This window comes from Neltuma alba, unplaced genomic scaffold, assembly GCF_004799145.2.
Source record: "Neltuma alba isolate B1F8T4 unplaced genomic scaffold, ASM479914v2 tig00004468_pilon, whole genome shotgun sequence".
Lineage (NCBI taxonomy): Eukaryota > Viridiplantae > Streptophyta > Magnoliopsida > Fabales > Fabaceae > Neltuma > Neltuma alba.
Window position 1 is genome coordinate 35,902 of NW_021633720.1, and position 60,948 is coordinate 96,849.

Below are 60,948 nucleotides of genomic sequence, written 5' to 3' on the forward strand. Positions count from 1 at the left end.
CTCATAACATTCCAATATACGACAATAAAGTGATATATGAGTATAAATATTTAGAAGAAATTTGTTATGAGATCTATGTCAAGAAATCGGGTTTATAAGTTCAAGAAGCTCTCCTACCTTACATGTAAACAAAGTAATCTTTTGAGATGAATTCAGCTTTAACCTAATTCTATTGAACAACATAAATATACATAGACATCTTTAATTAATTTGTATCCAACGGACACTACGATTTTTCTTACCCTGAAAATTAAATTTGTGATTATTTATAGGTTATGAGGAATGCGATTAAAAGGATAGGGAATAATTATGAGGATGCACTGACTCGTGTGATCGTGACAAGAGCTGAGAAGGATTTGCAGGAGATTAAGGATCTTTATTACAAGAGAAACAGTGAGAATCTGGAGCATTCTGTGGCCAAGGAACTTTCTGGAGATTACAAGAAGTTTCTCCTCACTCTTCTGGGAAATTAAGATTAATTAAGCAGTTCAATTCTCTAATTAGGATGAGGGAGTTTATATGTGATGAACATTCTTATTGATCCATTTAGTTCATATTGGTCTATGTGGTCGTCTCATGTTTCCCTTTTCATTCGAGTCTGTTTCTGGCTTTTTTAACTTCTTGCATGTGACAATGATGAGGGGCGGTCTCATGTTTCCTCCTCATTTGAATAATGATTAACTGCTTCGTTCTAAACTATAATTCTTTATGTGTGTGTGTGTGTAACCCAAAAATCCCATTCAATGTGATATCTCACAATGAGTATTCCTCATAAGCGCATTGAAATAAGTTTAAGGATATAAACTTTTCAAAGAATAGATACAAACTTTGATTTGAAGCTTAAAAAAATAGAGCTTTTAATTTACAAATAGATGAGACAATAATAATGAATGCATTTAATAAGTAATGTACTCCATCCTATCCACAATATAAATTGCTTCTTGCAGAATAGCTTGGCAAAATATCGGTGATTTGAAGAGTAATTAATGTTTATTTCTTAATTTTATCCCCGTAATTAATGCTTAAATGTAATTCTTTGTATTTTTCTCTCCTTTACAACCTTATTTAATATGAGTAATTTGTCAATTTGAAATATATTTAATAAATTAACTACCATTTTTTTTTATATTGATGAATTGGTTTAAAATGATTTATATTGTGGAACAGAAGGAGGAGATGCTCTCTCCTAGGATCAAGCCATGAAAACAAGTTTTATTTGTTTTTCCTACAGGAAGAATATGCTATTAACAAAAACAAAAGCAAAAAATTGCTCTTAATTTTTTTTCTTTACCAGCGAAAAAATGGCTCTTACTGATCTATATAGGGGGGGAATCAAAGGGGAGAGAGAAAAAGAAGGTGGGTTATCACCATCTGTGTCCAATTTAGGTCAAAGCCCAATAGTCTTCAGGATGTTACTGGGCTATTATACCAACCTAAATGAACTTAATTAATGCCTAACACCGGATATTAGATAAGACAAACAATAATGAAATTTATTGGATATTCAATAAAAAATTATATGACGACGTTTTGACATTTTGTCTTAATTAAAAATTTTGAAAACATATTTGATATGTGAGTCGTGATCAATATGCTCTTTTGATTCTATTTATAAGACATTTCCAACATATTTCACCCAAACTAAGAAAAATATTAAACTGTATTAACTCTTTATTAAAATATAACAATTTTCTAATTTTATCCCTAATTAATATAAACACCTTTTTAAAAAAATAACTATCTCAATTATAATAAATGAAGGATAATATAGTATATTTATGGTAAAAATTTAATGAAGTGATTCATAAATATGACAAAAAAAAATATTCTCTTTCTACCCAGAGGAGTAAATAACTTTCAACTATTTCACACACGTATTAAAAGGTAAATTGGATTATTGAAATTGTCACTGTGGATTAAAATCAACTTATCTCAATTGATTTTACTGCATCATTTATTTTTAGAATACAATTAATAATAAAGACGCTCATGGACGGCAAAAGGAGGGGGGGAAAAAACATTCATGAAAACATCATTTAATGCTATTAACTTTTTTTTTATGAGAATGCTATTAAATTTTTTTATAAAGTGACTTGTATTTAAGTTTAGAAGGATCATAACAACATTGCTTGAATACAATTAAGATCATCAATAAAACTGTTATAAATATGCGTATATAATCAATTGCATTTTTGAAGAATTAACAATAAAATGCTTTGGTAATCTAATACTACATTCAATTCTTAAGAGCTAATTTGATTTTCAATTTGCTCCTAAATATAATACCATAATCAATTTTATCTCTTATATTTATTTTTATTTTTTTAAAGATAGTCTTTGTACATAGTAGTTGCACATGTTAAAAGTTCTATTAAATGATAATTCTAATTAATGCATATTATTAGCAAAAATATTTTAAGAAAGACAATATAGATTTATTACAATTAACTAATTTAATAAACTTTCTTAATTTACTAAAATTAGTCAAATACCTCTTATATTAAGAACAAAAGCTATAAAAAAAAGTTTGCCTTCGTTGTTAATCAATATTATTGTCTTGAAATTGGATTTTTTCCATGCTCTCTTTGATTTAATTTGAATTGCTTCACGTAAAATTTTTTTTTTACCATGGCTTCACATACAATATTGATATTATAGTAATAATAAATAATTAATAGATTAGTTAATCCTTTTTATGAGGATAATTACTAAATCCCTAGCCTGCATCTAGAAGCATTAACATATAAGGATCATATGATCTTGCACCTCATGGTAATCATCGAAAAAAAAAAAGTTGGCAAAAACATCACCCAACCAAAATGGAGATGGATGAGGACAACAATATTAAAACAAGTTAAACCACCAAATCCGATAAGTGTCATCACTAAGCTTATAAATGCCAAAGAGTGGTTAACCTGAACACTATGATTGTTGCTTTTTAATTTCTTTTGGGTTTCACTATGATCGTTATTTTTGAGGAATCAATAAGTTTAAATTAATTTTTTGAATTTAAAATTTTACTAATTTTTAAATAAAATTAAATGGAAAAAAAGTGATAACAACTCTCAAATATTATAATTACCACACACGGTTTACCATCAGAATTGAAGAAAAACACATTATATGTTCCGAGAGTAAAATTTTAAATATTTTTTTCACTACAAGATTTAAAAAAATTTGCAAATTTTAATTTTAATTTTGATTTTTTAAACAAAGCTAAAATATTTAAGTTCTTTTAATATAATTTTTTTGTTTGAGTTTTTTGAAAAAAAATAATTTATGCATGGCGTTTACCATGTAGCTTTACACTGAAGGAAAATTTCCATGAGATAATCTTTGTGTCGTTGGATCTCGCTTTAGGTAATGACAACAAAGATGTCATTATCTCGCCTATCCTACAATATTAAATAAGTATTACCTTCGGTTCTTAATATAAGATTTTGTTTGACTTTTATTTTAGTCTTAGATATAAACCCCAATCCACTTTGTCTCTTATATTTATGTATTTTTTTCAAGGTAGTCTTTCTAACAATGGTAGTTATCGTCAATACACTTGATTAGTAAGGATATTTTAGGAAAGACAGCACCTATTTATTACAAATAACTAATTTAACTTCTTTTCTTAATCTTCTCAAATTAGTCAACTAGTTTTTATAATTAAGACCGGAGGTAGTATTTAATTTAAGTGTTAATTTAGGAAATCAGTTTTAATGCTTATATACACATCACTGTGGTGACTTCTAAATAAACAAAGTATTTTTAAAAAAAATTTATAGTTAAGAGATTACGTTTATTTTGAATTATGTATATATTAATAAAAAATTTTAAACATAAAAAAATTAAATCTCAAATCTCAACTATTCATATTAAATTTGAATGGTTGATATTTGATGAGTATCATGATACTTATCACTGTAATGAGCAGTGAAACTAATTCTATTAATTCAAAAAGGTAATCTTTTGGGACTTTAAAAATTCAGATAACCTTTTGATATTTTAAACATCTAACTATCATTTTTCTAGAATCTTTTCTTAAAATTGAAGTCTGTTTTAAACATAAACTCTCATTTTTACATTCCATATTAATTTTTTTTGGGGGGAGCTCCAATTAAATTCAGTCGAAATATCTGATTATAAATTAAAGCATACATTTTGAATAAATTTCTAATTAGGACATGAGACCTAATTAAGAATTTTTAAATATCTTTAAATAATCAAAATACTCCTTTTTAAATAAAATAAAATCTGAATCCAAATTAAGGAATATATTTTTAATAAATTTGTAATTAGGAGATGAGACCTAATTAGAAATTTTTAAATATTTTTAAATGATGAAAACGCTCCTCTTTAAATAAAAATTAAAATTGATCATTTTATCCCTCCTAAGTGATTCATTATCTCTTATTATTTATATTTATACAAAAAAACATATAAGTGATTTTTAAATTTTGTATATATAACTAAAACCTTCAAAATATTTTAATAAAACATTTTAAATTGCAATATAAATAGTTTTTAAATAAATATTTTTTATTTTCACGTTATAAATATTTATTTTAAAATTTTAAAATATTTTAATCACAATAAATATTTAATATTAAGTTGTTATAATCTTCGTTTTCGGTTGAATCCAACATTGATAATACATAAAATAAACATAGATGATAAGAACAAAGAATAAAAAATATTTATTTAAAGGCTAAAGGCTACTTATATTTTTAATTTAACATTTTTTTATTAAAATATTTTTAATGCTTTTAGTTATATATGCAAATTTTAAACATTGAAAATTACTTATTATATTTTTTCTCTTAAAAGATAAACATAAAAAATAAGGACTGACTTGGGAGGGGTAAAGTAATCAATTTTTCTTTTTAACTAAAGAAGTGCATTCTAGTTATTTAACAACATTAAAAAGTTTCTAATTAGGCCTCAAAATCTAATTAAGAATTTGTTAAAAATGTAGATCTGAATCTGGTTTTAGGTATTTTGGTTGGATTTATTTGAAATTCTCCCTATTTTTTTTTTCATAATTTTCCTATTTATTGGAACATTTTTATCTCAAGATATTAAACTTTAGTCGTTAAATGCTATATGCATTTTTTGAAAAAATATCATACCAAATTCTATATATATTAATTATAATTAATTAATTTACCTAGCTACTTTTTTTGTAATTTTTCAAATTACAAGTTAAGAGAAGTTTATATTTAGGACAAGAAAGAGTACCATCTAAAATAAAATATTACTTGTAAAGCCAAATCGGTCGACATTAACAATGAATCCAGCTCATTGGAACTTCCCAATGTCAGTTTTTTCAGTGTGTGTGTGCGCGTATGCATACCTTGTCTTGTTTTATATTTCGAGCATTATATCACATCATTTTAATTATCACTATCTGTTGAGATGAATTTAGGGTTGTAAAAAAATATGGAGATGAATTTAGGACAAAATGTAATGCTTTGTCCGAGATGAATTGACAAAGGGATGAAACTTTATGGGGAAAAAATAGAGAATTAAAGCGGAAGGGGAAAATCCCTTTTTTTCCCCAATTTTGGGAAGTTATATGTTATAATTGGAAAAAAAATTAACAAAAGGAAAGAATATCAATATTTTAATATTTGAGAAAAAAAAGCATATGAATAATTAAAAAAAAAAAACTGGAACTCATAACTCGATTACCATTAATTCCTCATCATCCCCTTACTGATATTGGATATTCCAGTCAGGACCCTTTTTCTCCCCTTTAATTTAATTAGATGTTACTCCCTCCGGTTCAAAATGTAAGCTAAACTTTATCCATTGTGTTTATCAAAAAATTAGTTAAAATCATTTTAAAACAATAAATATGTAAGCTATGTATAAATTTATTAATAGAGTGGATATTGATTATATATTAATATATTAATTTTGGACATTGTGGATTGGGATAAAACCACATTCCAGCTGTGGTTTGCATAATTACTAATTTGTCATGCCCACTGTTTTCACGATTTCTAATTTTGGCTTTTTAACCTTTTTTTCATCTAAGCTGTGGCAATTTATAAAGTAGTGATCCTTTTAAAAATAGTATTTACCAAATTAGAATAAAAAAAATTTCACAAAAATTAGGAAAAAGAATAAATAATGACTTTCTCAATAAACCAAAATCAAACACGAAAAGATTTTCATATCCAGAACTGGGCAATATGTATTAGTTAGAATTTGCGCTATCCCTATAACTTTTTACCATTGAATATATTACTTTTTTAAATTTCTGGTAGAAAGTACTTTTGTATTTAAATTAAGGGAATCAAAAATAGAAACTAAAATCTTAACATTCCATTTCTGCATACTATTAAATAAAAATTTTTGAATTAGCAATCCTTGGATATATTTATTATTATTTTGTTGGGCAATTGTGCGAAAATATAAAAGTTTGACAATGCTTCTTGATTTAAATTGAAATTAAAGTTCTAGGTAAGAGTAAAGATCTAGATCTGAGGCAGTAAATATCATTTCCAATTATGTATCCTTTACTGAATCGAATTCTAATATTAAAATTTGTTACCTTATTTTATTCACCCAGACCTACCCCTTTTTTTATTATATATAGAAGGCCTTTAAAGCACATTGTAGTCATCAAATCAAAGGCAGTTGTATTAGGAGCAAGCACTGAAAATCATGGCCACTCTTATTGCCCCTACCGACCATTCTCCCCAAGAAGATGCTGAAGCTCTTCGAAAAGCTGTCAAAGGTACCAAAATCAGTCCTTCAACATCCAATTTTATTTGTCTTTTGCTTCTGAATCTCCTTCTTCTTCAAAGTTTAATGTTCATGATCCATCAAACATGTCATATCCTTCATGGTTCATGTAGAGATATGCATATGTCCCCCCCCCCCCGCGGGTAGCTATCATCTATCACCGGGTATTAATATAACGATCTAGATTTGATCCTAAATAGGGGATATATAGCTTTCCCAACTTTTTACAATCCACCCAAATACTATCGATATATAAGTCATACGTATTTTTCATATTAAAACCCAACTTGAACCAACCAGTTAAATTAGTGAATTGGTGACTCAGTTTTCTGGTTGCTCCAATCAAGAGTTTTGGACAGATTAATTGAGTTATATTTCCTTCTTGATGAGTTTGAAATGATGTTCTGAGTAGGAAAAAAAAGTTGTTCCTTAAATTTGTGTTTTGATAACTCTATTTTGTTGAACTACCTATAGTTTATATATGAATAAATCAGTCAAGAATTTTGGAGAGATAAACTAAATTGGATTTTATGAGTTTTTTTTTTCTCGTCTTGACGAGTCTAAAACGATGTTGTTTTGAGTTTTTAAAATAAAAAAAAAAACAGCAACTTGTCACATTGAATGGCCTCTTCTGATTTAAATCTTGCCTTTTTTCAGAGATACATATATATAATCATTTTTTGCACATTTTAATTAAAGTTATATATATATATATATTTTACCAGCAAGTTTATATTATTTTAATCGTTCCTTGAATGTTTAATGACCTGTTCATCAGTTTTTTCAACATCCTTGAGCTTTTGTTATATATGAAAATGGTGCAGGATGGGGGACTAATGAGAAGGGGATTATAGCAATATTGGCTCATAGAAATGCTTATCAGAGACAACAAATCAGAGAAGCATACCACCAACTTTACCAAGAAGATCTCCTCAAACGCCTCGAATCGGAGCTCTCAGGCCACTTCGAGGTCTTTTCTCTATATGGCTTGTTTGGACCATTTGTTTAGTTTTTGATGATTAATTCCCTGTGATATATACACACAAACACGAGAACTAGTTGATTTGATTTGGTTGGAATGGAATGATCAGAAAGCTGTGTATCGGTGGATATTGGAACCAGCAGATAGAGAAGCAGTTCTGTGCAACGTGGCTTTGAAGAAACACAAGAATGTGGATTACAACGTCATTGTGGAAATCGCTTCTGTCCATTCGCCTGAAGAACTGTTGGTGGTGAGGAGAGCCTATCACAGTCGCTACAAGGCTTCCTTGGAGGAAGACGTTGCTGCTTATACCTCTGGCCATCTCCGGCAGGCAAGCGTACTTCTTCTTGCAGGCTTTTAAAACATTGATTATTAATCATCATGATCTCACCATACCAAGCCATTACTTTTTTACAGAAGTAAAAATTAAACTCTTGAAACGACACTAAAGATTATAATTAATTCTTTGATGGGGAGAATATCATACCACAAGTATCATGCTATTACCTGCATTACTTCTTATGAGAGCTAGATAACTATCTTTTGAATATTGAAAAAATTAGTTATGTTGGCCATTTGTCACAGATATATGTGTTGGTCTCTCTAAATTATCCTCTTCAATCATGTGCAATGGATTATTAGAATTATTCATTGGTAGGAACCTCTTACAATAAATAGGGATGTTTTGGAAAAATATGAGAAACAAAGAGAATTAAATTCTTATATTTATGACTTTGATCAAAAAAAATTCTTATATTTATGACCAAATTTAATCTCCCAATTAGCTCTTATTGTAGGGACCAGAGGTAGTATTGAAAACTAACCTGGGTTAGCTGCTTTTCACCAATTTGATCAAAAGTTTTGAACAGGTCAACCTAATTGGATTTTATATTTCTTTTATGGGAGAATTGCAATGAACTCTTAAGTGAGGAACATAATAACTAAAAAGTTTTAGTAACAAATAACTTGTAATAACAAGTTACCAGAATAGTAAATGATAATTGCTCATTGTCATTAAGACTTATTAGGAATTATTTTTTTTCTCTTAGAATCTCCTTATAATTCTCCCTTCTTTTATCTCATTGCCGAGTCTGAGAATACCTTATTTTGAATTAAAAACATTAGTTTCGCATATTCGTGCTTTAATAACTTTATTTTGTTGAATTTTGTGTGATCTATGTATGTAATGTTTCATTTACTTGTGGATTTATGTCTTTGTTTATTTAAACATTACTCATTTAAAAGTTGTATATGAATATTTTTGCATATATTAAATACATTACATTATTTTAATTATACTTGGGTTAATCTTAGCTTAACCATGGTCACGCTACTGATCCTTGACCACTGTTTTAATTGGATTAGTGAAGGATATGATTTTTCAAACATTTGCATGTGCGGACAAGTATTATTCTCCCCTACTTTTATCTATCCTTGAATGCTTGTTTCCTCACATATACTAAGAAATGCAAATAATGTTAGAATTCCTTCTACCTTTCCTAATATGCATTTATTAGATGTAGTTTATTTTATTTGATTAAGAGTTAATAATTGTGCTTAATACAAAGTAAAAATATAATTTAAAACAAAAAAGAATAGCAGTGACCTTTGGTCTGACCCAATTTTACTAAACATCATATAATTGTATAAAAAAGCATTTTTTTAATTGTAGTACAATACTACTAAAACATAATTAATATAAAAATGAAAAACGAGCACAAGAAACTTTATGAATAATATTAAAATTCAAATAAGTAGTGTGCGTGTGTTTGGTGCAGCTATTGGTGGGGTTGGTGAGTTCGTTTAGGTATGGAGGAGATGAGATAAATGCAAAAATGGCACAAAGTGAAGCTGAAATTCTTCATGACGCCATCAAAAACAACAAAGCCAATTATGAAGAAGCCATAAGGATCCTTACCACAAGAAGCAAAACTCAACTTGTTGCCACTTTTAATCGCTACAGAGACCTCCATGGCACTTCCATCACCAAGGTGCGCATCATAAATACTACTTCCTCCGATCCTTATCACAACCAATCTCTATATGTTCTATAATATAATATGTTTTGTTGAAAGTATTAATTTTTTAATCTAATTAACTAAACTCTCTTCTAACTGATGATGTTTATTGAGAATAATTTTGATGTTTTATAAGAAATAATTGATTTTATTAGACGATATATGTAAATCTGTTATTAGATGGTTCTAATAAGGACCTGAAGGAGTATTATTTACAAGTCATGTAGTTTATTCTCCAAATGATACAATTACAAAGGGAAATATGTATAGTTAGATGTTAAAACTTTTCTATTATCAATGACCAAACAATAAAACCAATTATAATAATTTATGTAATTCATTAATTGCTTATTTATTTTTAATATTAGAGTGTTTATATGTGATTTTTTTCTATTTATTTATTATTTCCATTCTCTCTCTCTCTATATATATATATATATATTTATATATCGCTGTAGAAACTGTTGGATGAAGCATCAGATGACTTCAGCAAGGCATTGCACACAGCAATTCGTTGCATCAATGATCCTCACAAGTACTATGAAAAGGTCAGATATGATTCTCACTTTTTTTTTTTTTTGATTGGTTTGAGATTGAAAAGTAAGAAAGTCCAATAAATTTAACAAAGTCAGCAAATAAATAATTTCGAAAAGTAAATAAAAACATAACACATGAATAAAACTACATTAAGAATAAATTTTCTGTGAAAATTAAAAACATGAATCATATATAATGTAGGCTCTGAGGAATGGAATCAAAAGGATTGGAAGTGATCATGAAGATGCAGTAACTCGTGTGGTGGTGACAAGAACTGAGAGAGACCTAAAGGACATCAAAGAGCTTTATTACAAGAGGAACAGTGTTCATCTTGAGCATGCTATCGCCAAAGAATACTCTGGCTGTAACATCCCATTTTTTTAATTTATGTTTTTTATTTGTTTGGGGACTTAGTACGGGTAGTGTTATATATATAAAAAATTATTATAAAATAAAAGAGAAGGAAAACAATATATTTAGATGTAAAGATTAAATAGAAAATAAGAATCTGAAATAATTAAAGAGAGCTATGTATAAATATTTAAAGATAAATAAAAGGAGGATAAAATATTTAAAAATATTATATTTAGGAAAGAATGGTTTAAATTTTAAATTACCATATCTGATAGGATTTTGATAATAATAAGAATAATAAGCAAGATCAGATGAGATATAGAAATATAAGATTATATTTAAAAAAAAAATTAATTTGAATTTTATAAGTTTTAGGGATATATTTTAGAAACCTAAAACCTACTCCTACTCCCATCTAATATCCTTATCAGCCGCCATACTCCCAAAAACCCTTCTCTTTTCTTACTTCTTCTAAATACATTCACGTTGCCACAAGCTCTGGACGGCTTTTGGGAGATCTCACGCAGGTGTGAACTTGCTCCTTCTCTTATTCTCTTTTATTGATTTCCTCTCTCCCATTGTCTTTCCCTCACGTCTCTCTTTCTTTTTTGTGTCTAATCATCCTTCCTCATGTCAGAAGCATCTCACGCACATGGTCACATATAGATACATATATTAGTAGGTAGAGGGGAGTGGTTACACACACACATGCCACACGTACACACACACGCACGAATTGGTAGGTACGGAGGAATAGGATGCACTTGAATAAACAAATTAAATAAATTTTTGATGGTGATATACTTGAATTAAAAGTAATAATGTCTAGATATGTTGTCAAAGTTTGAGTGAACTCTGTTATTTTAGTCTTCAGCATTTTCTTTGGTCTTGGATAATTTCTTTCTTCAACCCATAGTTATAGGTACCTACACAATATGAGACTGGTTTAATTTAGAATCTGAAGGCTTAAGAAATTCTAAGAAGACCGCAAGACTTTCATATAATTAGTTATCATAGTGAGCTAAATAAATTATAATGGAATATGAATCTAGAAGAAGCTGTACGTTTCCATGGGGTAATACTAAGGCTTTAGGATAGTTTTAAAGAAATTAGGTTTTAATAGTTCAAAACTGTATGTTAATATTATACATGTGATTTTTGTAGCCTCTTACGGAGAACATTGATTGTTGGAAAATTGCTATTTGAATCCTTGTAGCTAAAGGATAACAGGTAACGTGAATTCTATTCATCTTACTTACTGGTGACTCCTACGAGTTCCTTTCAAAGCATGAAAATTTATGAGGATGATTTGATTATCGTTTTACGAAAAGATTTATTAGGAATTATGGCAACCTTTTATAGATTTTAAATTAGCCTTGTGGGACTTTATTTTGTTGAAGAGGAAATTCTTGTTGGAACTTTAGGAGGTGGATGAGAGGACCATGTTTGCCATAGTGAGTGGTCCAACTTAGAATTATTTATTTACTATTTATCATTTATTATTTATTAATTATTATTTTTAGTTATCTGTGTTGGTTGTGGAAACTTATATGGTGCTGTGGCAAACCATACTGAATGAGCATGAAATTGTGAAATATCGTCTTGTGTGTTATAGTTGAGAATGTCATATATAAATTGAATAGCTATGGATGTGAATATGATAAATTACTATGAATTGTGATTGGATAATATTCTGGGGAGGAGATTGTGCAGAAGCATATGATATTGTGACCACGTGGTAGGCCGCCATATGGCGCTCTATGGCTGGCCCATATTACCAGGGCAGTAACCCTGGGCTTGCGACACTCCAGAGGTATCCCAGGGTAGTAACCCTTTCTGGAGGAACCCATGGCCCTTGTGTGCTCTGTCGACTTTGGCCGGTCCGCATCACACTTGTGGGAAGCTTGTGAGAGTCAGTTATGACGTGGGTAGCAATTAGCCCATGGGTTCAGTCGGCAGTTATAAGGAGGTTATAAGGTGGAACTGGAAATTTAATGTATTGTGATAATGTGACAACTATGCTGCATTTTATTTAGTTTGAATATTATGACCTAATGTGATCTTGAATGATATGTCTGTCTGCGTGCTATTCGTATGCTATTGGTAACTATTGATTTTGAACTGTTAGTCCTACTTGGCACCTCGTAAGGGTACTGGTAGGTAAGGTGGGTAGAATTTATGTTACTGAGACAGTGGTCTCATTCCGTTACTTCACCAATTTCAGGTGAGAGCAGCAGGGGAGATGCAGCGGGGAAGGCACTGTAAGCGTGAGGTCACTTACACTAGTGACTGCGCTTCGATTCTAGAATTTATGTTTGGTTTACGTTTAATTGCCACCTAGGAGCCATGATGTTCTTTAAACTGTTATTGGCTTATTTTAGACTTGTTATTACTACTAGAGTGTTTTGCTTCTTTAGCTATGGATATTTTTATTGATTGCTTTAGGGGCCTTAGACCCACAACTGAACATTGCGGCAATTGCATCTGAATAAGTAGGTCATTTAGTTATGCCTTTCTTGTGATTTATTTTATATCATGTCTATGTTAACCAGGTATGTTGGGGATTTAAATAACCATGTTAGGGGTTAAGCTTTTTTTTCTAACATGGTTAAGGTGAAGTAGTAAGTATGATATTTTTTATAACCATGATATGTGCTTGGGTATGGTATCTCTTTTTATATATCATGGTTATTTAGCGAACTAAAACAAAAGTTAAGATTCTTCTTTTATGTACCTTAGTAAACACACGCATGTGCTACTTGTATGTTTAAGTATGGCATAGCTTTATATTGGATATTACAATTTGGTATCAGAGCAGAGGTTCTGTGACCCGCTTTGACTATGTTGGATATTGCATCACATACATTTTAGGAGGGTGGCAATTAAACATGAATTAAGCATAACTTCCCCGCCGACTCCTCTTAGTTTTATTTGTGTTTTGTGTCTTTTCTGATGACTGTTAGGTTCTATCCTCAGGAAGGAAGGATGGTTAGAACAAGAAGAAATGAATCTTCCAATAACAATCCTGAGCAGTCCCAGGAACAACCTAACTCAGGGGAAAGGAACGTGTTCCTAGCTCAAATCGAAGCTTTAGTAGAAGAGACTGTGGCTAAAAGTTTGAAAAAGTTCCAGGAGGACCTGCTAGCTAAACAAAATCGTGAGATTCCTAGTGAAGGAATTCCAAGTGCCCCTAATGAGGAGCATCAAAGTGAGGGCCACTCCCAGTCAGGGAAGCGTACTGAACCAAGCCATAAACAGTATGAAGACATAGTGCAACTGCCTGCCCAAGAGAATAATTCCATTGAGAAAGTCTGGAAGAGCCTTCACCGCCATAATCCTCCTACCTTCAATGGGGATATGGATCCGATTGGGGCTGAAAATTGGGTTGAACGGATCGAGTCTATTTTTGAGGCCATTTCCTGCAGTCCTCAATTAATGGCCAAGGCAGCATCCATGCAACTAACTGAGCGGGCTAAGTCATGGTGGAAAAGTGTAAAGCCACGAGACGGCCGCCAAATGGCCTGGGATGAATTCAAGCAACGATTCTTAGACCACTACTTTCCACCAATGCTGAGACAGGATAAAGAAAATGAATTCTATGGTCTACAACAGGGTAGCATGCATGAAGATGACTATATCGCCAAGTTTATTGACCTATCCAAATACTTGTCCCACTTACAGGGGAGTAATCGAGAGGAGTGGATGGCGAGGCAGCTCAGAGACAGAGCCAAACCAACTCTAAGACAGTCACTGGCCCTGACCCCAATCACCACTTTTGAACAGATGTGTACTGACCTTCGGGTGATGGCTAGGAGGACCAGGGATGTAGAAGAAGCTCGATGCAAGGAAGCACAGGCACGTCATGCTGCCCACCCTGGACCTACCGGTGGGATACAAAAGAAAAACTTTCGAGGGCCATACATGAATGCCTCCTGGAGAACAGGTGGAAACAGGAGCCAGAGTCAGAGGAACCCTGGGCAACAGGGGTCTTTTCAAAGACAACAGGGATCAATGAACCAAGGCGGCAAGAATCAGAACTTCCGTCGAGAATCTGTGATGTCAGCACCCATGGTGAACAGACCATGTCCTCGGTGCAATAGGTATCATACAGGTGAATGTTGGAAGTGTTTCAATTGTCAAAAAGTGGGGCATCTCTCTCGACAGTGCCCTGAAGGACAAAATCCACCCAACAACAGATCCATCGTGCAGGGACGCGTGTTAGCTATGACTCGAGAGGAGGCTGGAGCATCTCCTAATCTCATTCGAGGTATGATTATTCTCCAAGGTCATGATATTGATGCCTTGTTTGATTCTGGTGCTACTCATTCATTTGTGTCTTTGGATTGCGTGAATAAACTAAATTTGTCTATGAGCCCTTTGCCTTATGATGTACGAGTATCTACTCCAGCTGGAGCGACAGTTAGGACAGGTCAAGCTTGCTTGAATCTACCTCTTAGGTTCCAGGATAAGGATACTACAGTTGATTTAGTCTGCCTGCCCTTGAAAGGAATTGACGTGATAATAGGAATGGACTGGTTGTCCTCTCATGGTGTTGTGTTAGATTGCAACAAGAAGACTGCTACATTCTCTGGGACTTCTTCACTCATCCTGCCACGAGGTGGGCCCATCTTATTGTCTGCTGCTCAGGTAGACCAGTGTATTCGACAAGGATGCCAAGCTTTTATGATTCTCTTCTCGATACAGGTTGATACGGAAGAGGGAATTGAAGATATAGAAGTGGTGAATGAATTTCCCGAAGTATTCCCAACTGAAATGATAGGTTTGCCTCCAGAGCGGGAAGTTGAGTTTTCCATTGATCTGGTACCAGGTACTGCACCCATATCGAAAGCTCCATACAGGATGGCTCCCGCTGAATTGGCTGAACTAAAGAAACAGATAGAAGAGTTACTTGAGAAGGGATTCATCAGACCGAGTGTGTCACCATGGGGATCTCCAGTGTTGTTTGTGAAGAAGAAGGATGGTACCATGCGGCTATGCATAGACTATCGGCAATTGAATAAGGTGACCATCAAGAATAAGTACCCTCTACCACGGATTGACGACTTGTTGGACCAACTGGTAGGATCCTCAATATTCTCAAAGATTGACTTGAGATCTGGATACCACCAGCTCAGGGTTAAAGTGGAGGATGTACCGAAGACTGCGTTTCGCACGAGGTACGGGCATTATGAGTTCTTGGTGATGCCATTTGGGTTGACCAATGCCCTAGCTGTTTTTATGGACTACATGAACAGAATCTTCCGACCGTATTTGGATCAGTTCATCGTGGTCTTCATCGACGACATTCTAATTTACTCCAAGAATGAGGATGAACATCAAAAGCATCTTAGAACTGCTTTACAAGTGTTGAAGGACCATCGATTATATGCTAAGTTGAGTAAATGTGAATTTTGGCTTAGGGAAGTAAATTTCTTAGGCCACGTGGTGTCAGCTGAGGGTGTCGCGGTGGACCCCAGCAAGGTAGATGCGGTTCTAAAATGGGAACCACCTAAATCTGTAACGGAGGTTAGAAGCTTTGTGGGGTTGGCTGGCTATTATCGTAGATTCATTAGAGGGTTCTCACAAATTGCGATACCATTAACCAAACTAACCAAGAAGGATCAACCTTTCACGTGGACTGAGAAGTGTGGGGCAGCATTTCAGGAATTAAAAATGCGGTTAACCACCGCACCAGTTCTCACCATTCCTAACCCTAGTCTACCGTACACCCTATACACGGATGCATCGTTAAAGGGCTTGGGATGTGTGCTTATGCAAGAAGGCAAGGTTGTGGCATATGCCTCGAGACAATTGAGGTCGCATGAAGAGAACTATCCCACTCATGACCTCGAGTTGGCTGCAGTCGTTTTTGCTCTGAAAATCTGGAGGCACTACTTGTATGGCTCTCAGTTTGAAGTATTTAGTGATCATAAGAGTCTGAAATATCTGGTAGATCAAAAGGAACTAAATAATCGACAAAGAAGATGGATGGAATTCTTAAAAGACTATGACTTCGAGCTCAAGTACCACCCGGGAAAGGCAAACGTGGTGGCAGATGCTTTAAGCAGAAAAGCAGTGCATGTCTTCCATTTGTGCTTGTATGAGCATCACTGGCTAGACAGGGGTGAAGGACTCGGGAATGTTAGAGGATGAGGTGGCAACATTACGATCCTTACAGATTAAGAACCAATTTTGGGCTGAGATTCGTACCGCCCAACTCCTAGATGAGTACCTTGTGAGCAGGCGATGTGATGTTGAAGAGGGATTGACTACTGATTTTGAGATTGACAAAGACGGTCTTTTAAGATACAGGAATAGAATTTGCATCCCTAAGGATGAGAAATCAAAGAAATGCATCTTGGAGGAAGCCCATCAAAGTAGGTACACTATCCACCCGGGAGTGACTAAGATGTACCGTGACCTGAAGCAATTGTTTTGGTGGCCGAGCATGAAGAGAGAAGTGACTGAGTTTGTGGGGAAATGCTTGACTTGCCAGAAAGTTAAGATTGAACATCGAAAACCACCAGGACTACTCCAAAACCTTGAGATACCTGAGTGGAAATGGGACAGCATCTCCATGGACTTTGTCACGGGCTTACCCAGGACGCAAGCGAACCATGACGCTATCTGGGTCATAGTGGATCGACTGACTAAATCAGCCCACTTCTTACCAATCAGAGAAGACTATACCCTCCAAAGGCTGGCTCAGTTATATATCAATGAGATTGTTAAACTACACGGAGTGCCAAAGGATATTGTATCCGATCGTGATCCTCGGTTCACGTCAAACTTCTGGAATTCCTTGCATGATGCCTTGGGTACGAAACTAAAGTTCAGTACTGCTTACCACCCACAGACTGACGGACAGACAGAGCGGACCATCCAGACTCTTGAGGATATGTTGAGGGCATGTGTGATCGAGTGGACAGGAAGTTGGGATAGGCACCTCCCGTTAGCTGAGTTTGCTTACAATAATAGCTACCACTCCAGCATCCAAATGGCACCATATGAAGCTTTGTATGGACGAAAATGCCGGTCCCCATTGTGTTGGACTGAGTTGAGTGAGAGGACTCTTATCGGACCAGATCTAGTAGACGAGACTACCCAGAGGGTTGAGCTGATCAAGCAGAAATTGTTGACAGCACAGAGCCGACAGAAGAGTTATGCAGATCGTCGTCGGCAACCATTGGAATTTGAGGTGGGTGACCATGTATTCCTAAAAGTCTCACCTACCACTGGCATTGGGAGGTCTATAAAGGCTAAAAAGTTGACTCCCCGTTTTATTGGGCCTTATGAGGTCCTAGACAGGGTTGGACTTGTGGCGTACCGAATAGCGCTGCCGCCACACTTGTCCAATATTCATGATGTATTCCATGTATCTCAGTTGAAGAAGTACCAACCTGACCCTTCCCACGTCATTGAACCGGAAGAGGTTGAGCTAGGCGAGAATCTCACATTTAAAGTTGAACCGGAAAGAATCCTAGATATGAAAGACAAACAACTAAGGAACAAGACCATTCGCCTACTAAAAATCTTCTGGAAAGGAATGACCTCGGGTAGTGCGACTTGGGAAACCGAGGAGAGAATGCGTTGTGATTTCCCTTACCTATTTAAATAAGGTGTGAGCTTATTTCTCCATTATTATAAATTTTGAGGACAAAATTCCTATTAGGAGGGGAGAATTGTAACATCCCATTTTTTTAATTTATGTTTTTTATTTGTTTGGGGACTTAGTACGGGTAGTGTTATATATATAAAAAATTATTATAAAATAAAAGAGAAGGAAAACAATATATTTAGATGTAAAGATTAAATAGAAAATAAGAATCTGAAATAATTAAAGAGAGCTATGTATAAATATTTAAAGATAAATAAAAGGAGGATAAAATATTTAAAAATATTATATTTAGGAAAGAATGGTTTAAATTTTAAATTACCATATCTGATAGGATTTTGATAATAATAAGAATAATAAGCAAGATCAGATGAGATATAGAAATATAAGATTATATTTAAAAAAAAAATTAATTTGAATTTTATAAGTTTTAGGGATATATTTTAGAAACCTAAAACCTACTCCTACTCCCATCTAATATCCTTATCAGCCGCCATACTCCCAAAAACCCTTCTCTTTTCTTACTTCTTCTAAATACATTCACGTTGCCACAAGCTCTGGACGGCTTTTGGGAGATCTCACGCAGGTGTGAACTTGCTCCTTCTCTTATTCTCTTTTATTGATTTCCTCTCTCCCATTGTCTTTCCCTCACGTCTCTCTTTCTTTTTTGTGTCTAATCATCCTTCCTCATGTCAGAAGCATCTCACGCACATGGTCACATATAGATACATATATTAGTAGGTAGAGGGGAGTGGTTACACACACACATGCCACACGTACACACACACGCACAAATTGGTAGGTACGGAGGAATAGGATGCACTTGAATAAACAAATTAAATAAATTTTTGATGGTGATATACTTGAATTAAAAGTAATAATGTCTAGATATGTTGTCAAAGTTTGAGTGAACTCTGTTATTTTAGTCTTCAGCATTTTCTTTGGTCTTGGATAATTTCTTTCTTCAACCCATAGTTATAGGTACCTACACAATATGAGACTGGTTTAATTTAGAATCTGAAGGCTTAAGAAATTCTAAGAAGACCGCAAGACTTTCATATAATTAGTTATCATAGTGAGCTAAATAAATTATAATGGAATATGAATCTAGAAGAAGCTGTACGTTTCCATGGGGTAATACTAAGGCTTTAGGATAGTTTTAAAGAAATTAGGTTTTAATAGTTCAAAACTGTATGTTAATATTATACATGTGATTTTTGTAGCCTCTTACGGAGAACATTGATTGTTGGAAAATTGCTATTTGAATCCTTGTAGCTAAAGGATAACAGGTAACGTGAATTCTATTCATCTTACTTACTGGTGACTCCTACGAGTTCCTTTCAAAGCATGAAAATTTATGAGGATGATTTGATTATCGTTTTACGAAAAGATTTATTAGGAATTATGGCAACCTTTTATAGATTTTAAATTAGCCTTGTGGGACTTTATTTTGTTGAAGAGGAAATTCTTGTTGGAACTTTAGGAGGTGGATGAGAGGACCATGTTTGCCATAGTGAGTGGTCCAACTTAGAATTATTTATTTACTATTGATCATTTATTATTTATTAATTATTATTTTTAGTTATCTGTGTTGGTTGTGGAAACTTATATGGTGCTGTGGCAAACCATACTGAATGAGCATGAAATTGTGAAATATCGTCTTGTGTGTTATAGTTGAGAATGTCATATATAAATTGAATAGCTATGGATGTGAATATGATAAATTACTATGAATTGTGATTGGATAATATTCTGGGGAGGAGATTGTGCAGAAGCATATGATATTGTGACCACGTGGTAGGCCGCCATATGGCGCTCTATGGCTGGCCCATATTACCAGGGCAGTAACCCTGGGCTTGCGACACTCCAGAGGTATCCCAGGGTAGTAACCCTTTCTGGAGGAACCCATGGCCCTTGTGTGCTCTGTCGACTTTGGCCGGTCCGCATCACACTTGTGGGAAGCTTGTGAGAGTCAGTTATGACGTGGGTAGCAATTAGCCCATGGGTTCAGTCGGCAGTTATAAGGAGGTTATAAGGTGGAACTGGAAATTTAATGTATTGTGATAATGTGACAACTATGCTGCATTTTATTTAGTTTGAATATTATGACCTAATGTGATCTTGAATGATATGTCTGTCTGCGTGCTATTCGTATGCTATTGGTAACTATTGATTTTGAACTGTTAGTCCTACTTGGCACCTCGTAAGGGTACTGGTAGGTAAGGTGGGTAGAATTTATGTTACTGAGACAGTGGTCTCATTCCGTTACTTCACCAATTTCAGGTGAGAGCAGCAGGGGAGATGCAGCGGGGAAGGCACTGTAAGCGTGAGGTCACTTACACTAGTGACTGCGCTTCGATTCTAGAATTTATGTTTGGTTTACGTTTAATTGCCACCTAGGAGCCATGATGTTCTTTAAACTGTTATTGGCTTATTTTAGACTTGTTATTACTACTAGAGTGTTTTGCTTCTTTAGCTATGGATATTTTTATTGATTGCTTTAGGAGCCTTAGACCCACAACTGAATATTGCGGCAATTGCATCTGAATAAGTAGGTCATTTAGTTATGCCTTTCTTGTGATTTATTTTATATCATGTCTATGTTAACCAGGTATGTTGGGGATTTAAATAACCATGTTAGGGGTTAAGCTTTTTTTTCTAACATGGTTAAGGTGAAGTAGTAAGTATGATATTTTTTATAACCATGATATGTGCTTGGGTATGGTATCTCTTTTTATATATCATGGTTATTTAGCGAACTAAAACAAAAGTTAAGATTCTTCTTTTATGTACCTTAGTAAACACACGCATGTGCTACTTGTATGTTTAAGTATGGCATAGCTTTATATTGGATATTACACTGGCGACTACAAGAAGTTCCTCCTTGCCCTCTTAGGCAGTGATTAGGGAGTCAGATGGGAGTAGATGGTTGAACTGTCCTTCCAATTTGCTAACGGCTCAATTTGGATGAGAAAACTTTTTTTTTTTTTAATGGTTGAACCTTGTGCTGTTATTTTATTAAAAACTTCGTATATTATGGTATTGTTATGTTAACAATTTGACTTATATATTATGGATATTTATATATTTCTTTTACATGTCATTATATATGCATATAATTATTTTTATTAAGTTTTATTTAATTATTACGTAATCAATTCAACCGTATCATGAAAATTATGCACTACTGACTTTTCTAATTGGACACTTGGTTTGGCTTTTAAAACATTGCTTTTAGGTCAACACAACTAATTGAATCATTTAACTTAGGCAAAAGTATATTTTTGTCCTCTAATCATCTTTTAATTTTTTTAAGTGTTTTTTCATGCCCATAACCTTAGTGCCATTTGTCTCAAATGGTATTTTTTGTGCTAATCAATGTTATTTGAGAAAAGAAAAAAGTAAACATAATATGTCCCCATTTACAGTTATACATTCTTAAACTACATTTGTGTGTGTGTGTGTGTGTGTGTGTGTGTGTAACCCCTCAATTTTAATTAGTATGTAAATAATCTCTTTAAACTTTAAACTGTGTGAGAATAAATAAATAATTTTGGCCGAAAAAAGAATATATAAATAATATATAAAAGTAGTCATACAAGAATTATCTGCATAAATGCAAGAGTTGATGAGGGGGTTTACCGTATAGGTTTAAATGTTATGAAAATTATATGTATATGATTTAAAGTTTAGGGATTATGTATAATAAAAAAATAAATAACAACAAAAAATAGAGATACCAAATCCCATAGCACTTTTTATGACAAAGAACATAACTAAATATAAATTTGTGGAGAGAGAACAGCCCATGGTATACAAACCAAACCCTACCATATGGTTTCATATTTCAAACAAAGACCAAGGTTTTTTTTCTTATTTTCTTGAAAATAATAATTCTAATTATTCTCCTCTAGAAATCAAAGCTAGCAAGAAATCTTTGTAATTTCCCTTGGCCACGTCAGCAATTTTCTGGGATAAAGAAACCCCATACAATTTTTGGTACTCTTCAGTGATATTACTTATATCCATGTCTGCTCGAGTAACAATCACACGAGTCAATGCCTTCTTTATATTCTTATCTTCACTGCTCAGTGCTGCATCCAAAACCTGAGAGGGGAAAAATATAAAGCTCAATAAAATTATCACAATTTTTTCTATAAAAACAATTAACAAATTCATGTGATAATATATATAAAAAGGTTGATCAATTACATAGTTTTCACAAATTTTGGATTATGCGCAAATATCAACCAGTTATTAATTTTATGTAAATAATACAAAATTTCCTTAAATTTTTAATTACTTTCTTAGATTTTAAATGTAAGAGTTAGTTGAAGAGTTTGTTTTGACCCTAAATATATGACTCCAAGCTTTCATTATTTCTCACATTTATCATTTTTTGCATCCCTTATAAATAACTAAAATACAAGTATTTTAACAAAATCAACATGTGTTTTTTACAAATAACTAATTTAATAAATTTTCTTAGTAAATGTAAATTAGTTATTTAAATCATGCGTCTAAGACCAAAAAGGGATGTCTAAATAATATACTTGACGTTTATTTTTTTAAAAAAAAGAAAAACCATATTGTCATATATTCAAATTTCAAATTGTGGGTTCTATCTTACCTTAGAGAAGTAGGTATGAGGAGCACAAAGGCATTGCACAGTCTCTTTTAACCTCAAGTCCTCAAGATCCTTTTCAATGGCAGCAGGGAGGTAAATTAATATACATTAATCAGTAATAAAAATCTTGAAAAGCTCAAAATTAAGAATTTAAAACTAAAAAAAATATGACATAGTATTTATATATCTATATATAATATAAAAAAAAAATCAAATTTCATACAAAACACTGGACTTATTTTAATTAGCTAGAGCAAGATATATATACCTCATCAAGGTAATTGCCAGATATCTCATGATAATACTTGTAGATGGCTTGAATGTGAAGTTTGCTTCTTGTTGCTAGAATCCTTATGATTTCATCATCCTCAATAATATTGGGCTTGTTTGGCCTATTATGCTTAATGATGTTTATGAGAACTTGGGCCTCTGATTTGGCAATCTCATCTTTCACCTTTGGGCCTTCATATCTATATGCACTCACTAGAGCTACTAACAGCTATTTTCAAAGGAACAAAAAAATATTATTAGCAAAATAAGTATACTTTAAAAAAAAGTAATTATTGTGGCACACATGTACTAACTTCTGGAAAGGGAAAAAAAGGAGGAGGACATGTATTAACAAACTAAATTAGAAGTGAGATTTGAACCCATAATTCTAACTTTCCACTTGAAAGGGAGCTTAGATGACATAATATGTATAATATTGAAATTTTCAAATTTCATACAAAAACACTGAACAAATCTACTCTAAAATATATTCTCTCCATTCATGAATGCAGGAGATAATTAAGGTATACATTTTGATATTAAATGTACCACATTAACTTCTCAGATTTATTTTTTTTTCCTTAAAATATTCCTATCAATTGCAATTTTTAAAAGGAGATTTATATCAATTGATGAGATCATGATTAAAAGGGTATTTTAAAAAAGAAAAATACTTAGTTTAAGTTTCTTATATTAATTATGTCATGTTCTCCAATCAAATATGACCATATGTTTTAATTTTTTTTATGTGGGTTTATAATTAAATGCTGTAAAATACTAATATTTTAAAAACCATACATATAATCAATTGTGTAAATAACTTAATATAATAGATATAAGAAATTTGATATAAATATTATTCAAAAAAAGAAAATCAATGCACCTTTATCACAGATAATTAACTTACCTAATTTTATCATAAATATACAAATTAATGATCTAATTTTTATATTTAGAATTGTATGAAATTAAACTAAAGTCATTAATTTATTTTACCATCTCTATATACAGACTTAAGAGTGAAAACAAATGGCCACCAAAATATACATGTATCAATGAATCATCATCCAATTGTAATGAATCTAGTGGCTGACCTTGCGTTCCTTGGTGTGGATGTGAGTAGCGATGTCTTCCTCGAAGGAGTGCTCAAAGAGGGCATGGTAAGCCTTTCTGGCTCCCAAGAGTTGATCAGAGGATCTGGTGCATGCGATCTCAATCAGCGCTCCGTACGCCTGTGGGCCCTTCTTCAGCCCCTCCTTCGCAAGCCGCGCGTCTCTTTCCCACGGATGCATCGCGCGTAGCACCACCGCATTCTTCCCCAGCATTTTCCAGCCCACAGCTATCGTCAGTTACTAATTTTTTTTTCTTAATACAAATCAGTTCCTAATTTCTAATTCATACTTTTCTTTACATTTTCAATCATTTAAATACAAGGAGTACTTTATCTTACAAATATTTTAGTGAAAAATAAACTAAATTTTTTAATAAAATTTAAAAACATATATACTATTTATTATTTAAATTTAGTATTAAATCATGTGGGCGTTTAAAGTTTATTGGAATAAAAAATATCTGAGTTTTTAATTTAAAATTATATGAATTTGATTTTTTTAAAAAAATACAGGATTTGAGTAAAATTTTGATGGGACAATTATGTCATTTTTATTGGAAAAATAAATAATATAATTTTTTTTAAAAACGAATAAAAGAGTACCTTGAAACGCATAAATTCATGCTTGAGAAGACGAACACAATGATCATCCCACTTGTGAAAGTTACGTTCGTCCTTTATGAAGAAGTTGGGATTGGCCTCTCTGAAAGCTTCTCTTTCATTCGCGTCCCATTTTCCCAATGTTGATATCAGCGATTTCTCATCAATTCCAATCCCTTCATCATCAACCCAAAAATGAAAATTAAAAAAAAATTTCAACAGCAGATAAATAAAAATTAATATCAGTTTTGTCTTTAAATTTGACTTCATTTTAGTTTTGACCTCTAAAATTTAAAACTAGTAGTTTTTTTTTGGTTTGGTTAAATCTTTTTGAGTACCCAAAAATACTGTTTCAGGAACAAAATTATGTAAGCGAACAAAAATGACGTTAAATTTTAGAAATCAAACGTTTCAATTTTCAGAGATTAAAATTAAAATAATACTAAAATGCAAGAATTAAAGATAACATTAACTCAATAAATAAGAATTAAATGGACTTTTTCCTAAGAAAAAATTAAAATAATTGGCCCAAAAATAAGGGAAAACCAGGCCAGAAGAAAGGAATTAAAGTAATTTTGTATTTTTAAAAATTAATTATTGGAAGCTCCCCTCAAAAAAAATTGTTGTGTGTGACTATGTGGTGCGGATATAAGTTTTTTTGGAAAAAAAAAATGAAAAGAAAAGGAGAGGAAAAAAATATGAATAAAGGAAGGAGAAAGAAATTAAAAGGAGGAACCTGAGAGGGCATTTGTAAGAGCTTCGACCTCTTGATTGATGAGTGCCATTTGTTTCTGTACACTTCTCCCAAATGACGCCACCGATGGATTGCTTCCATTTATAAGAATCTCTGAACCCATTTTCGTCATTTCACTTTTGTCATGTAACCAAACTTGTCCTATGGGAGGATTGGGCAAAAGCAGCGATGCCATTAAATAAACATTTGAACTGATCATGATGATCCCAGAGGGGCAATAACTTAACAAGTCATTTGACAAAATTGCCCTTAGTGATAAGAAAAGATAAAATGTAAACCCAAGTTGTCCCCCAAATTATGAAAATCTAAAATCTTTTCAGGAAGATATGACACTTTTATTTAGAAATCTTTTTAAAAGAAATTATATTTTAAAAAATAACTCATATTTAGAAAGGTGAATATGCTTAATTTTTAAATTCAAAATATTGAATAATTTATCTAAATATACCAAAAATGTGGCAATGCATTTTTTTTATCAGATTCAATAGTATTGTATTGGATTCAAACATAATCTATATTTTGTCTTAATCATAATACCAATTGAAGGGGCTACATAAATAATTTGTAGAGATTAAACAACTTAATTAGATTAGTTATTTGTTAAAAATTTGTACCACTTTTTACTTAGAAATACTAGACATTTAGAAGTTTTTTTTGTTGTAAATTTGTCTCAAAAACTTAAAATCATAGCTATTTTGTCCCCTATCATTAAAAAAAAATTGATCGTTAAAATAGTAACATTGACCGTTTACATTTTACTAGTAAAGGACGAGATTGTTATAATTTTAAATTTCCGAGTACTCAGTACTTCTGAGTGAAAACTTTCGAAGCAAATTTACATATTAACCCAAAATTAGATTGTCAATTGCTTTTTCTAAAATATCTTTTTTAGTCAGTAATGTTGAAACTACTTTTAAAGAAAACCCTTTTAACATATATAATTAATATAGATAGTTTGAAAAGAATTATAAATTTATGAGAAAAATTAAGTTGAGATGTTATATATAAGATAACTAAATCTTTTAACTGGCTTCCATATTGAGTACAGGAGGGGGTGTTTCTGTTAAATGTGTACTTATACACATAGTGGAATGCATGTTTTATTTATAAGCATGAGTTTTATATGCATTCATTCAACAATAAATAAATTCAAACTGTTGTTCAATAATTAAAGGGAAAACGGAATAAAGGTCGGAAAATAATAAATTATATGCCCCTCACATGCCTCACAACCGATTTGGATTCGCAAGTTATGCTTTTAGAGAGTAATTAAAAGTTAAACACTTTAGGTAAAACTGCAATACGCATGTATTGTAAAAACGGCTTGTATGTTATTTTACTCATTTATCATGAATAAATTGAAATTTTGCAATAAACTTCTTTGACTTTTACATTTATATAGATAACTTCTATATTATTAGTTTTGTTCATTATTTATCTTTAAATAATTTAAAGTTTAAGGAGTTCAAAATTTAAGGGGATTATATGCATACACAAACAAAAGTTCAAGAGGATATACCAGCAAGTTATTGGTTGACATGTTAAGCGGTTTCACTTCGGTAATGAGAAGAATACAAGTTTGAATTCTAGAAAACATATTTGTTAGGAAAGACTTTAACTTTAACGCTCCTATCTTAATAGAGACTAGTCTCAAATATAAAATGACTTAAGAAAACTCTAAATTCACACACACACAAAAGTTTACCAAGATATAGAAGTAATAGTTTGGAGTTATTTGTATGGGCTTAAAATTTTAATTAGGAGAATTTATTATAAATTAAGTTTTAAACATTAAGAAAACTATTTATACATAATTCTAAGTTCAGAAAAGTTTTATATAATTTTATTTTTTTATATAAATAAAGAATACACTTCATCTAGAAAGCAATCTCTCTCAAAATATTTAAAATAAAAAATACACTCATCCTAATTAAGATTGCTTTACATGCAAACATGGAAAAACCACACTATTTATATGTTAAGAGTAATATAAACCGCCAAGAGCCTCTTAAGTTGAATAGCATTCAAAATCCTTGGTCATGACCACTTCACAGCTTCAAAGACTAGGCACTTGTTTTGTAGGTTTTGTTTTGAAAACAATTTTTTATTTTTTTGAAAAAAATATAAACAAATTTATTTGATAATTTTTTTTTTAGTTAGTTGTTTTAAAAAAAATAATATGTTTTTGAAAACTTAAAAACCAAAATACTTTTCAGATTTTTTTTGTTTTTATATTTATATTTATATTTTTTGTTTTGAAAAATAGGAGAAACTTTCTTTTTTTCTTATTTATGACCCACCTTGTATTACTGCCGATGATGACCACTGCTTGCCAAATGTTATTTTTTATATTCTTTTGTTTCAAATGTGATTTTTCAAAATAATTATCAAAGGATATTTTTTGTTTTTTAATTCTCAAAACTTGTTTTAAAAACCAATTTTACAAAATTGTTTTGAGAACACAAAAAACAGAAACAAACAAGCCCTAAATTTTGAATTATGATTGTTTTCTACAATTTAATAAATTTTGACAGTATTTAAGGGAAAAAGACAGAAAAATGCACCTCCAACTCCAAAAGCCCAGAAACGTCCGCCCAATTCCACAAATTCCATTTTGGTACCATGAGACCAAATTGGGATTATTATGTGAAAGGAAAAGACCACATTGCCCTTCATTTTAAATATTATTTTTAAAATATCACAGCCCCTACTAGCCGGCCGGTCACCGGACCTCCGGCAGCGGCGGTCACCGGAGCTCCGGCAACCAGCCGACAATTGGTCACCGGAGCTCCGGCGGTCGGAATTTTTTTTTTGAAAATTTTTACAACTTCAATATAACGGTTAACAACTTTTGTAATGCTATTCACAACTTCAGTATAGCAATTAACAACAGCTTTTCTAGAAAATTCAACAAACTCCGGCGACCGGAAACAATTATTTTGAAAATTTTTACAACTTCAATATAACTGTTAACAACTTTTGTAATGCCATTCACAACTTCAATATAGCAATTAACAACAGCTTTTCTGGGAAATTCAACAAACTCCGGCGACCGGAAATAATTTTTTTGAAAATTTTTACAACTTCAGTATAGCGGTTAACAACTTTTATAACCCTATTAACAACTTCAGTATAGCGGTTAACAACAACAAACTCAAGCGACCGGAAACAATTTTTTTGAAAATTTTTACAACTTCAATATAACGGTTAACAACTTTTGTAAGCCTATGAACAACTTCAGTATAGTGGTTAACAACAGGTTTTTGAGTTTGTTAAAGGTATTACTGAAGTTATAAAAAAGCCACTTTTTGAATTTTTCGAAAAACTTGTTGTTAACTGCTATATCAAAATTGTTAACCGTTATATTGGAGTTGTAAAAATTTTCAAAAAAAACGTAATTGTTAACGTTATACTGAAGTTGAAAATTTTTACAACTCCAATATAACGGTTAACAACTTTTATAATGCTATTAACAACTTCAATATAGCAATTAATAACAAGTTTTCTAGGAAATTCAACAAACTCCGGCGACTGGAAATAATTTTTTTGAAAACTTTTACAACTTCAATATAGCGGTTAACAACTTTTGTAACCCTATTAACAACTTCAGTATAGCGGTTAACAACAGGTTTTTGAGTTTTTTAAAGGCATTACTGAAGTTATAAAAATGTCACTTTTTGAATTTAAAAACTTGTTGTTAACTGCTATATCAAAGTTGTTAACTGTTATATTAGAGTTGTAAAAATTTTCAAAAAAACGTAATTGTGAACGTTATACTGAAGTTGAAAATTTTTACAACTCCAATATAACCGTTAACAACTTTTGTAATGCCATTCACAACTTCAATATAGCAATTAACAATAGCTTTTCTGGGAAATTCAACAAACTCCGGCGACCGGAAACAATTTTTTTGAACAACTTCAGTATAGCGGTTAACAACTTTTGTAACCCTATTAACAACTTCAGTATAGCGGTTAACAACAGGTTTTTTCAACCGCTATACTGAAGTTATTAACCGCTATACTGAAGTTGTTAATAGGGTTACAAAAGTTGTTAACCGCTATACTGAAGTTGTTCAAAAAAATTGTTTCCGGTCATTGGAGTTTGTTGAATTTCTCAGAAAAGCTGTTGTTAATTGCTATATTGAAGTTGTGAATGGCATTACAAAAGTTGTTAACGGTTATATTGAAGTTGTAAAAATTTTCAAAAAAATTGTTTCCGATCGCCGGAGTTTGTTGAATTTCCCAGAAAAGCTGTTGTTAATTGCTATATTGAAGTTGTGAATGACATTACAAAAGGTGTTAACGGTTATATTGGAGTTGTAAAAATTTTCAAAATAATTGTTTCCGGTCGCCGGAGTTTGTTGAATTTTCCAGAAAAGCTGTTGTTAATTGTTATACTGAAGTTGTGAATAGCATTACAAAAGTTGTTAACCGTTATATTGAAGTTGTAAAAGTTTTCAAAAAAAAAAAATTCCGACCGCCGGAGCTCCGGTGACCAATTGTCGGCTGGTCGCCGGAGCTCCGGTGACCGCCGCTGCCGGAGCTCCGGTGACCGGCCGGCCAGTAGGGGCTGTGATATTTTAAAAATAATATTTAAAATAAAGGGCAATGTGGTCTTTTCCTTTCACATAATAATCCCAATTTGGTCTCATGGTACCAAAATGGGATTTGTGGAATTGGGCGGACGTTTCTGGGCTTTTGGAGTTAGAGGTGCATTTTTCTGTCTTTTTCCCAGTATTTAACTTGCAAATAATAACATATTTTTATAAAAATATTTAATTTAAGATTTAATAATTTTTAGGTTTTTTATGAGATTTAAAAAAAAACGCGCGTGCGTGATTAAAAGAAAAAGCAAAAAAAGTAATCCAAACTTTGTACAACAGTTACAACTCATATGATTCCCAGCATTTCTGGCCAGCCCATGGGAGGGTATTAAATTTGACCCTATTTTTATCATTTGAGGGAATCGATTCTTTCCTTAGGCTTAAGGAATAGTATTATTACACGTGGATTCTTATTAAATATTGAATAGTATCAATTTGGACAACATAAAAAATTTGAAAGTCTTATAAAGCGTCATATATGATGATCTTACTAATCTCTCGCATCAATCCTTTTCATACTTGAACAATTCATATGACATTTTATTTTATTTAAAAATTTATATTTTTCTTTTGAAAGAATTACAAAAACATAAAATAAAATAACTTTAAGTTAATTATAATTTTATTATAAAACAAAATAAAATCTTTACTGATTATAATTTTTTTATTTCATTCAAAATTTAGATATCTTTAATTTTTCAGGATAAATAAAATGCAAATTTAAATAATTCTACCAACTATCAACTTAAAAAATTATCATGATTATAATAAAAATAATAATAAAATTTGAGTTGTTGAAATCAAATGTGAACCATCTTTAAAAAATGAAATCTTTGCTAAATACGTAACACATTAATCTAGTACTTCGAGTGAAAAAAATATAATCATATGAATTGCACGTTATGTATTATATTAGTTTCTTCGTACATTTCTTATGCATTTTTTAATACATGGCACATCAATTATTGCCCTAAAACAATAAAATATAATTAAACAAAAGTTCAAAAACTGTCATGAGTCATAACTAATACCTATATAATACATTATCACATTTACTTGTCACGCAAGCATAAGATATGATAATATTCTTTGCTTTGTATCTATCCATTCCATTTGATTGATGTACAAAAATCTCTTAATACAATAATCCATTACTTTAAATGCATATATAGTGAGAAAAATTCATCTTTTATTTTTTCAATATTTAATTCACTTATCACTTTTAGTCTCTGAAGTATAATTCAGTAATACTCAGTTTTTAAATTTTTAACTCACTTTATAAATATAGTCCCTCATAGATGAAGCTCAGAAGATGCATCACAAGGATGAAGGAGGTTGATGATAATGAAAATGATGACTTGGTAGCCTTGTCAACACTTATTAATTCACACATAAAATGACTTACTTATAGCGGGCTTGATAAGTTCATTCTCTACCAAAAATAAAAAATAAGAACTGAGTTCTAACTGAGTGAAAATTTTAAAAGTTTAGAGACTCAGTTGCACCAAGTTATACTGTAAGAATTGAGTTATAAATAATTAACAATTGAAGGACCAAAAAATTATTTTCTCATATAATATTTTGGCCCAAAATAAAGTATTGCATATTACTCCTTCATTTCTAAATATAAGACTCGTTTTGTAGTGTAAATTATATTATAAAATGGGTCTTATATTTAGAACCAGAAAAGTATAATTAAAGAATAACCCATTACTTGGGATGAATATAATAATCCAATGCATACAATAATGTAATAATCCACGTGTTGATTTGCATGACGATTATATCCTAATAATTCATTGCTCGAAAGGGATATGGCATGACAATCCTATTACTTTTGACTGCAATTAATATTATACATATTTTCTTACAAACAATGCATATAATACAATAATATAATAATCCCTTGTGGTGCTTGCAAATATAAAATAATTATAAACAATAATAATACCTTGCTTCCAGTGTGAGTCATGTGGGAATTAATTTGAGGCCTAATCATTGTATTAATAGTTCAGATCAATGCTTGTTACCTTTGAAGTTGAACTCACAGAACAAGCAAGAAAAAATAATAATCATGGGATTAAACATAAATATGCTTAAAATAAGGTGCCAATTCTAATTCCGAACATGATTTTTAATGAATAAATTATATCCAAAATAGATTACTTAAATCAACCAAAAAAAAAACTTAAAAGAGAAGGCAATTAGATGTAAAGAATTAAATTGGTGGTTGGCCAAAAGAAAAAAGACTTAAATTGGTGAAAACCTCGAATATCAATGTATAATATAAAATATATTGTAAAACAAATTTTTTTTAATAAACTATGGATACCATTGTATCAAGTTGTGTTGAAAAGTTTTATAAATTAATTATTAACGTCCAAAAATGGAAATTAACTTTCAAAGACTTACAACAGGAATTTAGGAAAATTTTATTTTGTTAAAATCATAATAAATCCTTAAAATTTAGTAACAACCTTTTGTGTTAAAATTAATTTATTGTCTTTAAAAGCTTCCAACGTAATTTTTGTCAAATTTGGGTACATAGATGCAAATTTCCCTCAACAAAGCTGCTCACTTTAAGTCAGGGGCAAAAAAGTCCAGAAAAAATTACGATCGCTTGCATGAAAGAAGGAAGATTTCTGGGAAGTAGCCAACGCCTGTGAAGCAAAATGGCTTCTCTGAGAGTGCCGGAGGTTACTGCTCCGATCCAGGACAGCGAGCGACTCAGAAAGGCTTTTCAAGGTCTCTTTCTCACAGACTTTTAACGCTAAATTGCATCTGTGATTTAGCTTCGTTCATTTATATTCGTTTTTCCTGATGATTTAAGCTGTATCTGAATTTGTGTGCTAGTGGGGCCTCATGAAATAACATTTTGTAATTTGAATGCATACAAGTCTTTAAGATTCTTTTGTTTAAAAGTTCATTCCTTCAAATGGAATGCGAGAGCTGAATAAATGTATTAATTTTGTTCCTGGGACATCTTACGTCTAAAGTTTCATAGGTATCTTCTGTTTGGAAAACTCAATTTTGTGTGCCGAGTTGTACTGATTATAACCTCATAATATACACTTAAAAATGTCTATATGGACTACTTCTTGTCTCATATCATTGTTAATGATGATGCTTCTGGGAAAATTATGTAGGATTTGGGACAGATGAGGAGGCAGTAATATTTGTATTGGGACACAGAAATGCAAACCAAAGGAAGAAAATTAGAGAAACCTATCAGCAGCTTTACAAGGAATCACTCATTGATCGTTTACATTCTGAACTCTCCGGAGACTTTAGAGTATGTTGTTCTGTTCTTCCTTCCCTTCCCTTGACCACCTTTTTTTTAAAAATACGAGTCAAGAAACATTACATCACTACTGAATTTTATTCACTTATGATATTGATGCATACATCTCAACTGGAATAATGTCATTTTGGTGACGTTGAAATCGTTGCCTGCATTAAACAACTCTGTCTCCTGTTGCTCAATCTAAAATTCATGGTTCTTAGCATATGAATTTTTTTTTTTTCCATTTTATTTCATATTGCATGGTAAGGGAAGGCCAAAGAAAACACTTCATAGAGTTATTAAGTGAGATCTTTCAATTAACAATATATTCAAGGATTTGCCTTGGATAAAGTTCAATAAATTCATGTGATCTATATAGCCGACTTCACCTGGTGGGATAAGACTTTGTTATTATTGTTGTATTTGATTTTGCAAATTTGCTTTGTCACTTTAATTTGCATTAGATATTTGTCCCAAGTCCTAACCGGCGTGTTGGCAGAATGATCCTTTTTATTTCGAAGAAAGTAACCATGTGATTTCTTACTGCACTCTTCAACTTAGGCTTGTGCTCTGTAACAGAATGCAGTGATTCTATGGACAACTGATCCTCCAGAAAGGGATGCAAAATTGGCAAATACTGCATTGAAGGCTAAGATAAAAGGGATTAAAGAACTACAAGTTCTAGTTGAAATAGCATGTGCATCGTCTCCTAACCATCTAATGGCTGTGAGGCAGGCTTACTGCGCTCGCTTTGATTGCTCACTGGAGGAGGATATTGCATCCAATGTTTATAAGCCCCTCAGTAAGGTGAAAAATAAAACATGTAGTTTGTTAGAAACATAGAACAAAAATATTTGGAAAATATTTCTGGTTGAGTGTTGAGACCTAGTGTCTGTTTACCGTTAAATCACAAAAGGTAGTTGTTTGATTGGTGAATATACCTGAAAAGCTTCGGAGTTTGTATCCTTTGAAATTCTTAATTGTGATTTTGGAAAAAACAAAAAACAAAGAAAAGAAATGAGTTCTATGCCCAGTTTCACCTTTTGTGTCACTCTTTTTTCCAAACATTTCAGAAATCGTACAATTAATCATTTTAAAGGATCCTTATTTGCACCAAATCCCTCAGTTATAAGGTTTAGAGCTCAAGTTTTCTCGGTTTCTCTTTTGGTTTGCATTTGTGCTGTTGATTACGAAAAGAGAAAAGATATTGTATATTAAATTGGATGACTTACTAAGACTAAAGCTTTTGTTCACAAGCAAGCTATATCCACCGAAACAAAAGACTAGAGTTTTTTATGGGTGTTTCTTACAATCACTTTATTCAATTCTCTGGTCCAAAACTGATCCTCAATATATTTCTTTAATCATCAAATATGTCTGATGAAATGATGATGATTCATGACAATGATGAAGAGATAATATAAGTGCAGCTTTCAAACTGGATTTCTAGGATGTGGGAACTTTTGGATAATCCTGAATATATGTTGCTTTATATAAGACTTAAGTTGTTCTCGTTAGCTCCTTGCTGAAATAAGATTCATAAACTTAATTTAAGCCAAATGCTAATAGCAGAATCTTATGCTGCATTCATAATTTTATATTTTATCTGTTCTATGATTTTTCTGGTTGTTGATAGAACCCAATAACGTCCTGCGATTTATGTAGCCAATCCCATCCAATGAGATAAGGCTTGTTGTTGTCTATGATTTTTCATGAGACCATAATCTGGTCATTGTGCAGCTTTTGGTGGGCCTAGTGAGCTCCTACAGGTATGATAAAGAGGTTGTGGATCCTGACGCAGTGATGCTGGAGGCAGCAAGACTTCATGAGGCAATCAATAAGAAGGAATTAGACCATGACGACATTATTTGGATACTTAGCACCAGAAATATTTTCCACCTCAGGGCGACTTTTGCAAGCTACAAGCAACTATATGGGAATGCATTGGAGCAGGTGCTGGAAGAATACCTTAGTTCTTGCAATTTACCGTTAAACTAGTGGAACTTAATTTTGGATGATGATTTCGTTGATAGGATATCAAAAACTGTGGAACTGGAGATTTGGAGTCTCTCTTAAATGTGATAGTATGGTGCATTGATTGCCCTGAGAGACATTTTGCTAAGGTAATTTTCTTCTTGATAAGTACAAAGTGTGGCTTGATCTTATCAAAATCTGTGGTTATTAGTTATATTATATGTTGATGAAGTTTCAGAATGACAGTTGAAAATAAGAACATGTTTAGTGGGAAAAAAATATTTTCTAAAAACGCTTCATAAATTGGGCAGAAAACAGAAGAAATGTCTTAGTGTTCCCAGAACGTGCCTGGCAAAGCTTTGGCAATTTAGCTAGAGGCTCAGCAAAGATATCACCTAAAAACGTAACTAAAGACAAAATAATCTCACAATTATTGATGTTCAAACTCAGTCAAGTAATGTTTTATGACTATTTAAGTCAATTTGATATTAGAACAATGGACAATCTAGAGCAAACTTATATCTTTTTCATAAGCCAACTTCTAGACCAGAGATTCCAAATCTCTAGTTCAAATTTCTTGACTTTGTTCATCAACAGGTTATAAGAGACTCAATTGTTGGGCTGGGAACTGATGAAGATTCTCTCACCAGAGCGATTGTAACTCGAGCCGAAATCGACCTGTTGAAAGTTAGAGTGGAGTATGCCACCATGTACAAATCTAGTCTTGAAGATGGAGTCGCTGGAGATACCTCAGGAGACTACGAGAGGTTCTTGATGACTTTGCTTGGGAAAATAATCTGATACTTCATAGCCTTAAAACTTCTCTCTGGTTGTATTCTGGTCGTTATCTGAGATTGCTTCATGGTTAAGACTTTGGAACAAATGTTGCAGGAGTGAAGGTTGAGACTAAAACCAATTGTTAGTGATTCTGAATTTGCTGTTTGTAAATATTTATTGTGGGCTGATATTTATGTGAGAAATTAGAGGACATGGTGTATGAATATCAAGTTGGTATAGTGCATGGTGTTGCAAACCTAACAGAGAAACTATGCTGTTTATATTTGGCATTTTCAGGTGGTCTCTACTTTGAAGCTTTAATTTTCCTTATTTATTAGGGGTTAGATTCAATCGTCGCACTTCTGTGATCTGTTCTTGGTTAATTATGACTTATTTTATTTATAAAAGGATTGATCAACTGAACATGATGTTAAAAAGAAAAAGGTAATTGACAATTTATTTTATGAAAAATTAATTCTTTCTTAGTTTAATATTTTAAAGATAAGGTTTTTCAATTTATTCTGTGAATGTCTATTTTGCAATTAAACAAGTCCTTGAGTAAGGTTTTTGTAACTCTAATGTACTGAAATTTGACTTTAATTCAAACCATTGTCATCTTAGCACTTCATTTTTTTTTTGGGCCAAAATCTTAGGACTTCAATTCAATACACTAAAATAACTCCATAAATCAATTCTGATAATGTGAAATCTCACTTTTGATTAATGGTAGTATTACTTTGTTAAGGGGAAAAGCATTTCGTAAGCTAGAAATTTTATCTTTAAAGACCCAAAATAAGAGCGACATTCAAATACTAAATTATTAATTTACTTAAATACGTATTTGAAGAATTAATTCCCAATGGTACTTTTGTATATGAAATCCTTTAGAATACTAGTACTTTTATGTATAAAAATATATCATATCGCATATTATTAGGCAACTAATTCTTCAAATAGATATTTATGGGCAATTTTCCCTAAAAAAGAAGTGTTGTGGATTATGCATACTCGTTGCTTATTTCGGTTATGAAGTTAGCATTTTTCCACTTAGATTCCTCACAATTACCTAAAAGACCAGCTTGATTTTCTTTGGAACAATTGCAAATAATTTGTCGTATGAATTTCCATTGTAGCAAATGGTGAGTCTTCCCTGACAAACCTTTAGTTTCATTTAAATGATAATCCCAGTGTTAATAAACAACCAAGTCACCACAAAAGTCATGGTTAACTTTGTTACCATGAAATAAGATTCTGTACAAACATCAGAGAAAGAGAGGCCACAAAATCAAATCCCATCCATAATGCTATCTATAGCTTCAAAAATTAAGTTAGCCACATTCTCATTTGCAGCAGTAATAACAGTACTGGTTGCTCCAACCTGAATTAAAGCCCTGTGAGGGTCCTGCACATGGAGTATACAGGTACTCTGTGACTCAGTATTACTTTTAACACGTTCCAGAGTTGCATTAATGCCCAACTTTGATAGTGCTGTCAAAAGCCTTCCCATATCGGGTGAACCCCAATGAAGCAGAGGCCTTCGTTTCGACGAATCTTCTTGCTCGTTTTGCAGGAGCAAGTGATGTTTAGCATTTTCCAGGAATAACTCCCCCTTTAATCTTGAGATATTGATGTCTCCCTCCTTTAATTTCTTCCAGTGGAATTGGGAAGCCAAGTCAGTCGCAATTTTTAACTCTATGTTGTCTTTTTGGCACGGTACTCGCAGAGTTTTTCCTTCAGTGTAATAAGAAGTTGTGAATGAATTTGCACTAGAAAAGCTGATCTGTGACCTTAAATCCTCAGGAAACTGCAGACGATAATAAGATGAGTCAAAAAAAGTAAGGTCAATATAAGTGTATCCAGATAAGTTGTATAAAATCACCAGAACTATCTTTGGCTGCAATATCTTCAGCAAAGGTTGTACTTTTGGCAACCTGCAAAGACATCAGAGAGTACTATGATCAAATTTTCAACAGACATAAATTTAGTTGTTCAAACAAATATGCAAGGATCTTTTTATATCTTTAGAATATGGTACTTTTTAAGTGAAAAAAGGGTTGCAAGCAAAGACGGGTCCACCCTCTTCTCCAGAAATTTTAATCATTAATAGCGCAACAGGGCCCATAAGAAGATGTCTAATTTGGAACACATCAAACGGGAACGTATAGGAAAATTGAATGGAAGAAAAAAATTACGGATTGCAAATGACATTTGTATTGCATATTTTGTTTTTTATGCAGTGAAAAATGATGAGGAGCATCTTTTGCCAATACCAGAGACTAATCTTTCCCAGGGTATGGAGGGCAAAAGGTATATCCCTCCCAATTAAGTTTGCGGTAAGTACTCAAACTGATTAAGATGAACAACGGAAGGGTTAAATATGTTAGGAAAAGATCGAGGAAGTCATCACATAAGTGTTCTTAATAGCCAAAGACTGGGGAGAATCTCCAAATGGCATAGGACTATGTTTTATTTCTGAATGGTTACCTTCTGAGGTTGCTAGCCTATTTATAGAGCTGGAAATACACGAAAATAATTAAATAAATTCAGGGAAATCTCCTAACATAACCGAACAAACTCAAATGTCTCTAGAATAACAAGATAGAACATGAGAACCACTTAACAGTCATAATGGTCTACTTATCCAGCTAACCGACTCAAAGAATTAAAATAAAATAATTCAACAACTAACAATTAGAAAATAAAATAAAACATGGCTAATTTAATTCCTGAAATTCTGCATAACAGAATCAGTTTCAGATATTTTACTCCTCTTTCGTATCTGGTAGGTATTTAGGGGTGGCTGACTGGGTTTCATACCAGTTTGCTCCATACACAAACCACTTGCTTATTGCTTAACGTGCGAGAGCCTCAACCACTCAAGTGGTAATGAAGCCATATTCTTTTAGAGGCTTTACACGTGGCTGTTTTAAGGGAGTTTCTATTTCTTACACGCAGAGAGCTTGAAAAACCTAGTCACTCTAAAACCTATTTGGCTATCTACCCTTTCCTCCCTAATAAAATAACATTTATCCAAACAAACAGAATACACAAAAATTAATGTTCATATTGAATGATAGAGGTAGGGAAAAGAGAAACCCACTCTATTCCAGAGGGAAACGCACATTGAAGAACCCTCATTGCAATTGGCTTAAAAGGCAGAAGTGCTAGTTCAGGATTCAGAACATCCTGCAGATGGTATAAATTCAGCCCAACATTAGACACCTCTGCCTGGTTTCATTAGAGAAAATCTAAGCCTTCAAGATACATAAATATATCAAATTTTATTCAGGGGAAAAAGAAAAATTGTGAACAAACTTCACAAAAGACAAAAAAAAGTCATGTAATGTAATGCATTAGCACCTCAAGGATAAGTAAAGATTTTGAATCCCCACACCAACGTCGAAGCAAATGAACAACAGGGCCAAGGCGAAGACTCCAATGCGGAGCAAATACAATACATGGTTCCTGCCAATTCATTCTAAGCACAGACCATTAGTTTCTTTCAAGCCCCTCTCATGGATTTTGAAGCTACTGACAACACTACAAAATGAGTTCTTTTTCCCCAAGATGTTGAAAATTACAGCCAGCATGTTTTTGGGTCTAGGAAAGACAAAACCATCACAGATCAATAAGAAAATAATCATTCCACCAGTAGTTGACTCCAAAACAGAGTGGAAGGGACAAGGGGAAAAAAAATACTTACAGGAGTTTATGTGAATAAATAGCTGGAACCACATGAAGCCTTTTCTGTTTTATAAGATTGGCATGTACAAACAATGGTTCCCCAGCAAATAGCTGCATCACCAAGTGAAGTTAGTCATTCAAGTTCTGTGGATAATTATACAAATATGGTTAAAAAGAATGCATACAAGTGAAACGTTTACAAATTCATAAACACGAAGTGTCTTGCCTTTTCTTGTCGTTGTTTGCAAAGCCATTCTGGTATGATATTAAGGAACGCCAGTAATTCCTCTGCCACGGAAGAAATTATATAAATTGGAACCTACAAACAGATAAATATGTAACTTAATGAGCATAGTTTGAAGGGTGGATGTGCACCAGCCCATATTACATTATGCTGAAATTTAATTTACTTATGAAGAATAGTGCTGAGTTCAAACTCTTGACCACTTCATTTGGGGGGGAAAAAAGAAAAGAAACCTTGACATCATGAGAAGGACCAACAACCCAAAAAGTTAGTAGAAGCAAATGTTGGTATGGTTGTCATCTCCAACTAACAAGGTCTATTCGATTAAACAACATTTATGAAACTTTACAAACCATTGATCAATACTGCCTAGGTTTGTTAGACAAAATCAATGATGAGACTTCAATTTCCATTTGACAATTGGAACAGCAAAGAAAGCGAAGAAGCTAAAAAGAGATTATAAGAAGTACGAATAACAAGAGGCAAAAGTCTGACATTGTTAGCAACAGAAATACAAAATAAATGGAAGAATAGAAATTTAAAACTCTCCAGGGTTAGTGTTACAAAAGTTGCAAAGCAACCAAGGAAACCACTGACACACTCAGCTTGCCTTGAGTTGTTCAACCAGAAACTTGGTTTGCCGCAATCACCTAAATAGTAAAACATTGGGTGTGCTGTTTAAAGAGAGAGAAGAAACTTGGGTGTGCTGTCTAAAGAGAGAGAAGAAACTTCATAGAAAGGCTTATCACAGACAACCACTGTTCATACTTTGGTGGGGTTTTGGGATCTTTATAACTTCAATAATAAAACATTCAAAAGAAGAAAGTTTACCCCCATTGCTGAAGATTCTAGCGAAGCTATCAGTTGCTCCAAAAGCTGCAGAAGAGTTCCAAATTGACTAACTGGAATCAGCACTGAACCACCATCTTTCACACACTCAATAGCACAGGCTGATATGAAAACCAGCTTTTCCTTTTCTTCTGAATTTTCATCAGAGTTGAGGAAGCATTCTGCTTGTTCGACATAGCTGCTGTTGTCATCACTGTCAAAGTTAATTTAATAACAAATTTTCATCACCTTGACTGTACAATGACACCTTAGTTACAGAGATGTACTAACTGAAATCCCCGGACAAGATTTGAAACTCAAACAAAATGTTAAAACTCCAAACTCATACCCGAGAAATAATGAGTCATTAACAGATGGTTTAGAGGAACTATTGTCATCTTCAACATTTGGTGTGATTCTTACGGATGAGAAATCTGAATAAATTAATATACGAGTCCCTTGTAGACTATGGAAATCAAAATTCATTGCATGAGCGGAGTTGAAGCTGGAGCATGAAATATAGCCAACATTCCCCTTTGGACCACTTAAAATCCAGTTACAACCACCAAATTCTACACCGGAGCTCAATGCCTTTATAACCAAGGTGCCATTATAGCAGGCTTCTTCGGCATATTTAAGTGTCTGAACCTTCAGCATGCAATCCTTCACATCTGCTGCACTGAGAAATTTCCATATCATAGCCCAGACAACTAAATTTTCCTATATTTATCTTCCATGAATAAAATGAAAATAACCAATAACTTTAGCACAAAACTGTAAGAAGCAAAGTTAACTCAATAGTCAATACGTATCCTCCCCTGAATAGAGGGAGTGCCTTTTTACTCATTTTCAATAACCAACCTCCGCCCACCAAGATTTAAAAAACAGTCGAAACCAAGACTGCTATGGTGAGCCAAACTTTGAACAGCTATGTCAGGCATATTGCCTTCAGTTTCACGTACATAATGCATGATAAATGCATCAAAGCTAATTAAAGGATAGATTAGACTACCTATACAATGGCATCCAACTTCCTAGCTCTTCTCCATCTTTGCCCAAAATTATTTCTCTCAACTCAGAAGGAAGCATTTCAAGTGCTTCCTGCCTCAGCCATGAAGGGAAGTTAGATTCCTCTGGTCCATAAAACTGCCTTAACTCAGCATGCATTGATACAAGATCCTCCATCATAAATTGGCCGAATCTTGCTGATACTTCAGTTACATAAATCTACCAAATTTAAACAAGTGACTAAGCAAAAATAATTTGGGTAGACTGTAACAAAAATGAGATCAAGTAACAATATTTCAATGTGAGTAGAACAACATCAAGGTGGGATACCTTAGCTGAAAAACCTGTCATGCGAGTAAGAAAAGGTAATGCCAGGATGCCCATAGGTCTTGAGATCAATATAACATCAATAGAACACCAGTTCCACAGATGCAAATTCTTAACAGACTTATACCAAGGTTCTGCAAAAATTAAACTATTAGCATCAAGGGGCTTTTCCATTTTGAGCCTCTTGTCAGACCCAACTTCTAAGCCCAGAGAATCAAAGGTTTGAGAGTTGTTTCTTCCTTTGCAGCGTGAGGCTGTAAATCCAGCCGGTACAGGAGAGAACACAGTGAGAGCTGAGAGGTCAAGTGGGCAATCCAGTAAGATCCTGAGCCCACAAAAATTCAGCATATGACATGGTGGGAAGTGAAAGCCCTCGCCTTTGCTCAAACAAGTCTGCAGAAAACTCAGGAAAACACAAATTTCAAACCAAAAGGGAAAACTCCATAAATATTGTAAACAGAACTTTGCCACCACAAAACTATAGAAATATGGCGTAACAAACTCACAAGCTTCATTGAGTCTCGGGGAAGATGTTTGTCCGCAAAGCAAGGATGGTTGTCAACAATTCACCCACAGGGTCAGATATTGTGATAACCCATTCGAGAGAAGCAAGTCACATTCCCAGGCTATAAAGTGGCAGGAGATGATTTTGCGAATATCAATCTCAATGGCGGTATGAATAAACATGGAAAGAGTACAAGTAGGTCAGCATATTAGAACAAGAGATGATAGCCAGTGGCTAAAATCCCAGAAAATCACAACAAATCCAAGTCCATAAGCAAGAGGTAGAAGAAAAGGCAGGGGAGGGAGAGGAACGCTGGAGGAGAACTGGAGGAGGGGGTAAGGCCGAGCAACTTACGATACAGCGAAAAGGATAGAGGTCGAGCAACTTGACGACAACAAGAGGGAGAGAGAGGGAATGGAAGCAGCTCCCGACGAGAGTGAACGCCTGAACTATACGAGGGTGGTGGCCGTTGGCGAAGGAAAAGGGGAGGGGACGGAAGGGTATTTTCAAAATTTTAACATTTTCAAGGGATGATTATCTTTTTAGGAAAAACCATATTGGAGGTAACTATATTTTCTCTCAATTTTTAATTTGGTACCTATGTGTTTTTTGTTCTTAACTAAATCTTTAATTTTGCTCTATTAACATCATTAATCCTTATGTAGAGACTAAAAATATCAATAGAACAAAGTTATAAGAGCTAATGTTGCTAAAAAGATAAAATTAAATGTTTAATTAAAGGGAAAAAAACACATAGGTACCAAATTAAAAATTGAGAAAAAGTATAGGTACCTCCAATATGGTTTTCCCATCTTTTTATTCCAATGATCTGATAGACAAATACAAAGTAAAATGACACAGGAGAACCACTAAAGAAAGGAAAGGTTTGGATTAACTTTTTAAAATTAATTTTATCATATTTAAATGTCTGAGAATTTTTGTGTCAACTTACATACAAAAACCTAACTGTATTTAGGGTGCCAAACTCACCTTGAAATGAAAAAATAACGTGGAAAGACCATGAATTTGTAAACTGCCAATAAAATAAGTCATCAATAGATCAACAAAAAATTGGGTAATTTTGCACTTAAAATAATAAAAATGGAGTAATCTTATCAATATTTTAAAAACAAAGTCAAACGGGAAAAATCAACTGGTCATAGTTTAATCGGTCAGACCAGTAAATCAATAATTAATTTAAAACAATAGTATATACATATAATTAATATATATATATGAAAATAGACTAAAACCTTATATATTTAAATTTATGTATGTTTAAAATATTTAATAATATTAAAAATTATTAATCCATTCAAATTAAAACATTATTTTAAAAGCTATACTAGACATCGAAACAAAAAGGTTAGCGACTCATAGTTTTAACACAACAATATATGAAATTTTTAATAAAATAATACTATATTATAAATAGTCTAAAACTATATTAGGATATTTGAGGGGGTCAATTTTTTCCCTCTTTTTTTAATTTTTTTAGTATTTTTTTCAGTTAGGCTAAAAAACTATCCGGTTTTCTGAAAACTATTCCAGTTCTTAATCCACTTCCGGATTTCAGCTTAATGACGATTCAACTCCAATTCAATCCAACTCAGCCATATGAATGGTTTTTTAGTCCAAACCCAGCTGTTAATGAGTCTAGTTGAACGGTTCAACTAGTTGAACGGTCCGGTCTGGTCCGGTCCTTTAATCATTGAATCTTATCCTTAACTAACATCCACTTTAACTCCGTTAGCTAGGCATTAATTTTTTTGTTTTTTGGATGCCATGTGTAATGCTTAAAACTAGAGATGATGATGGGACACTGTTCATCGTCATCTCTGTGGGCTGTGCCAGGGACGGAGGCACTGATTAACTTTCTCATGAGCAAATTGCATCAGATTAACTTACTCTAAAGCCAGAGAAAGTATTACTCCAGTGATACGAGTCAAGCTCAAGATGTGTAAGCAAACGTCTTAAATCACGTACTACATTTTCAAAATTAATATAAGAATTCGTTTGATTTTTATTTTAATCATAAATATAAAATTTTAATTCATTTTATTTTTCATATATATTTTAAAATAGTTTTTACAATAATAGTAATTCTAGCCAATATATTTGATTAGAAATGATATCTTAAGAAAAACAACACCTATTTATTATAAATAATTAATTTAACTAGTCTTTTTAATCAATTCAACTTAGCCAATTAGGTGTTATATTAAATAGTACTCCCTCCGTCCCTAATTATAAGATCCCTTTTTTTGAATGGATTTGTTTCTTTTTATAAGATCCTCTTGAAGTTTGTCTGAACATTTAATACATTGTTACCTATTTTACCCCTGATAAATATCATATATTACATTCTTTCTCTATTTATCTCATTATTACTCTCTTATATTTATTAGGAGTATATTTGGAAAAAAAATTACATTTGTTACATATTAATTATTTTTAATTAATTTTAACTATTTTCTTAAAAAACACAATTTGGTCAATTTGGTCAAAAGGTTCTTATAATCAGGGACCGACTAGTATTAGACTTAGGTTCACCACATGGAACAAGGCAAATTAACAAACGAGCCAAGATCACAGACTTATGAGCTATGTCTTCTTCCTATATCTATGAAGCAATGAAAGTATTCCGAGGTAAATCCAAGGTTACACAGGCACAGCTGCACAATTTCAACTGGGGACGAAACACAGCCGAAATTCTCAGAAAAGGGAAGTTTTAAGTTCTTAACCTGATAAAAGAGGAATGAAGAATGAAGCCAGGGGGTCATCAAGCCATTGCCTCATGTACAATCAACCTACGCAACCTTGAATGGCCAAGAAAGAGAGAAGCTATTCCACGAGGCTTCTCTTTTCAGTCTCAGTCACAGACTTCCTTTGATCTCTGCCGTCGTCTTCAATGAGCTCAAGAACGGCGCCTCACCCGCCGGTCCTTTCTTCACTCACCGAGGAGGAGCATTTTGACGGGGTTAAAGTGGCTATTAGGTAAGAGTGAGATCGCTCCATTTTTTTTTTTTAAGTGCAAAATTGCATCACTGATTACTTTGGGATGCTAAACGTAACTCTAAATTTTTCAGAATGGTAAGTGCATCTTTATCCTAAAAAGTTTTGATTTTTCCTGCTCATAAAGCCAAGCTTAGTGTTATCGATAGCTCCTCTCTGCTTTCGTTATTTAATACATGCAAAGCCGATCTGCAGTTAGTCAGCTTTGCGTTGGGTTTTATGCAAGTTTGAAAATTTCAAATTCCCTTCATGTTTCATCTCTTCTCACTTTCAATGCGAGTCTGCATTTCTTTTTTCCCCCTCTTCGATTTTCTTTCTCTTTCTCATTTTTAACGGGAAGCAGCCTATCTCTTTCTTTAAGCAGTGTGTTTTTGGCGCTTTTTTCTCCATTTTTTTGTGTTTCAAGCATGAGAACTAATGGGTTTTGGTTTTTCTTTTTTCTTCTTTTTTTTTTTTTAAATCATAGACTTTCTTGTATGCTTATGGCATTGTTCTGTTACAAATAACATCAGGATGCATCCAACTCCTGAAAAATAACCACAAACTAGTTAAATACTTAAAATTAAAGGGAACTTGTTGTTATGTCTGGTTTTTTTTTTTTTGGCCACAACATGTACACACATACTCCTTCTGGTGGGAGACTTTTCTGGTTTTTAGCTCGCACCCTACAAATGATGCCTTGAATAAAAAAAGGTTAATGCTACTTTGTATGCTACGAGAAAAGACCTACAAAAAGAGTTCCTCTGATTCTGATTGAACAGCTAGTTAGCTACAAAGACTTTGTTTCTGCATGCTCTAATTTCCAAAACCATTGTTTCATATGATTATTGATTAGCATGCATTATTGGTCGTAAAGAGCTCATATGCCCCTTTGCTCCAGATTCATTTTCACCAATCTATCCTTTGTTGTTATGGGAAGGCACATAAAAAACGTCCGTTGTTATTTCTTTATTGTTTTATCAGTATTATTTATTAAATTAGATTACTATTATTAGTAATTAGTCATTAAGAATCAAGAATACTACAATAAAGAATCAAAGTAGAGATCCACAAGCTATCTTTGCCTCACTTTCAGTTTTTGATAGTAACCAGAGAACATACCGTCTATCCAGATCAAGATGTCCAACTTTCTGTCACCTATCGAACTGACCAGTGACCATTGGAGATCTTTAGCAAATCTATCAATTATAGCACGTTGCATTGGACATGAAAAGCTCAATTGTTCTCATGAATTCTTTATTCATCCAACTAGGAACATTAATTCACAACAATGATATGTGATCAATTCTTGTTTAACTCCCTAATATCTTGCTGGCTCTTCAATTTCGTCCCTGCTTGAGGATATACAAATCGAATTGAAACCCACAAGTTTTTTTCCCAAAAAAAAAAAAAGCATAACCAATAAATTAAGCAAATTGAAGGGACACCCTAACCGTAGCCCCCAAGACTCGATTCTCCTAAACTTCTTGTCGTGTATAAACAAAAGAAGAAATACACGACAGGCCTTCATTAAGCACTTAACCCTCACCAGCTATATTAAGAAACAACTCGCACTAAATATCTCAATCATTAAAAATTGCAAGGGATTGTAGATATGGAGCATTGGAACAACCTGAATTAATTTTTCTGTCGCTCTTAATACTGCAAAGTACCATTCACACAAAAGCTTAGCAACAAACTAAAGCCATGGAACAGAAAACGTAAACAAGCAAAATTGATTTCTACCTTCAATTATGATGCACATACAATGGGGCAAACTCTAGAGTATTACAACAACTAGAGTTGGTTGGAGAAAACCACATTTTAGGAGTTTGTCAGCTAAGTATGTAACAGAAAACACCTGAAATGCTTAAATTTGAAAAAACAAGGAAAAAAAATCCTTAAAAAAACACAGGAAATATATAAAGAAGGCAAAGTAAAAAATCTAAGATGCAGCAGGCGTCTCCTCGGCAGCTGTCTCAAAGGTTTCGCCAGCAACAAGATCTGGGACTTCATCGTCATCCTCCTCTTGTGCAGCGGTTGCACCAGGACCTGCTTCATGGGCCTGCTTCTGAAATTGCTCTGCTAGCTTCTTCAGGTTCTCCAAGTTATCTGGTCCTGCAGTTTTTATGTGGATAAACAGTCAGATAACTTTAAGCTAAAATGGGAACAAAGAAAAATATGATAAATCTATAAAATGAGATGAGAAGAGTCAAAGAACATACCTAAGTGGTTAATAATATTAGGAAGTATATCTTGCAACTCTGCAAAGGGCGAAGATAGAAAACTGAATGTCAATCTAAATTTTTATGAGGTTATAGATGCAAAGGCACAAACAGTTGAGTTGATCAATATTCAAACATTAATAAATGGGGAACCTAAGTCAAAAGAAAGTTCACGCCCTTAAAGCATACAAGATAGTTAATATCTAACTCCCATAGAGTGCAAGTTAGACCAACATTAAGGCATAAAAAAAGATACATACTCTTTGTTTGAGGAGCACCACTGACGACCCATGTGTTAGCAGCAATGGATGCTTGGACTGAAAAAAAAAAAAGAAAAAAAAGAAGAAAAGAAAGAAAGATGATAAGTATTAAATAATTTTATGTGGACACGCTAAAAAATAGGATAACATAATACAGCCAAAATACCATCACTGTACATTACCTTTAGGATTTAGAAATTGGATGACTACATCATCCTTGAAAATGTTGACCTCCTCAATTGCAGGGATCGCATTCACGCCTATTCTCTTCAAAGTACTCTGAAGCCTTTTGTCATCTGTGGTAGTCGTCTTGTGGACGGCCTTCTTCTTTCTATAATTGACAGACAATACAGCACAGAATTCAAAAATATAGTCCCATTACTCAGCAGCCTCATTCTATGCGATAAGCGATAGAACATTACAAGGCATCACTCAGACAACCATTCAACAAAAACTGATAGTGACAATATACCAAATCCAGAAAGTTGAAACAAAGAATTAGCAAAAGACAATATATAAGTGTCTAGTGAAGGATATGCCCCCAAAAAAAAAAAAAGCAAAAGAACATATGTTCATATAGTATTAAATCTGGTGCTGCAAACAAAAACAAGTAACTGTTACTATTCTTATAGCAACAAAAATCAAGAAACAATGGCTTCTTTCATGATTATAAGAAACACCATCAGAGATCAAGATATATGCCCACCTCCTCACAGTACCCTTCCCACCAGTTCGAACAGAACCAGCCATCTTCATCAGCTTTTCACGATTCATCTGTTTGAGGACACAAGCATAAAAACCCGGTAAATTTTTTTAATCAGAATTTATTTTCACCAGTAAGCTTTATTAGACTTGGTCTTGACATAATTAGAGAAAAGGAAATGACAATGTTACATAGAAGGGCTTAAAAAAGGTAAACTTTTTTTGTAAAAAGATCAAAGAAAAAGGGGGAAGAGGGTGCAGAGTGATCAATGGATAAGATTAAAATTGCAATATCATGCCATCAGGTGTTATACACCCCCGAACCCAGACACACAGTGAAAGCAAGGATGAATTGGTACACTCACTGACTCACACACACACACACACACACACACACACATAGAGAAGAAAAGAATGAAAAGACAGCATAAGCACACATATGCATGCACTTGAACAGATCGATGGCAATATTTGATTGACGCTAAGGTTAGACTTGAAACTTTTACGCCTTCTAATACTGTATAATAGGATCAGGATGAGACTAACATTGATTGAACTCGTGGAGTAGATCATACTACCATATAAAAACACCACACAAAATTTTAATTAAAAAAATTATATGATAATTTGTGTAATCAACTAGTTGGTAGTTTATATCTGAAATGCATATTCTATGTTAGTTTTTGGACTTAATGATGGGGCATCAAACAATTTTAGAAGGATGAAAAATCAAGACAAGAACATTTGATTCAATGATGATGATGATTGTAAGAAAATCATTATAAGTAACATTAGTTTTAATTGATACCAGGGGTAATCAATCCTCTTCATCTATTCCCACCCACTTCGGTGCATATGTGTGCATAGCGAATAGCCTCCCCCCAAAATTCACAAAGCCTACGCTAACACCATCTTTAGTTTCAACTACTACTAAAAATACCTCCCAATCAAATGATTCATAATAGAAATTATATCTCTAGGGACTAGGAGAGCCTTTACTTCCATAAATTCCCAATAGCTTAATCCAATGAAGCAAAAATTACCAAAAGCCCACAGAATACTCTTAACACGGTTCAAGGTAGATAATGGATGAGAAGTTTAACATTTGTAAATAGGAAAGGATGTGAACGTAGGTCTCAAAAACTTCAAAATAACACAAATACTTTAGTGAGCGTGTGTAAAAGCCTCAATGCATTATTTTCCAAACAAACTTAATTGAGCTTCAGCCCCAGGCACCATATCATCGGCAAACAATTAACAACACTAGCAAATCTCGGTGTGCATTTTAAAATCTACCCTGCAGCAGGAGATGAAGTATTTGGTCCAGAATCTTCAAAGAAAATAAATAATCCTTATAAATAGCTTCAGTTAAATCCCGGGGTAAGTTTCTGTAAGAAACGTCCCTAACCGCTAATTCTCAATAGAAAACACCTTAAGTTCCTCAACTTCAATGGCCTAAGGAACGCCCGAGCTCAGCATTTCACTAACACACCATACTATAATAGAAGTGTTCACCGATACAAAATTGACAAGTTTACGATATGAAGAAACAAACACAAAACCAAAACCCCAGCTAAATCCCGCTTCTAGAAATCGACCGATTCCAAAATCCCAAAATCAAGACGAGAGAATCAATACATCCCTTCTTCAGTTGGGAGCTCATAAGGAGACCCAAATATATACTAAAACCATCACAAAACAATCGACAAAGCCAATCCATGTCAGTTCAACGCCAGAGATGAGACCCATAGTAATAAGAAGTTCTCAGTCAAATTGATAAAACCGAAACGACATCAGAAGCATAAATTTGAACAAAAAAGTCTGTACCTTTCAAAAATTTCTTAGAAACTCTTGCTCGAATCTTCAGCCAGATGAATCGCTCGGTGAAATGGAAGACCTAGCCATAAAAGGAGAGGAGGACTATCTGCTTTATATCGAGACCCGCAAAAACCCCTTTTCCAATCAAAACCCTACATTTCAGGGTCGGGTTAGTCCGACTTGAATGAGTATCCATTACGGAAGCCCAATCTGTGATCCGAATGAAATGGGTGATTACGAGGAAATAGTCCATCTTTGTATTGGACTGCACCGACTTGCCTCCATTTTTTTGAAGTCCAAATGCTTTCCCTTATTTGCCAATGCCAAGTTCGAGCTCACTAACTCGGCTTGCGTGATTGTTATGATGTTTATTATTATTATAATAATAATAATAATAATACTCCCTCCGTTCCTTATTATAAGAGACAAATAATCAAATTACGTTGATCAAAAAATTAGTTGAGGACAATTAATATGTAAAAAGTATAATATTTTTTCCAACAATGCCCCTATTAATAAGGAGAGAGAGTATGAGAGAGAACAATTAAATTATTAAAAAAAAGAGAAGTGGGAGGGAGAGAGAATATGAGTTGGAGACAAAATAAATAGGGGTAAAATAGGAAATCAATACCAAAAACTAGAGACAACTTTTAAGTGTCTCTTATATATGGGAACATGCTATAAGCATCAAATGTCTCTTATAATAAGGAACGGAGGGAGTAACTAATACTACCTCCGATCCTTAATATAAGATCCTGTTTGACTTTTATTTTGTTCCTAGATACAAGACCCCAATCCACTTTGTCTCTCATATTTATACTTTTTTTTTTCAAAGTAACCCTTCTAACAATGATAGTTCTAGTTAATACATTTGATTAGCAAGGATATTTTAGGAAAGACAACATCTGTTTAGGACAAATAACTAACTCAACTTACTTCCTTAATCTCCTCAAATTAGTCAACTGGCTCTTATAATTAGGACCGAAGGTAGTAACTAATAGCAGCTCACATGCCATTGGGAGTTGAGTCTGGGAAGAAAAAAAAAAGCCGATCACTTGTAATATAATAAACCGATATTAAAATTTTTATTTAGAGAGGTATTCTATTTAATGCCTAACAGTACCTCAAATAGAATTATCTTCAATAGGAAAATACCTATGCTTCAGCAAAAAAAAAATGGCAGCTCACATTTAGTGCTCAACAATGCCTTAAATAGGATTGCCTCAAACAAAAAAATACTTACTTAGAGAAGAAAATAATAATAACTAATAACACCATAAAATATTTTGTTAGGTGCATTCAGCACCCTAGAATATTTTTATGGTGTATCATGCACCTTGAGAAATTTTTTTAAGTGAATCTAATATTTTAAAATATTTTATAGTTTATCTAGCATTTGAAATATTTTGATTCACTAACTAGGCTTGTGTATCAACAGGGTTAGGTCTAGCAAAAAAAAGACTAATTTTTCACAACGTAGTGAACTAAGGTTCAAATCCCTGTTAGAAAAGATGATTTAGTTCTCGACAGTGCCTTAAACAAGATTGTATCTAATAGGAGGATATCTGTGCTTACCAGAAAAAACTGGGCTTGTGTGATTGCCATGATGTTTATTATTATAATAATAACTAACAACACCACAAAATATTTTATTAGGTGCATTCATCATCTTAAAATATTTTGATGGTGTATCATGCAACTTGAGGATTTTTTTTTTAAAAGTACATTCAGTATCTTAAAGTATTTTATAATTCATCTAGCATTTGAAATTTTTTCAGGATGTGCTCAACCGTCAACAATATAAAAAATACTAAAAAATATTTTATATACTTAATATACATTCATTTAATGACATGTTAAGAAGTTGATGATGAAATTAAAATTATTCATGAAATAATAATTCAAAAGAATGATTGTTTCTTTAAAAAAAAGTAATACATTAAAAGTAAAATTACACTGAAAAAATTATTTCAGAATACTAAATATAATATAATATGTTAATCCTAAAGAAATATACATACCGACAAATCAGCAAACGACAAATTAATCTCCCGGAATGCTTTATTCTCACTGCAATTCTTACGTGGACTTGCACTGGAGCGGGAAAGTTGGTAACTTTGGCTAACTTTCTGCAAAGCATTGCGATTTATATTCATGAAAATGGAGACCTTATCCGAAATAGAAGACCAAATCGGGAGATAAGGACTACCCCCCCCCCCCCAAAAAAACAAAAAAACCAAAAAAACAAAAGTGGACCTTTTTTCCCTTGTAGTCTTTATCATCATCATCATCATCATCAATTTTTCCCTTGTAATCGAACCACACAAAATATATGAAATTCACATTTGAGACCAACTAATTCTATTTATTACCAGCATTTTCAAATTAAGTACCCTCATCCTTAATGTTAGTGTTATTTTTCTAATTTTTTTATTTAATTCAAGCAAATTAATAAACATAAGTAAACTACTTAATTATAACAAGTGTGATCTAATCTGCCTAAAATAATATGACACAATATTAGATTATATATCAGTTTATATTTTAGATAAATTAATTTATAAAAAATAATAAATATGAGAAATAGAATAAATTAATATTTTATATTAAGAATTAAAATTTACTCCTAACTAAATCCTGCATCTAGGACCAGATGGATGTGATTTTTAGAGATAATTAATATGCAAGTCCTTATAGTTTCAACTATTTTTTAATCAGATCCTTATAATTTTTTTTTATTAGACCTTATAATTTCACATGTTTTTAATCACGTCCTTATAATTTTTTTTATCAAGTCCTTGTTATTTTATCTTATTTTTGATTAGGTTCTTGTAGTTTTTATTCTTTATTCTATAAATAATAAATTATTATAACAATTTTATGTTAATATTCTTTTAAATTTTTAGTTAAACATATATAGTATTTATTTTTTAATTCTAATTTTTATAATTATAAAATTCAAATTATAATAATAAAATTTTCTGAAATTGGAATATAATTATAAATAATTTATAATTAAGTATAATTGATTATTCTGATTAATTATTCATAACTAAATGATTATATTAATTATTCTGTCCAATTATATTATTATTAATTTAAAAATGAAATTAATTTAAAGCATAAAGTTAATAAATAATTTTTTTTAAAACTACAAAGGACCTAATTAAAAAATAAGTAAAATTATAAAGACCTGACAAAAAGGAAAAAAAAATAGAAGGATCTAATTAAAAACATGTAAAAATAAAATGATCTGATAAAAAGAAAATTTTTTATAAAGACTTGATTAAAAATCAGATGAAGCTATAAGGACCCAGAGAATAATTATTCCTAATTTTTATTTGAATTTCTTCAATCTTTGTTTCCATTTGTTGTCCAATATATGTTCCGAATGGATCCTATCTTCTTCTTCTTCTTTTTATCTTGTTTTCCTTCTCAAACTCTCATCTCCACCTATAGATAGAACAATGAATGGTTCAAATATAATATTTTATACAACTATAATTATAATTTATAAACTTAATCTTTTTCGTGCTTTTTATATTGTAACATGGATTATGCAAGTCAATTTTTAACGGTGTTAATTTATTTACTTATTTTTATACTAATATTTTTTGTAAAACATTAAATTTGAACTATCCATTTCTTATATCAGGAAAGGATGGAGATCAAACTTTGGAAGAAAAGAAAAAGAAGGGAAGGGAGAGGAATTGAATTTTGAATCCATTCCAGAGATGATTCGATGTTGCATTATAATATTGATACTTAGGGGGTGTTTGGATAGAAGCAAAATTATAGTTTTGAAAGTACTTTTACAGTATACAAAATAAATATATGGAGGGATTTGTCTCGATTTACAAAAAAATAATTTTGAAAAACACTTTTAACTTAACCCAAACACCCTAAATTTAAAAAGGTCAATAGAAATAAGTTGAGTATAATATATTCTTTGGTTCTATCCTCCACAACACAGCTAAATGACAATCAATTTAAGATTATAAATTATAATTGTGCCAACTGCCAAGCATATCAATCGCTCCATTTTTTGGGAAGCGTTTTATTGGAAGACTTGGCAAGATTTTGCAGATTCGTTGACGCACGCCATTTTATTTTCCCTTGTTTGTGTTATTTTGATAAAATGATGTATATACTGTCTAAATTTTATTAAATATTTATAATTTATAAATTTTTAACATAATAAAATATGTTATCAATATTTTAATAATGGATTGATAATTATTACTCCTTAGATCTTGTTTGTAGGACATTTTATTATGCTTCATATAGATAAAAACACATTAAACTAATATGTCTCAAAATATAACAATATTTTAATTTTACCCTTATTTAATATATGCACTTTAAAAAATACCAATTAATTTACTCGCTCTAGTTCTTTTTATATGATCCCAAAATTTGAATTGGTATGGTCCTTTTTATAAGATCTTGAACTGAGTCAAAGCTACTACAATGTAATAAATGAATGACAAAATATTACATTCATACTAAAAATTAAATGATGTGATATATAAATAAGATAAAAAAATTCTCCCTTTGTTTTATAAATAGGAATGTGGACACTTTAGTTATTTTTATTATCATTATTTTTTAAAATTAAATACTTTAATTTTTTGACCATGAATATAATATTTTAATTCCCCTTACATTTTAGCTTAATAATATGAACCTCCCTTCTATTTTAAAAGATACATTTAAATCTAAACCGGCCAAATTTTTTAATTATAATTTATATTAGAATCTTTTTAATCAATGTAAGCCCATCTTTTTGCAAGAATGTAAACCTATTAATTTATATTAATTATTAATTATTCAGTATTAAATCTATTAATTATTTAGTTGTTTATTGTTATTATTATTTTGCCAACTGTTTATTATTGTTAATTAAAATGTAATATTAATTTAAATCTAAGGGTAAATTATACAACCCCCTAAATTATACTCCATCCATCTCTTTTCATAAGAAACAACTGTCATTACCCTCTTATTCCTAAATGAAAGCAACATTTACAAGTTGTTTTAATTTTTTGTAACAAATTTTTTATTTTGTCCCATTAATTACTTATTTTAATACTTAATATATTTATTATTTCATTTTCCAAACAATTATCTCTCTTTATCCACATTTTTTTTTAATTCTTTTTCTTTTATAGTGTTTTCCATTATAATAATTTTCTTATTCACTTTCTTATACTTTCTATCTCTCCTATAAATAAGGATATTTTTAAAAATTTAATTGTTATCTATTTATTATTTTTAACTAATTTTTTTTTACCTAAATGACGAAATTTGTTTAAAGTTGTTTATAAAAAAAAAAAAAAGCACACCCCATCATATCTCTTCCGATCTTCCCCATTCAATTCAATTTTATAATGAAATTAAGGAACACACGTGGTGAGAGAATCAGCATGCCTCTCCCAAAGGCTAACCGCAATTGTCCTCTTCTCTCGGTGTCTCAAATGGCCGTCTTTGTCAAATGCCTGCGATTTCTCAGCCATTTTGCTGATATTTACAGGTTGGGTTAATATAATTTTAGTTTTTAAAAATTTATTCCCATTTTGATTTTAGGCTCTCAAAACATAAAATAGTTCAAATTTTTATTAGATTATAAATAAAAAGAAATTTAAAGATCAAAACTTATAATTTAAAACTTAAGAAATTAAAATAAAAATAAATTTGAAGAACAAAAACTTGTAACAATCTCGTTTGAAAATTGGTCTCAGTTCGTGATTGAGGGGGATCAGATTAGTTGTTATTTGCTGTAAAATAATAGTCTCTACTTTCTTATATTTCTTAAATGGATCTTTCTCAGCTTCTCTATGCTCTCTTTCTTCATCTTCTTCTATTGAGGAGGTGTTTGAATGGAATCAAAACTATAGTTTTAAAAATATTTTTATAATGTACGAAATAAATATGTGGAGGAGTTTGATTCGTTGTTTGAACTTTTAAATGCTTCTAAACACCCCCGAGTCATATAGGGTTTGGAAACGCATTTAAAAACGCTTATAAATATATTTTATGTAAGTTAAAACAAAATTTTTCTAACATATTTATCTCATATTCGTAAATTATGATTAAAAAATTACTTATGACTTATTTCAAACAAGCACATAAACAGTCCAACCATGTGGACCCATGTGGGATGAGCCGTTAACATAACCATTCAATGGCATCCAACCAATATTCTAAAATATTTTTAGTGTATTTAATATTTTAAAATATTTTTTCAGTATTAATACCTAGTAAGTTGGATGTCTACTACTTTTGCGTGTTATTTTTAAAAAATAACGCAATACACTAGACATTAATTTAGAATATTAGATGCTATAAAAAGAACATACCGATTGGCACCGAAAAATATTTTTGGTGCCTTAAAAATTATTTTAGAACAGTTGAAACAAAGGCCAAAAAAAAAAAAAAAGTGGTTAGCTTCATTTTCACACCCAGAACGGTTTTGTTTTTGTGCAGGCCGGGGGAGAAGAGGATGGGAGGGGCATAGTAGGAAAGTCAGAACCTCGTGTACGTTTTGTCTACGCCCGAAGAAATCAATCATATGATTCGCTTCAGAGAAAGACGGTGAGGAATCTCTCGCTGAGATACCACAATTATGTCCATTGTCAGCGTCACTACTCCGTCCTCGCTTCCGTCCCAAAGGTGAGATACGTCTGGCTCTTTAATTCCCCACTTTTTTGTTCGACTTCTGGTGGTAAATCTGCATGCAATATCTTGAATCCTCGTTGGGATTTCTTCGGATTTAGATCTGCTTCAAGTAACTGAAGCCGAGTGGATTTGAACTTATATGCTATCAGATTAGTCGAGCCTATATACAGATTTTTTGGCTTGAGTTTGACTTGCTTTGACGCTTCTGAACTCACTTTGTTTCTGACTTACTGCTGGAAGCTTTCGATCCCTTTTCATTATATGCACATTATAATAATATATTTGAATTTCAACTATGGAGATATTGAGCTATCTGCTTTGTTTCCAACTTGAAATTATTTATAAGAGATTATGCGCGTTTCTCATTTCTCAGTTCTCACTGTAGCCTTTTTTTTTTTTTTGTTAGCTGACTTGTGTTTTCTCGAATGCTCTCTAGTTGTTTTTCCAAAGCAGTTATATTTTCATTCCTGAAATGCTTTTGCTTTAATGTTTTGTGTATCCTGCTTATGTCAAACTCTTAAATCCTCCTACCTAGCTGACTATGAAATTTCTATGAAGTCTTCAATATGTACATATAATAGCTGCTTGTCTTACCACTCTTCTCCACCTTTGGAGTATATTGTGAGTTGGTCTAGGAGGAGGGTGAAAAATAACGAATAAAGATATTTAAGTAATTTGGAGGTAGGATGATTTATTCGTATGACCTTCTTGACTGGTTCAATACTTTTGGTTAATAAAAAAGGTGACTTCATCTTCTGGACTGATGATGTATCTGTGTTTCTATGATTGACACTTGTGCTAACACCTGAACTGGTCATGCACCATGGTAGAAAAACTTTTATCCTTTCGAGTGTTTAAACTACAGGCGAAGCCAGAAGCTTAGAGAGATTGAACATTCTTCCATTCTTTCCATTGCAAAATGGAGTAACTTGTATTTGTCGCTTCATTACTTATCCTGCATGCTATAAAATTACTGATGGATCCATAGGCATACATGACTGAGGTATCGCATAGAAAAAGTGCTTACCGTGAGAGACAGAGAGCAGCCTGGGACAAATGGATGTAATATAGAATTATAGATGGTCTGACTGAAATCCGTGATTAGTTTTTGTTCTTTAAAAAATTACTCACTTCCATATTCTCATTCTTTACTTGCTGTTGCACATGTTGGTTCTGCAACATTTCTGCCTGTACTTGTTAACATACTTTTGTTCAGGCATTCAATTTTCATTAATCTTCTGCATTATCACCCCTTTCCCACTTATGCTGTGTCACATTACTATGTTGATTGTTGTCTTTTCCTCAGGTTACTAGGCAAAGTAGCATTGGTTACAGGAGGAGCTTCTGGAATTGGAGAAAGCATTGTCCGTCTATTCCACCTCCACGGTGCCAAAGTTTGCATTGTTGATGTACAAGACAACCTTGGTTCGCAGGTTGCAGAATCCCTTGGTGGAGACGCAAATGTTTGTTTCTTTCATTGTGATGTTACAGTAGAGGATGATGTTCGCTCTGCAGTGGACTTCACTGTGCGTAAATTCGGCACCCTCGACATTATAGTCAACAATGCTGGAATTTCTGGGTCGCCTGCTCCTGATATCCGCGAAGTGGATATGTCAGAATTTGAAAAGGTATTTAATATAAATGTGAAGGGAGTATTCCATGGGATGAAACATGCTGCAAGAGTTATGATTCCATTGAAGAAGGGATCAATCATATCCTTATCTAGTGTATCAAGTGCCACTGGGGGCATTGGACCACATGCTTACACAGGGTCCAAGCATGCTGTTTGGGGGCTCACAAAGAATGTTGCTGCTGAACTGGGGAAACATGGAATAAGAGTGAACTGTGTGGCACCATATGCTGTTTTCACCGGTTTGTCTTTGGCTCATTTGCATGAAGATGAGAGCACTGAGGATGCCATAGTTGGTTTTCGTTCATTTATTGGGCGAAATGCCAATTTGCAAGGGGTAGAATTGACTGCAAATGATGTGGCTAATGCGGTGCTCTTCTTGGCAAGTGATGATTCAAGGTATGTAAGCGGTCAGAACCTCATGGTTGATGGAGGCTTTACTAATGTTAACCACTCCCTTCGAGTCTTTCGATGATGAGTGGCTATTGTTTGTTATATTGTTAAGCCTCTGATAGCAGTTGTTCAACCAGGCTTATCTATCAATAAATTGGTCCAGGCCAATCAACTTCGTGTTTGATAGAATGGCCTTTATTTGTATTTTTACTACCATTAAATTTGAATCACGAGACTTGGCATGAGCTGAGAAGGGACTTATGCTAGCCAAGAGTAGATCCTGGGGGGGTTTTCGTGGAGAAGTAACAGTTGATGAGACGAATATCATGGCTAGTCGCTTCAGAGTGTGTGTGTGTGTTAGCTCCATTGTTGCTTAACTTTGCGACATTAACCCACAATATTTATAATCCCAGAAGCATAGTTTTTTTATGGGTTTGGCTTCTCTCTTGATCTTTTGGTTTTATTCCCTCCTAATGCACCATTTGATCCTTAGAGGCTTGAAACCAGTTTTCCAGCTTGAAAAGATGGAGAACATGTTACCTTCCTTTTTGTCCTCTTACTGATTATTCATAGCCTTGCCTCCTTGTCCCTGACCAGCTGTAGAGACCCTATAAGATGCACTGGCCTCCAATATTTTTTTTTTTAAATAAAAGAACAACTTCCATTATACGGACTTATAGTGGGCATTTAGCTTATTAGCATACAAAGGAGGATGAATAACACATAATAAAGAAGAAAATGGTGGGAACTTTACAGAGCAAAAACTGGTGGGAACTATCTGCAACGGTTGATATTATGTGCTTCTTTTTTTTTTTTTGGTGACAATTATGTGCTTCTATCTTGACAAGAATTGGCAGTGATGCATGTCCTCCTTTCCCAATGCCAAAACGAATTGGCTCATGGACCATTGAAAACTCTCTTCGCCTGCAAACATTTCTGAAATGTTGCAAGAGCTCAGGGACAATAAAATACTCTAGAAATTGTTAAAGAACAAATCAGTGTGGATAAATTTTAAAATTCTAATTCAGACTCCTTATATCATTTTGGAATTTTCAAATCTTGCAAAATTATACAAATGTTTTTTACTATTATTTTTCTTTTTTTTCCTTTAAATATTGCCACTTTAGCAGTTCTGGCCGTTGGAGTTCCAATGATGGGTCATTGGAGTTTCAATGACTACTTTTTCTTATGTATTGACTATTTTTTTTAACTATTGATTACGTTTGTTTTTAGAACTCTAATGACTATTTTTATTTAGCTACTGAGTACTCTAGTATTGTGAGTGACTATTTTTATTTTTAAAATTTTGGCAACTATTCTTGTTTAATTATTGACTACTCTATTTTCGTTATTAACACTTTTGTGTAAAAAATTCAAAGAATACTTTAAGTGTTGTTGGA

At 32.6% G+C, this 60,948-nt stretch overlaps 7 protein-coding genes across 10 annotated transcripts in view; 4 read left to right on the plus strand and 3 right to left on the minus strand.

Moving 5' to 3' along the window:
- LOC114744889 (annexin-like protein RJ4) overlaps positions 1–702 on the plus strand; it is a 3,072-nt gene extending 2,370 nt beyond the window's left edge. Inside the window, exon 6 of the mRNA XM_028933035.1 lies at positions 273–702. Coding sequence (XP_028788868.1) covers positions 273–473 — 201 coding nt within the window. The 3' untranslated portion in view covers positions 474–702. The remainder of the gene's footprint in view (positions 1–272) is intronic.
- Positions 703–6,651: 5,949 nt separating this feature from the next.
- LOC114744881 (annexin-like protein RJ4) lies at positions 6,652–13,224 on the plus strand. Its single transcript, XM_028933026.1, has 8 exons — positions 6,652–6,736; positions 7,569–7,714; positions 7,836–8,057; positions 9,505–9,717; positions 10,203–10,292; positions 10,483–10,645; positions 12,860–12,896; positions 13,188–13,224. The coding sequence occupies exons 1-8, from the start codon at positions 6,664–6,666 to the stop codon at positions 13,222–13,224; spliced, it is 981 nt and encodes a 326-aa protein (XP_028788859.1). The 5' UTR covers positions 6,652–6,663.
- Positions 13,225–22,150: 8,926 nt separating this feature from the next.
- Positions 22,151–25,658, minus strand: LOC114744884 (annexin D4-like). The gene is made up of 6 exons (XM_028933027.1): positions 25,595–25,658; positions 24,862–25,034; positions 24,242–24,460; positions 23,146–23,376; positions 22,881–22,949; positions 22,151–22,357 (listed from the first exon to the last, which is right to left on the minus strand). Exons 1-6 carry the CDS (start codon positions 25,641–25,643, stop codon positions 22,151–22,153), a joined length of 948 nt encoding a protein of 315 aa, XP_028788860.1. The 5' UTR covers positions 25,644–25,658.
- A 7,232-nt stretch (positions 25,659–32,890) lies between these two features.
- On the plus strand, positions 32,891–36,572 carry LOC114744892 (annexin D3-like). Its single transcript, XM_028933040.1, has 6 exons — positions 32,891–32,963; positions 33,365–33,510; positions 34,081–34,308; positions 35,242–35,454; positions 35,535–35,624; positions 36,073–36,572. The coding sequence occupies exons 1-6, from the start codon at positions 32,891–32,893 to the stop codon at positions 36,274–36,276; spliced, it is 954 nt and encodes a 317-aa protein (XP_028788873.1). The 3' UTR covers positions 36,277–36,572.
- Positions 36,573–37,382: 810 nt separating this feature from the next.
- LOC114744880 (integrator complex subunit 9) lies at positions 37,383–42,863 on the minus strand. 2 transcript variants are annotated; one of them, XM_028933025.1, is made up of 11 exons: positions 42,850–42,863; positions 42,347–42,736; positions 42,021–42,235; positions 41,358–41,687; positions 41,012–41,207; positions 40,163–40,255; positions 39,956–40,047; positions 39,613–39,730; positions 39,353–39,438; positions 38,132–38,183; positions 37,383–38,056 (listed from the first exon to the last, which is right to left on the minus strand). In XM_028933025.1, the coding sequence occupies exons 1-11, from the start codon at positions 42,856–42,858 to the stop codon at positions 37,538–37,540; spliced, it is 2,100 nt and encodes a 699-aa protein (XP_028788858.1). In that variant the 5' UTR covers positions 42,859–42,863; the 3' UTR covers positions 37,383–37,537. The 2 variants fall into 2 exon arrangements, with proteins under 2 accessions (XP_028788858.1, XP_028788857.1); XM_028933024.1 differs by having other exon boundaries at positions 41,012–41,222.
- Positions 42,864–47,564: 4,701 nt separating this feature from the next.
- On the minus strand, positions 47,565–50,952 carry LOC114744891 (nascent polypeptide-associated complex subunit beta-like). Of its 2 annotated transcripts, XM_028933038.1 has the most exons (6): positions 50,857–50,952; positions 49,034–49,101; positions 48,510–48,658; positions 48,328–48,384; positions 48,068–48,106; positions 47,788–47,960 (listed from the first exon to the last, which is right to left on the minus strand). In XM_028933038.1, exons 2-6 carry the CDS (start codon positions 49,099–49,101, stop codon positions 47,788–47,790), a joined length of 486 nt encoding a protein of 161 aa, XP_028788871.1. In that variant the 5' UTR covers positions 50,857–50,952. The 2 variants fall into 2 exon arrangements, with proteins under 2 accessions (XP_028788872.1, XP_028788871.1); XM_028933039.1 differs by lacking the exon at positions 50,857–50,952 and having other exon boundaries at positions 47,565–47,960.
- Positions 50,953–57,331: 6,379 nt separating this feature from the next.
- On the plus strand, positions 57,332–59,976 carry LOC114744890 (xanthoxin dehydrogenase-like). Of its 2 annotated transcripts, none has more exons than XM_028933037.1 (2): positions 57,332–57,441; positions 58,832–59,976. In XM_028933037.1, exons 1-2 carry the CDS (start codon positions 57,419–57,421, stop codon positions 59,628–59,630), a joined length of 822 nt encoding a protein of 273 aa, XP_028788870.1. In that variant the 5' UTR covers positions 57,332–57,418; the 3' UTR covers positions 59,631–59,976. The 2 variants fall into 2 exon arrangements, with proteins under 2 accessions (XP_028788870.1, XP_028788869.1); XM_028933036.1 differs by having other exon boundaries at positions 57,346–57,519.
- Positions 59,977–60,948: the final 972 nt, after the last annotated feature.

Bases quoted from the DNA above. Each gene is read 5' to 3' on its own strand.
- LOC114744881 (XM_028933026.1), top strand. From the start codon at position 6,664: ATGGCCACTCTTATTGCCCCTACCGACCATTCTCCCCAAGAAGATGCT. The intron at 8,058-9,504 runs GCAAGCGTACTT...TGTTTGGTGCAG, and splicing joins CCTCTGGCCATCTCCGGCAG to CTATTGGTGGGGTTGGTGAG. The intron at 10,293-10,482 runs GTCAGATATGAT...TATATAATGTAG, and splicing joins CTCACAAGTACTATGAAAAG to GCTCTGAGGAATGGAATCAA.
- LOC114744884 (XM_028933027.1), bottom strand. From the start codon at position 25,643: ATGGCACTCATCAATCAAGAGGTCGAAGCTCTTACAAATGCCCTCTCA. The intron at 23,377-24,241 runs GTCAGCCACTAG...CTTTGAAAATAG, and splicing joins TCCACACCAAGGAACGCAAG to CTGTTAGTAGCTCTAGTGAG. The intron at 22,950-23,145 runs GTATATATATCT...GCCATTGAAAAG, and splicing joins CTGGCAATTACCTTGATGAG to GATCTTGAGGACTTGAGGTT.
- LOC114744892 (XM_028933040.1), top strand. From the start codon at position 32,891: ATGGCTTCTCTGAGAGTGCCGGAGGTTACTGCTCCGATCCAGGACAGC. The intron at 33,511-34,080 runs GTATGTTGTTCT...GCTCTGTAACAG, and splicing joins AACTCTCCGGAGACTTTAGA to AATGCAGTGATTCTATGGAC. The intron at 34,309-35,241 runs GTGAAAAATAAA...GTCATTGTGCAG, and splicing joins TTTATAAGCCCCTCAGTAAG to CTTTTGGTGGGCCTAGTGAG.
- LOC114744880 (XM_028933024.1), bottom strand. The intron at 40,048-40,162 runs GCAAGACACTTC...TTGGTGATGCAG, and splicing joins GCAAACAACGACAAGAAAAG to CTATTTGCTGGGGAACCATT. The intron at 39,439-39,612 runs GTGCTAATGCAT...TACCATCTGCAG, and splicing joins AATCTTTACTTATCCTTGAG to GATGTTCTGAATCCTGAACT.
- LOC114744891 (XM_028933039.1), bottom strand. From the start codon at position 49,101: ATGAATCGTGAAAAGCTGATGAAGATGGCTGGTTCTGTTCGAACTGGT. The intron at 48,659-49,033 runs GTGGGCATATAT...TGTCAATTATAG, and splicing joins GGGAAGGGTACTGTGAGGAG to AAAGAAGAAGGCCGTCCACA. The intron at 47,961-48,067 runs GTATGTTCTTTG...TAAAAACTGCAG, and splicing joins TAATATTATTAACCACTTAG to GACCAGATAACTTGGAGAAC.
- LOC114744890 (XM_028933036.1), top strand. From the start codon at position 57,473: ATGTCCATTGTCAGCGTCACTACTCCGTCCTCGCTTCCGTCCCAAAG. The intron at 57,520-58,831 runs GTGAGATACGTC...TCTTTTCCTCAG, and splicing joins TCCTCGCTTCCGTCCCAAAG to GTTACTAGGCAAAGTAGCAT.